At 39.6% G+C, this 72,089-nt stretch overlaps 1 protein-coding gene across 1 annotated transcript; it reads right to left on the reverse strand.

Annotated features, from left to right (window-relative positions):
* Positions 1-234: 234 nt before the first annotated feature.
* LOC125457899 (uncharacterized) lies at positions 235-27,395 on the reverse strand. Its single transcript, XM_048542646.2, has 5 exons — positions 27,252-27,395; positions 21,554-21,901; positions 10,410-10,580; positions 5,190-5,230; positions 235-2,952 (listed from the first exon to the last, which is right to left on the reverse strand). Exons 1-5 carry the CDS (start codon positions 27,301-27,303, stop codon positions 2,770-2,772), a joined length of 795 nt encoding a protein of 264 aa, XP_048398603.1. The 5' UTR covers positions 27,304-27,395; the 3' UTR covers positions 235-2,769.
* Between the last annotated feature and the right edge of the window lie 44,694 nt (positions 27,396-72,089).

The following is a 72,089-nucleotide window of genomic DNA, read 5'->3' on the forward strand; positions in this document are numbered from 1 at the left end:
TATGCATTTTATTTGGTATTAAAGATGCATTGCAAAGCAGCAAGGTAATTAATTGTTAACACTTCCTTGTTTAATCATTTGCTGTGAAATTTATTCAGCAGGCATAGGGTATTAGCTTTAGTTTGAGACATGAAGGCAGCCAATGAGTTTTGTTTCAAATGCTTTTAATAATGAGAAAAAGTTAAATTATTACATCAGTGCTTCTCTGAAAGAATGTTTAATAAATAGGTCATTTATTTACATATATTTCTCACAATATTTTGTACAATCTTACAAGGTCCGATGAAACTCAGAACTGGCTGGTTGTCAGAGGTCATTCAGATCTAATGAGTTGGAAGCATTATGAAGTCATACAAGTGAAATTTAGATTAAAAGTGATAGGTCACTAGACTTTAAGTTGACATTTTTGGTACGTCTGGACTCCAAAAGTAAAGATCTCAGAACCTGGAAACATACATTTTCAAGCCTTTGCAACGCAGTTTTATTTGTATTATAATTTTAATAAAGTGAACATGTGAAATCATAGCTAACTGAACATAAGGGATTTCTTTGTAGACCACAGGTGATGGACCCATCATTGATATCCATAGGCAGAATTTTCTACTGGAGGTAATATCAAATAATTTGACTCACATGTGTCTCGTGTTTCATGGAGTGTAATTCATATGCTGCTGAATTAATCTACACATTTAAAAAAAAATCATTGAAGTTAAGAATTTATCATCTCTTCATATAGCAAGTGCATTCTGCAGTTATTTTCTCATTTGTATTCAACACCAGGGTTGCATATTGACGATTTGAATGGAAACCTTTTGACAATTACTGAAATGGTTACTGGATCAATTTCCAAACATTGCTGGCAAAGAAATGGAAGCAGCTCCAAGGGTTTTCCTGACCTTTGTTTTCTAATCTATGTTATCTTTTCCCAATTATCAGTATTTTGTTCATAGTTTTCTTAATGTATCTGATTCAGACTGTATCTCTGTTATTTTATGCTTCCAAATTTAATTTATGCCCAACAAATTCAGCTCCTTGTTGCTACTGAAGGTAAAATGTAAAAATTGGCTGTACCAGCCAAGACAAGAATGAGGATCATTTCAGAAAAGCTGCATATCATTAGTTGGTTAATGATCAATTGCATAACATGTGGGCTGAATTTTTGTGTCTTGGACAGGAATCAGAAGTTGGACCAGATCATGCCCTGACCCCAAAAACTGTTTGTTCTAGGCATGCCTTTCTTTATTTTTAAAGGTATTTCACAACCAGGGAGTGTGCTCGACTTCCCAATAGGAATGATAGGTGGGCTCCTGAGGCTGGAGGATTGTAGTTGTGTCCCTGTGGCTAATACAGATGTAGATGTGTATCCCTTTTATGTTTAAGTACAATCCTTCCTTCCCTTGGCCTAAGGCTGGCAGATCGATCTGAGCATGCTCTGCGACAATGTGGATGCCAACTGGAAATGTTAATAGGCCTCTTAATTACTTTGGAACATAAAGCAAAATGCCAAAGGTGTTGAAAATCTGAAATAAAAACAGAAAATTCTGGAAATAGTCAGCAGAACAGAGAGCAGCTGTAGTATGAGAAACAGATTTACTGTTTTAAGCCAATGATGAACCTTCATTATCAACCTGAAATTTTAACCCAGTCTTCTACGTAGCTGTTGTCTGACCTACTGACAATTTACTACATTTTCTGCTTTCTCTACTTAATTACATTATTTTGATCTTGCATGGAGTTAATAGTGTCAAGAGCTGTTCATGCCTCCAACTTCCCTGAAAATTGAATTGTGGTGCTCACTAACACTATGGTCAGCAATGCTAAATTACATTTAATTGGAACCCAAGCACACGTCCCCAGGCAACTGAAAGTGCAACCTCTAGGGTTCTACACAGTGCTGTCTGTAAGACAGGCTTTTTGATTTACAGCCTGGCAACTGACTCTATTAAACCCTTTAACCTGATTGAATTACAAAGTCACACACTCCATAATAGCCACTTATGACTGCAAATGTTGAGCTGTGACATTCTGAATGAAAACTTGTATCTATATTTTGATATCTTTGTTTAAAAAGCAGACAAAATATCAGTAACACAATCTTACCTTTTGGAAATTATATAAATCAGAGTATTTTTGTCTGAATGATTTGATCATACTATGGCCTTTTAAAACAAGTGGCATCCATTGCAATCTAATGTGAACTCCCGATTTCAGGTTACATGAAGAATACGTTTCAACTTTGATATCGCTAAAGGAGAATGTCATGTGCGTTTATTGATACTACAAACATATGTAGTGCCAGTAGATAATGTTTTTAATTCACAGAATTAAAGTTCAGCACCAGTTCAGTGAGATCGTACCTAACATGAGTAAATTTGAAGGGTCCAGTCAGAACAGAGAGTAGGAATGGGACAATGGCAATCAACTAACCAGCATGAGGAGTTGCCTATTTCTTTCCAATTGTTTGTGAATTGACTCCTCTAAATGCTATCAGCTTGAAACTGTCCCTACAGAATCTAATAATGCCTTTCTTAGCTCTTTCTCATCCGTCCAAAATTAGTCAACGAATTGTCAACCAGGTAAGATTGATTTTGCTAGGATTTTACTTTCTCAGTGTTAAAATATGATCATTTCATTAATGGTGGTCAAATTGTGCCCTCTGATTTCATAGAATAAGTAGCAAGAAAAGTCAGGTGATATTTTAATGTAATATCTATGAGTTCACACGATAAAGGAAATAGTCAGATGCCACTATATCATATATATTTCCCCTTAGTTTACGACATTTGTTTTCTGCACACCAGTAGCTTGTTGTTGAGGTGCAAATACAATGGTAGCGTAGTATGAATCGTCAGAGGCAATTGAAGATGCTAGAGTCTGTCGAGTATTTTGCCCGGGGACCTTTAGTGCAGCATAGTCAGGACAGAACACTGTAGAAATTGGATCCTCTGCTTTCTAAAATTAATTGAAAGAAAATGAACGTGAATAAGACTCATCTTTGATTTGTGCATTGTAAAGGTTTTCTTGAGGTAGAATCCTGAAGTGATTTTAGGCTTATATTGAGCTAAGTTGAAACAATCTCTGCAGCCTGACTCCAGAATGCAGTAATGTTAAACCCCAGAGATTCAGTAACACCATTTTGACCTAGTCAACTGATGTTTCATAACATTAACATGAGCATTAGGTAGAAAGCGTTGAACAATGAGGTAGTCTCTGGTAACTCTTTCATTTCTTCATTTACTTGCCTAGATGGTAGGCTTGCATAAAATCTCAAGTCAAAATTGAACTTCGGCCAGATTGTTAAAATGTAGTCCTAAGGTCAGCACAATAGAATTATTTGAGATGAATTCCAGGCATTAAATTTGTCACAGGTTGGTTAATACACACTTTTACTCACCAGAAGCTGGACCCAGGTATTTCTGAACTCCCGGAACATTATTAAGAAATGTTTGGAGGGATATGGGCCAAGCACAGACAGGTGGGACTAGTTTAGTTTGGGATTATGATCAGCATGGATTGGTTCGACTGAAGGGTCTGTTTCCATGCTATGTGAGTCTATGACTCTAAGATGATAAGCCATTATTACATGTTGGAAGCTGCCTTCTTAGATGGGAATGGACCTAGAATGCAGCTGTACAATTAAAAGGCTCACAGTAGCTTAAAGTTAAAACCAATTAGAAACAAGAGCAGAAAGGACTTGAAACATTATGTTTTGCTATGTCTTCAGGAAGGCAGATATTCTTACGGAAGATATGGAAGTGCTGCTGAATTAAGTCGGGAAAAGGGGGATACACATTAGTTCAGAACTTGCAAAGTTGATCAATCACAGCGAAAGGAGATGTCAAGATCTGTTACTCCACATATATCAATTTAGCTCCAGCAAATATCAAATTTTTGTATCAGTCTAGAAAAAGGTAAGAAGACCTGGCCACATCTACCAATAAAACAAAGTAGTAAGTTAGGTTTTCTACATGTAATTTCCAAAAGCGCTTGAACTGTTTGCCACTAAAAGATATTTACAGATGAGGAAGGCTATGTAGTTCACCTGTATTTTTGCAGCCAGGAAAATCTTAACATCCCAAATTGCTTAACACAAATGTTTCTTCAATTATTTTAGGACTAACACCACTTCCATATTCTCTGTTGCACATATTGATCACTTTTCAAGTGAAGAATATGCTGAGAAGAGGCATCAGAATTAAATGTAAGAAAGCAAATATAATCAATATGTGCTGCTCTGAAAGTAGCTTGTTCAGAGATTTGATGCCCATATTTGGTTTTAAGAAATGGCTTTTTTGATTTGATTATTTTGCCTTTCTTCCAAAAGCTTCATAAACCTCAGTAACTCGTACAAATGATACTCAGAATGAGATAGAGTATATATCAGCCAAATGTGCTGACCATGAGAATCCTTACACAAATCTAAATCAGTGTTGTTCAGTCGTTCAACTCGCACTGCTTTATCCTGTCAATATTTTTTTCCGAGAGAGTTCATGCAATTATTTAGAATCAAATACCTCTTATTCTCTTGATTATCTGTAACACCAGAAATAAATAATTTAAAATGGACTCACTGCAGAAATGCAGCCAATTGCACAAGGTAACCTTGAAAACAGATAATGACCAAATAATCTATTTGTGATACTGATTGAAGGGTGACTATTGGCAGGACACAGAGCCAATGCTGCTGATTTTCATTGACATAGTGTCAAAAGGGTGCACTCCCATGTGCAGGATTATCAACCAAAATTTTATGGTCAAATTTCTGGAGGACGACATGAAACCACATAGCTCTGACTCAGACATCTTGTTTCTCTCTCTCTCTCTCTTTCTCTGATGTGAGTGTGATACAGATTATGTAATCACAGCCACAGTACCACAATGTTATATGTTCTATTTCTGAGGATAACATTGCTCTGTTGACTTCACTAGTTCAGGGTCAATGTAAAAAAGGATGGCAGATTCGCCTCTATGCCTCACATTTACATTTTGTGGCTGATGGAGATCATGTGATTTCCTGGAATAGAAGTGGATCACATGAATACCTGTGTAGTGACATTTCAATAGATGTTCACTGCACAGATTATCATTGCTTTGGCTGAATAAATTGACCATAGCAACAAAGGATCTGAGCTGATCAAATGATATCAGCAAACAGTTTATTATGTGCTGATAGCTTCAAGTACAATTACCTGGCAACTGACATCTGCTGGAGGAGGATTGGCGTTAGGACCTATAAGAAGAAAAAAAAGTGTAAAACACATATTTATGAGCTAGTATGATATATTTGTAAAAGAATTGGATGAGAAAAGCGCCATCTGCTCCAACTGAAACCTTTGTACAATGTGACACTATTTTAGAAATCACCTCTTAAAATGTGAAAAATGAAGCCCCTGAGCACACATAAAACTAACATTATTTCTGTCTGATGTCTGTAAGTTCAGCAGGTGGTCACCAGTACTACAAGCACCTTATTACCACATTTGTCGCAGGTTGGTTAGTTACCACACTTTTACTCACCAAAAGCTGGATCCAGGAATTTCTGAACATGTTATTTGCAGTATCAACCACAGCTTTCAGAAAAAAATGGAATAAAGAGATTGCAGATAGTGTCAAAATCAGCTTTTTTGGTAATAGAAGAAACACTGTAGGGGCTTATATCTTTAAAATGAAGGTATAAACTGACTGAAGTAGAACCACAAGGCAAGTTAATATTGAGTGCTTTAACAGCTAAATTATTCTGTTGCAACCTGTGCAACTTTGAATCTCACTTCAGCAATGATGAACAACTTGTCTCTGAATTTTCTAGGTAGTTTTCAGAATATCATAATTCTAATATCCTATGATCCCATAACTCCAATATCCTAATAGCTCATTAGGCTAAAACATACACTAATGCCAGATCGTTGATGGCAGAATTATTCCAAAGTGATAGAACATAGAACATAGAAAAGTATAGCACAGTACAGGGCCTTCGGCCCATGATGTTGTGCCGTGGAATAATCCTAACCCAAAAATAAAATAACCTAACCTACATTCCCCTCAATTCACTGCTGTCCATGTGCATGTCCAGCAGTCGCTTAAATGTCACTAATGACTCTGCTTCCACGACTACCACTGGTAAACTATTCCATGCGCTCACAACTCTCTGGGTGAAGAACCTCCCTCTGATGTCTCCTCTATACCTTCTTCCTAACACCTTAAAACTATGACCCCTCGTGGCAGTCAATCCTGCCCTGGGGAAAAGTCTCTGGCTATTGACTCTATCCATGCCTCTCATTACCTTGTACACCTCAATCAGGTCACCTCTCTTCCTCCTTCTCTCCAGAGAGAAAAGTCAGAGCTCAGTCAACCTCTCCTCGTAAGATAAGCCCTCCAGTCCTGGTAAGCCTCCTTTGCACCCTCTCCAAAGCCTCCACATCTTTCCTATAATAGGGAGACCAGAACTGGACACAACATTCCAAGTGTGGTCTCACCAGGGTTCTGTAGAGCTGCAGCATAACCTCGCGGCTCTTAAACTCGATCCCCCTGTTAATGAAAGCCAAAACACCATATGCTTTCTTAACAACCTTATCCACTTGGGTGGCAACTTTGAGGGAGTTATGCACTTGAACACCAAGATCCCGCTGTTCCTCCACACTGCCGAGAATCCTGCCTTTCATCCTATATTCAGCATTTAAGTTCGACCTTCCAAAATGTATCACTTCGCATTTATCCAGGTTGAACTCCATCTGCTATTTCTCAGCCCAGCTTTGCATACTGTCAATGTCTCGCTGAAGCCTGCAATAGCCCTCGATACTATCAACAGCACCTCCAACCTTTGTGTCATCAGCAAACATACTAACCCACCCCTCAACCTCCTCATCCAAGTCATTTATAAAAACTACAAAGAGCAGAGACCCAAGAACAGTGCCCTGTGGGACACCACTCGGCACTGACCTCCAGGCAGAATACTTACCATCTACAAGCACTCTCTGCCTCCTGTCAGCCAACCAATTCTGAATCCAGACAGCCAAATCACCCTGTATCCCATACCTCCTGACCTTATGAATGAACCTGCCGTGGGGAACCTTATCAAATGCCTTGCTGAAATCCATGTAAACCACATCTACTGCTCGACCCTTGTCAACCTGTCTCGCAACTTCCTCAAAGAACTCAATAAGATTTGTAAGGCATGACCTGTCCCTCACAACGCCATGCTGACTCCCTTTAATCACGCTATGCTTTTCCAAATAGTCATAAATCCTATCCCTCAGAATTCTTTCCAAAATCTTGCTGACCACAGACGTAAGACTGACTGGTTTGTAATTTCCAGGGATTTCCCTATCCCCTTTCTTGAAAAGAGGAACAACATTTGCCTCCCTCCAATCTTCCTGTACGACTCCCGTGGAGAGTGAGGAAGCAAAGATCTTCGCCAGCAGCTTAGCAACCTCCTTTCTTGCTCCCCGGAGCAACCTAGGATAAATCTGGTCTGGCCCTGGGGATTTATCAATCTTAATGTTTGCCAAAATTTCCAGCACATTAACTTCCTCAATCTTGATCTGTTCAAGCCTGTTTTCCTGCTCCACAAAGTTCTCATTCACAACAAGGTCCCTTTCCTTAGTGAAAACCGAAGCAAAAAACTCATTTAGGGCTTCCCCTATCTGCTCATACTCCACGCACAAGTTCCCTACGCTATCCCTGATCGGCCCTACCTTCTCCCTGATCATTCTCTTATTCCTCATTCCTGATGTGCTTTGTGTATTCACAAGTTTTTGTATGTGTTGTTAGTTTAGACTACACATGAATGTCTGGGGAAGGTCAGCAGTAATGGACAATTCAATCTCCACAAACAGATGGAAAGCCATTAATTTCTGCATCTATCCCATTTTAAAGAGATGTTGGTTTAAATTTCTCAATCAGTGATTTTCTGCAGTGAAACATCAGGACAGGGGACCGTTACAAAAGGTACTTGAGTAAATGCAGAACTTGTCTTTTAACTTTAAAACGAAATGATGCCAAAGTACGTGCAATGCCTGTAAAAGTTTCTGCCCTTGTGCTTTCGCAGAAGTTCAAAGAGCAGGGCAAAGTTATCCAGCAAGGCAGAAGGGAAAATCACAATATGCTCAGAAATGAAAAACCGAAAGAACTGCAGATGCTGTAAATCAGGAACAAAAACAGAAGTTGCTGGAAGCTCGCAGGTCTGGCAGCATCTGTGATGAAAAAATCAGAGTTAACATCTCGGGGTCAGGTGAACCTTCCTCAGAATTGGGTCACCAGACCAGAAATGTTAACTCTGATTTTTTTCTTCACAGATACTGCCAGACCTGCTGAGCTTCCAGCAACTTCTGCTCAGAAATTATATCTGACATCTAAAATTAGGCCTGTGTACCTATGTTAAAATAATTGTGAGAGAGGGAGAACAGCAGATGGTTTATTCCTACATGTATTAATGTTTTTTCTAAAAGTAAATATCAGTGTTTAACTTGGCTGACCATTCATGCTGTTTACTTATGGTGAAGTAACTTCTAACAGAATCTAAGGAAATCTTAAACGCTCATTGCTGCTCCAAATTTTAAAGAAGTGCCATCTGTATTAAATGTCAAGCTTGTAACTAGGGGAAACAATGACTGAACTTCAACAATAAAATGTACACAAAAACTTATGGCATTGAGCATAGTACACATCGACCCTTCAAACACAGCCTAATTGTAACTAACTGTGGTAGCAAATCATATATTGCTGCTTTTGTTTTTAATAGCTTATTTATATCATTAATGAGTAATCCAGATGTTGGACTGTTAGTCTAAAGATTTTGAGTTCAAGTCCCATGATGATATTTTGAGAATTTGGAAGACTATCTGGAAATAGAAAAGCTGGTAGCAGTAAAACAGTGAATGCAGGCATTGTCCTCATTCACGTTTGGTGTGAGGAGCCTGATCCACTGGGTGGGTGCAATACAGGCAGCTTCCAATGGCCCCGATGGTGTTGACAACATTGAGGTGCTGGCTTACACCGATTGGTAGACTTTCATCCCTTGGAAGGCTAATGGATGACCATTTAATGCCTGACAGGCTTTTCATTCAGGTCACATCTTTAACATGGAACTAAGGGAGATGCTCACTGGCTCTCCAGCTATTGCTTGAGAACCTGCTTGGTAAAGCTATTGGAATATCATAAAAACAAATGAGACTAATGAAAGCATAAAATGTTGGAAAAACTCAGCAGGCCTGGCAGTATCTGTGGACAGAAAGCAGAGTTATTATTTTGGGTCCACTTACCCTTCTTCAGAACTGGACTGAACTAGTCACTAGACCTGAAACTTTAATTCTGTCTTCCCTGGACAGATGCTGCAAGACCTGCTCAGCTTTCCTCGCAATCTCTGTTTCAGTTTCTCATTGTCAGTATCTGAAGGTTTTTTTTTGGTTATTTTTGAGATGAATTAATGTCCTTTGTAGAAAGAAGCTTGCCATTCTTGCCTAGCCTGGCAATATGTGACTGCAGTCCCAAGCCAATCAATTGTGAGGTGTCTCTCAATGCAACTAGAGATGGGCAATGAATGCCGGATTTGCTGGAATTGTCCACTCTATGAGAATGAATGATGAAAAGAGGAGGTATTACATTCAAGCTTCAAAATACCAGCTATTCTCTTACATTGAGGCAGTTGTCATACATTTATTTGGGTCTAATTGTTTGACCTATAAGAGATTTAATTTCCTGATTTTCATTGTCGAGCTAGTGATGCTTATTCTAGTCATCTTAATAGTGTTATTGTTCATTTAAAAATAATCCCTTTGTTTGCCCTCTTCCTTTCTACCATTCTAAGTGATAGTTTCCTGGATGGGAAGAATGACTCTGTCCAAGGTTTTTGCTAATCTCAGTCCATAACCATCTGCTGGAAGACTGACCAAGTTGCCTTCTTCCTTAATTTTTATCCAGCTGACAGAAAAGAACCTAGCTTGAATGTTTTGTATTTTTTTTCCTCTAAGAGTCTTCCTCTTTCTGAAATCTTGGAACTTTACCTCTAAGGGTAAGGCTTATGCTCAGAAAATTTCCAAATGTAGTTTTGTTGATGTAAAGCCCCAAAAATTCAGCCAATGTACAGTAGACTGGCACATCATTGCTGAATCTCATCCAGATCCAACATGTCCACACATCTACATGAGCTCAATTTCTCTTTTACCACTTACCTCGAGTGGGATTTCCATCACATTCAGTTTGTGATCTTTGTCCCTGTGCATATAATTTATGAAAATTCTAGATGATAGATAAATGTAGATGGTTTAAAATAGCTAAGCCTGTGTGCTTGGAAATTGGAAGCTTAGATCTATGTGACTGTGTAACATCTGACAAATGTGCTTCAAAGCATTGACTGAATTATCTGCTTGAAGTACAGAATTGGTTAAACATAAAAAGGATCTTCTGAGGCTTACCTTGTTTTTTTGGGCGGTATCTGAATAAAATGTAAATTAGCAGGCAGATGATGACAAAGGCAGCTATTACAGCTGAAGCAATTATTTGAATGCTAGCTTCCTTATTTTGGAATTTTTCTGCCTCATTTCTGTCTGTGATGTTTCTGTTTGGTGGACCAATCCATTGTTTGTCTGAAAATGAACAAAACGTCACTTATGAACAATAGGAAATCTCAATAGTCATGCACTGTCAGAACAATATTTTACACAAAATAAGTGTTCCCTAAATTTTAAAACAATTTTTTTGCCTGTAGTTTAAATCAGACTTATTAAAATGTAGCGAACATAGAGAATGCTGGTTTGGCAGCACCTGTGTAAACAGAATCAGAGCTAATGCTTTGAAGAAGAGCCATACTGGACTTGATTAGTTAACTCTATTACTCTCTTCACAATTTGCACCAGACTTGCTGAAATTTTTCAGTAGACTCTGTGCTTGTTTCCTGCACCCACAGTATTTTGCTTTTATTATTAAACTGCAATATTTGTAATGCCCAAATAGATAATTAATTAATATCAAGACTATATAATTTACCACAGCTTTAGCAGTAGCTTACATCTCATTAATAATTGTAACATTATACCAGCAGGGAAATCAAATAGCAGTAAAGATACTCCCAGCCATTTCTCTGAAACATCTTGTGGCCAGATTTGGAGTACTGTATCTGGAGAGCTCTTTGCAAATCAAAGATCCGCTTTCTGAGCAAAGAAGAGACCGAAGACATTGAAAGTTTCTCAAGGGATGTGATGGTGTGTGTGTGTGTGTGTGTGGAGAAGAGAGAGTGAGCAGGGTGGAGGAGATAAAATAATCTGAAGAAGGGGAAATTACAGATTTACAGGTGGTGAATTTTATTCCCAACACGACAGACAAACGTCCTGAAGGATATCTTGATGTCAAACTGGCCTCTGTATTCTTCAGTAATTTCCTAAGGATCTGGTTACTACAAATTATCTGGGTTTAATTCCCTCCAAGGGCAGTCTTTTGTGAATTTATGAATATAATCATATAAATTTGTCCCTGCATTATTTGTTTTGCTTATTTGAATGGGATGCTGCTGGTGATAAAATAGTCTAATATGATATTATGAAAATGAATTAACAGATGCAATAAAAATAATACTCCGAGGGATTTCTGCATCAACATTTGCCTACTTTTATCGGTAATTTAGTAATCTGCAAACTATTATTGATGAAGCAGTAATGGTGCTGATGGAATTAAAAGTAAAATGGATTACTGTAAAGCCTGGAAAGCTGCTTTAGAAAATATAGCAAAATTTTCTATACAATCATTGTTCGCTTTTATCAGCACCAAATCAACTCAGTAAAATTCAGTTATAAAGAATTGTAACAGTGGTACAACAAAATAATAAATACTGAAAACTGTTAATTTACAAGGACATATAATCAGGTTGTACAGCCTAATGAAGATTATTGATTTCTTTTGAAACTTATTTCTAACTAAACTTAGCACACAACAATTAAAATAGGGTGTCAAATGTTTCCTCATTAATGACTTAAAAGAATTCAGTTATTAATTGCAAAATGTTTGTATATCTCCATTCTGCCACACAGACTCAACTGCATTGTCTGGAATAGATTTTGACCTGTCAAAGTAACAGTGAGGTGAATTGCACTCACTGTGACAGTCCACAGTGGATATATGAAAACAGATTTTCCATGTTGCCTCACCATTGAAATGTGTTGAATTTTGTGAATTTCCTGTATTGACACAGCAAACATGAATTGAATTTTTTTTGCACAAAATGTCAAATCTTGTAATTTCATGTGTAAATATAGTTTGAACACAGTGCAATCTTTTAGTTACTGCCAAGCAAGGTTATTAACTCTGAAAATTAAAATTCTTTCCTTCAGAAATTATTTGTTGTTCGAGATTAGAGATTTTGAAAATGTCAGATTTGAAACAAAATATATAGAAACAAAGAAAAAGGCAGAATGTAAAACCGATAGCCAATTCATAATCCACTTCACCAACACCTTCCACCCCAACCTTCAGTTCACCTGGGCCATCTCCAGCACATCCCTCACCTTCCTGGACCTCTCAGTCTCCATCTCAGGCAACCAGCTTGTAACTGATAGTATCAGAGATAATGGGAACTGCAGATGCTGGAGATTCCAAGATAATAAAATGTGAGGCTGGATGAACACAGCAGGCCAAGCAGCATCTCAGGAGCACAAAAGCTGACGTTTCGGGCCCAGACCCTTCATCAGAGAGGGGGATGGGGAGAGGGAACTGGAATAAATAGGGAGAGAGGGGGAGGCGGACCGAAGATGGAGAGTAAAGAAGATAGGTGGAGAAGGTGTGGGTGGGGAGGTAGGGAGGGGATAGGTCAGTCCAGGGAAGACGGACAGGTAAGAGATTACAAGAGAGTTGCAATGGGAGAGAGATTCCCTGAGGTTGGTCTGGAGGGAGGAGGGTAACTTCTTCAGGTTAGGCATCCCTGGAAGAGGCTTCGCAGTGAGGTTAAAATAGTATCAGAGATAATGGGAACTGCAGATGCTGGAGATTCCAAGATAATAAAATGTGAGGCTGGATGAACACAGCAGGCCAAGCAGCATCTCAGGAGCACAAAAGCTGACGTTTCGGGCCCAGACCCTTCATCAGAGAGGGGGATGGGGGGAGGGAACTGGAATAAATAGGGAGAGAGGGGGAGGCGGACCGAAGATGGAGAGTAAAGAAGATAGGTGGAGAAGGTGTGGGTGGGGAGGTAGGGAGGGGATAGGTCAGTCCAGGGAAGACGGACAGGTAAGAGATTACAAGAGAGTTGCAATGGGAGAGAGATTCCCTGAGGTTGGTCCGGAGGGAGGAGGGTAACTTCTTCAGGTTAGGCATCCCTGGAAGAGGCTTCGCAGTGAGGTTAAAATAGTATCAGAGATAATGGGAACTGCAGATGCTGGAGATTCCAAGATAATAAAATGTGAGGCTGGATGAACACAGCAGGCCAAGCAGCATCTCAGGAGCACAAAAGCTGACGTTTCGGGCCCAGACCCTTCATCAGAGAGGGGGATGGGGGGAGGGAACTGGAATAAATAACTGAATGTCCATTTCAAGCCCACCGACTCCCACAGCTACCTAGAATACACCTCCTCCCACCCACCCTCCTGCAAAAATTCCATCCCCTATTCCCAATTCCTCCGCCTCCGCTGCATCTGCTCCCACGATAAGACATTCCACTCCCGCACATCCCAGATGTGCAAGTTCTTTAAGGACCGCAACTTTCCCCCCACGGTGATTGAGAACGCCCTGACCGCGTCTCCCGCATTTCCCGCGACACATCCCTCACACCCCGCCCCCGCCACAACCACCCCAAGAGGATCCCCCTCGTTCTCACACAACACCCTACCAACCTCCGGATACAACGCATTATCCTCCGACACTTCCGCCATTTACAATCCGACCCCACCACCCAAGACATTTTTCCATCCCCTCCCCTGTCTGCTTTCCGGAGAGACCACTCTCTCCGTGACTCCCTTGTTCGCTCCACACTGCCCTCCAACCCCACCACACCCGGCACCTTCCCCTGCAACCGCAGGAAATGTTACACTTGTCCCCACACCTCCTCCCTCACCCCCATCCCAGGCCCCAAGATGACATTCCACATTAAGCAGAGGTTCACCTGCACATCTGCCAATGTGGTATACTGCATCCACTGTACCCGGTGCGGCTTCCTCTACATTGGGGAAACCAAGCGGAGGCTTGGGGACCGCTTTGCAGAACACCTCCGCTCAGTTCGCAACAAACAACTGCACCTCCCAGTCGCAAACCATTTCCACTCCCCCTCCCATTCTCTTGATGACATGTCCATCATGGGCCTCCTGCACTGCCACAATGATGCCACCCGAAGGTTGCAGGAACAGCAACTCATATTCCGCCTGGGAACCCTGCAGCCATATGGTATCAATGTGGACTTCACCAGTTTCAAAATCTCCCCTTCCCCTACTGCATCCCTAAACCAGCCCAGTGCATCCCCTCCCCCCACTGCACCACACAACCAGCCCAGCTCTTCCCCCCCACCCACTGCATCCCAAAACCAGTCCAACCTGTCTCTGCCTCCCTAACCGGTTCTTCCTCTCACCCATCCCTTCCTCCCACCCCAAGCCGCACCCCCAGCTACCTACTAACCTCATCCCACCTCCTTGACCTGTCCGTCTTCCCTGGACTGACCTATCCCCTCCCTACCTCCCCACCTACACCCTCTCCACCTATCTTCTTTACTCTCCATCTTCGGTCCGCCTCCCCCTCTCTCCCTATTTATTCCAGTTCCCTCCCCCCATCCCCCTCTCTGATGAAGGGTCTAGGCCCGAAACGTCAGCTTTTGTGCTCCTGAGATGCTGCTTGGCCTGCTGTGTTCATCCAGCCTCACATTTTATTATCTCAGCCAATTCATAATTATTCATTTTACTTTAAATTAGTTTCTTTCAGGCTTTGAAAGAAATTTATGGTACTTTCATTTAACTGAAGGTTACACCAACAAATATGCACTCTTCGCTAAGTCCTTACTTCAATCTTTCTATGCAATACAGTTTCCTGTTACAGTTTAAAGATAATCATCAAAGAGAAAATATGATCAGTCGAAAAGTGAGATCAGAAATCTTAGCAAGACTGATTGTTCCTACTGTGAAGCTGTTGGTGGAAAGTGTATCCCTTCTAAAAACATTTTAGTGTTTAATAACTAACAAAGAAATGTGGCTCAATCTTTCTTATCTAACGGAATTTCCTTTTTACCATTGGTTTAACTGTGACAAACACTGAGTATGCACAATTTTAGATTAAGTGTATACTTTTTATATATTGTGTCTAGTCATGAGACACTTTGGGAAACACATTGGGAAATACCCCAACATCCTTTTTCTATTTTATCATATGCAATTTGAAAAATCATAGAAATGTCTCTTTTCTCAAAACGTTTTAAAGTAGCATTGACCATTTTTGGACATGCACCAATATTTCTGAACAATGTGAATGGAATATTCACTAGGTATGCCTGAGATTCTAAAGGTTGTTTTCTTCTTACAATATAGTGACTTACTCATGACTCACAGCTGAGGTTTTCATATTCATAAAATCACCTATTTACTAATAATTACTTTTGTAATATCTTCTGTGATTTACTGGGATATGTTAATCACCAGCCTATTGATCTCATAAGCCAGTGTTTTCCCACCTGTACCCTTTTGCCTACACAACTAATTGTCTAGTTGTATCAGCACATAAGATCACTATTTTCCTAGATAATAAAATGTGAGGCTGGATGAACACAGCAGGCCAAGCAGCATCTCAGGAGCACAAAAGCTGACGTTTCGGGCCTAGACCCTTCATCAGAGAGCTGTTGATTAAATTTTTTGAAACTGTTAGTCAAATAATTCTTAAATGAACTGACGCAGACCGGTTGAATTTGAAGGCATTTTTTCTGATGTGTCAAACTGGCTTCGGAGAGTCTCATAAAAGCAACTGGACAATCATAAGTACATAGAATTATAGATACATAGAATTTGGATACATAGTCTTCAATGTTTCAAATAAAACAATTCAATCTTTCCTCACATGCTAAAGTTCTCAATTCCAGGTAATATTCTTCCCAACTGCCCCTTTACCCACTCCAATGTCATCTCATAATTTCTGCAATTATCTGTATGCAGTACTCTCGCTGTGACTTTTAGTTCGTGTTTACACAATTCAATTTTAACACCCCCTGCACTTATGATTATTGCCCCAGGCAATTAAAGTATGTACTTCACGTGTCTTCTTAACCAACTTACTAACTGTCTACTGCCTTCTGGGATCTATGTTGTTCTTTCCCTCAATATCCTACTGTTCATTATTTCTGGTAAACCCTGGCTTGTTTGCCCTGCTCAAAATGCGTATATGTCAGATTTCTCTGGATTGAATTCCATTCTTCCATGTCATTGAGTATCTGGAAAATTTATAAATAAATTGATTGTAGTTTGTTTAAAAATGTTTATTTGCTTTGTATTTATGATTTCATGACCATTCACAAACAGATAACATTCTCCTTGTTTTTATAAAACAGCTCACGAGCCTATAGTTAGAATTGGAGAGCTCCTTAAATTACAGTCTTCACTCCCATCTTGTGAGATGAGTGTAGCTTATGAAGATTCCTTGTGTCAGCTCTCTCCTGCAGATCATGGTCCCAGAAATCTCAGCAATGTGATCCTATAGTTATGCCAGGGTCACATGCGTTGGTGAATTCTGCTGTTGACCCTGCCCAGAGTACGCAGTTTACTAAAAGCACTTAGATATGGGAATTCTTTCTCATCTTCTCACTGCAACTCAAACAGCAGTGAAGACCACATTGGATCCAGGCTTTGAGGAGGGAAGCTTCAGTGAGGGAGCATTTGACAGCAAGGATGCGCAGTTTTGGTACAATAGGAGGAAATCCAATTCTTCCCTCCACTCTGTGGAGAGGAATTCTACAAGTTGTAGCTGCCTTGAGCAGGCAAGTGTCAATTGACCCCAAGCAGGTAAGGTGGCCTTCAGTTGACCCTGCCCAGTTGTAGCTGCCTTGAGCAGGCAAGTGTCAATTGACCCCAAGCAGGTAAGGTGGCCTTCAGTTGACCCTGCGTACTCTGGGCAGGGTCAACTGAAGGCCACCTTACCTGCTTGGGGTCAATTGACACTTGCCTGCTCAAGGCAGCTACAACTTGTAGAATTCCTCTCCACAGACCGGAGGGAAGAATTGGATTTCCTCCTATTGTACCAAAACTGCGCATCCTTGCTGTCAAATGCTCCCTCACTGAAGCTTCCCTCCTCAAAGCCTGGATCCAATGTGGTCTTCACTGCTGTTTGAGTTGCAGTGAGAAGATGAGAAAGAATTCCCATATCTAAGTGCTTTTAGTAAACTAATTGAAAGCTTAATTTATGGAACTGAAAATGATTTGTTTTGTTTCGAATGTAATAATGTTCATTGCAGAGTTCAGGGATGTATTCCAGGGGCAGTATGAGTGTAAATAAAAGGAAGGTATCAACCTGGTGAAGCAGGACTGTTTGCATGCCAAACAGCCATAAGCAGCAAGTGATGGAGCTAAATGTTGCCACAACTAATGGATCAGATCTAAGCTCGGCAGTTTTGCCACATCCCGTTGTGAGTAGTGGTGGACAATTAAACAACTCACTGGAGAAGAACGTTCCACAACAATATGCCCATCCTCAATAATGGCTGAACCCAATACATCAGTGCAAAAAGATAAAGCTGAAGCATTTGTAACAATCTTCAGCCACAAGTGTCGAGTGGATGATCCAACTCAGCCTCCAGTGGTCCCTAGTATTACAGATACCAATCTTTTACCAATTCAATCCATTCCCATGTGATATCAAGAAATGATTGAAAGCACTGGATTTTTCAAAGGCTATGTGCCCTGATAGTGTTCTGGCAATAGTTTTGAAGACATGTGCCAAGAATGTACTGCACTCCTAGCCAAGCAGTTCAGTGCAGCCACAACACTTGCATCAACCCAACATCTTGGGAAATTGCCCAGGTACAGCTGTACTGAAACTGCAAGATATATTCAGCCCAGTCAATTGCAGCCTCATCAGTCTGCATTCAATCATCAGTAGAGTGATGGAAAGTCTCATAGTCAGGCTACTCAGCCTCTATCCTTATCACAGCATTAGTTCAAATATGGATATAAGTATTGAGCTCAGAGGAGGAGTGACAGTGATTGCCCTTGATTTTCATCAAGGCCACATTTAACTGTGTGTGGCATCAAGGAACTCTAGCAAAATTAGAGTCAGCTGAAATCAGAGGAAGATCTTCCACTGGCTGCAGTCATACCTGGAACAAAGGAAGGCGGTTGTAGTTGTTGAAAGTCAGTCATCTCAGCTCCAGGAGAAGTTCCTCAAGGTACTGTCCTAGGCCCAAACACCTTCAGCTGTTTCATCAATGACCTTTCTACCATCATCATATCAGAAAGTGGGATGTTCGCTGGTGATTGCACAATACTTAGGATACCTCAGATATTGAAACGGTTGATGTCTAATTGCAGCAAGACCGTTATAATATCCAGGAGTGGGTTGGCAAGCGGCAAGTAACATTTGCACCACAAAAGTGGCAAACAATTATTACCCTACAGTACGGAATCTAACCATTTCCCCTTGACATTTAGTGGCTTTCCCATAGTTGAATTGCCCACTATCAACATCTCGGGGATTAGTATTGACCAGAATCGGAACTGAACTAGTCATATAAATACTGTAGTTACTAGATTAGGTTAGAGGTTAAGAATCCTGCAGTGAGTAACTCACCTCCTGACTCCCTAAAGCCTATCAACCATCTATAAGTCAGGAGTGTGATGGAATACTCCCCAGTTGCCTGGATGGGTGCACCTCCAACTACACTCAAGAATCTTGACATGATCCAGGTCAAAGCAACCTTGGAGGCAACTACCAAATCCGTAAACATTCACTCCCTCCACAACTGGCACCCAGTAGCATCACTGTGTACAATCTTCAAGAAAGACAGCAGAAATTCTCCTAATCTCCATGGACAGCAGCTTCCAACCCACCACCACTACAAACTAGATAGACAAGAGTGGCAGATATATGGGAACACCACACCTGCAAGATCTCCTCCAAGCTAACTACCATGTTAACTTGGAAATATATTGCTGTTCCTTCAGAGTTGCTGGGTCAAAATCCTGGAACTCCCTCTTCAATGGCATTGTAGGTCTACCTACAGCACATGGATGTTAGCATTTTAAGGAGTCAACGCAACACTGTTTTCTCAAGGGCAACTTGGGATGGACAATAAAAGCTGGCCCTGCCAATGGCTTGCACATTCCATGAATGAATAGAAATGGTCCTAACTCAGCAAGTCGTTACCCATTTCTGGTCTATCTGACAGATCCTTCGAGTTGCATTAGTGCTGGATCTACCTAACACCAATACTGGCAAGCAAACAAAAACCTCTCTTTATGGTATTAGAAATAATAGTAATTTTCTGAACATCAGTTTCAAGGAAATAAACAATTTGCAATAGTTTCTATTATACTTCAGTTTATCAACCTTGTAACGTGGCTTAAAAATAACTTTCAAACTGCAGGGGGTGGGTGAATATGGGTATTTTTTAAGTATATTTTAAAAATGACTCATTTGTTCTTATTCATTTGTTCAAAGCTTAGAACATAATTTTTACATTTTTTAGTGGAAATATTAAATTGTAAAACACATGTTCACACATATGGGTGCTTCGGGTAAGTTAAAGTCACTTTCCCATGTTAATGGAAGTTAAGATTTCTGCTCCCTGATTCCGACCTGTGCAATTTACAGACGAATTTTCAAAGACACTCAGATAAAGCACAAGCTTGAAAAAATTCTCAGCAGGTTCCACAGTTAGTAGCAAAGCCTACATTGTGGCTGAAAATAGGTTTTGGTCCAGATCCAGAACAGGTGACATCATATTGAATGCAACGGAAAAGGTTTTGATAAACCTCGATAATCTCAAAGAACATTAATCTATTGCTGAAATAAACACCAGAGGTTGAAGGCTAAAATGGAAATGTTGCGATATGGAGAATCATGAAACAATAAAGGAAGAAATGAAAAGCAAAGTTTGGCTCTGTAAGATTGGTGGAAAAGGGGAAGAAAATACACACATCAAAACTGCTTGGAAGTAACGTGACCTTTCTTAACCATGTGTATTGGTATGTTGTGCAGCTGCAGCAACCTTTACAGCTCATGAGCCTGGTTTACCTTTCCTTTGTGCATACAATAATATGTTCATGTATGTATGTTGTGTTGTTCCTCTAGCTTCACAATATGGATTAGTTTTAAACCAATAATTTTTAAGGTATTCTAGAAGCCATGCACAAACATGCATAAACCCAATCTTTGAAAGTATCTATGCAATGACAATAAGGGGAAACACTCCAGTATAACCTTTTCATTAAACAGTACACTCATTTCACTGAAAGTTACTGTTAATAGAAATAATACTTTTTATCACTGTGCAATGCTAAACATTGGGCATATTCTTGGGCTTAATATAAATTCTGCTAATGTTATGGTATATATTTCCTAAATTATTATATGAAGTTTTTGATTTGTAGTGGAACTTCTGAAAGATTATGTTATGATAGCTTTTCTGCATTTTGGAATGTAACTGGTTGATATAAAGAGTTTTTAATACACAGTGAAAATTTGAGTCAAGTATATTCTGGTCAAGTAATAAAGCATTTCATATAAGGAGGGCATCTGAAATGTACCTATTGACTTTGTTATGCTAAAAGCCACAATATCTATTCCTGATGGGTTGTTTTAAGTTTTTTTTTCATTCATGGTACATGGGCATCGCTAGCGTGGCCAGCATTTATTGCCTGATCCAAATTATTACGACTCAACCACTTTACTTTGGGCCTGGAGTTACATGTAGACTAGACCAAGAAAGGGTGGCAGTTTCCTTCCCTAAAGAACAATAGATGGGTTTTTCCTAACAATTGACAATGGAGTCATGGTCATCGTTAGACTCATAATTCAAATCATTTCTTAATTGAATTCAAATTCCACCATCTGTCATGGCAAGATTCAAACACAAATGCCAAGAACAGTACCAGGATTTCTGGATTAATAGTCTAGCCATAATCCCACTCGGCCATCAATTCAACCTTTTTTCTGATGGAGATAATGGGAACTGCAGATGCTGGAGAATCCAAGATAATAAAGTGTGAAGCTGGATGAACACAGCAGGCCAAGCAGCATCTCAGGAGCACAAAAGCTGATGTTTCGGGCCTAGACCCTTCAACTTTATTATCTTTTCTGATGGACTTATGTTTTCAGACAATGACATAAATATCAAACCAATTGTGTCCAATGAATAGCTCTGAAATGAGGAATATATCAATGAGTATTGAGTTAAGAAGGCAGCAGAATTTTCTTATAGAACTTGACATCTTAGCCATAATGTGGATATCAACTCTACTGAAAATTTTAAAATATCTCACACTTGTGATTTTTAAATCCTTATGACACAGTACTAAACGTATGTAAATATGGGTGACTCATATTATTCAGTAGTCTAATCTTTGAGAATACATTAAATTATTTACTTAGGCATTGAGAAAGATTAGAGACGTACCAGTAACAATGAGGTGTGTTGCATTGGCTTTCGTTATAATCTTAGGGCCAGAAAATGAGACCAGTTCACAACCATATTCTCCAGAGTCATTTTTCACCAGATGTCTTATTAACATTGATGCTCTGTAGGTGCCAAGGTCCCATTGTAAATGGATGTGGTCAATGGCTGTGGAGATACTTGTCCTTAAATTAATTTCTCCAATCTTTGATCTATAATACGTGTATTTATACCACACTAGTCTCATGTCGTCAGTAAGATTTCCATTGCGAAGTTCACAGTAGATCTGAGCTGACTGATTACATTTCTTCTCAACAGTCATAGGATACTGTGTTAGAATTAGTGATTCACCTGAAAATGAAAATCACAGAGATATTAACATGTTAGAATGGGGTAGCTCAGTGGTTTCTCATGATTCAGATAGTATGGTCCAATGTACAGTACACTGAGGCCAAACTAATCTCAGCTTTATTAATTACAATACACAATTATCTGAAATCATACTCATAAAAACTTTACAATCAGTGACATCTGATAGGGTTCCATACTCACAGTCCCTATTATTTTCTATTCATGTTAAAAATATTGTCCAATTTTTAAAATAACGTTTATGTCCCTTGGAGTGAAAAAGCTTATGTACTCTTGTTTTCCACATTGTTTGATTCAGATCTTGATTCATTTATCTCAACTTTCCATTTATTTACAGAATGGATTGCAAACTGAATGTTTCATACACCTTTAAATATAATCCAAAAAAAATGCAAACCTTTGTATTGAGTCCTGAGACATTTGAAACTAATTTGAATAATCAATTCAAACAATAAGCAACATACCTACCCATAAATAGTCATCAAACTTTAACCATTTACTATTGAATTGTGTAAGTGATATTGTTTGAGCTATTGTGCTCTTTTAACAGTGAAAATTGTTATCGTGAAAATATTATCAAGCTAGAAACATTATCATATGGCAAGGCAATGCTGAAATTTCTACAAAGTGGAAATTACTTCCACTGTTTTGACAATAAACAGTCTACTTGTTGAATATCTGCTGGAGAGTGATGAATAATAAGCAGGGAAAAATAAAGAACAATTGATTGTTTTTATTTTCAGAAAATTACCGATATAACTCCAAAGATACTGCACAACAGAAATGTCATACACTTATTACAAAATTAATGAATCACATTTAGAGTTTTCCAGGAAACCATTCAATGTGTATACACACAGCTAAGTAAACTATCCAGTGATATTATAAGCATCACAAAGCAGCCCTGGAAAGCCAAACAGTCACTACGGTTTCATTGGACTGTCTTTGACCATCATGTCTAAATGCCCAAAAAATCAGAAATTGCTGGAGAAATTCAGCAGGTCTGGCAGCATCCACAGGAAAAAAGCAAAATTAACGTTTTGAGTCCAATAACTCTTCATCTGAACTTCACCAGAGGTTTTTGTTTCATTTCATGTCAAGATATTCATTGTATAGCTACAGCTAATGACAGAGTCACAGCTTTATCACTGCAGACTCTCATGTGGAATTACGATTTGCTTAGTTAGACAATTTTGACATGCTCATTTTAGAATAAGGGCTTAAAAAAAGATGAGAAAGATGGAAGTAGAGGGAAAAGAAAATCATTTGAAAGCACGTGTGTTTTATCATTAATTTGATCAATCTTACAGAATGTGGCAGAGAGGAACACAACATATACCTATTACGTACAACACTCAGAATTCTGTTTGTGTTTGGTGATTGTTAACAGAAATGCAGCATTAAACTGCTATTTAAACTAACCAGTCAACTAATTGTTTCGGAGATAGTCGGAACTGCAGATGCTGGACAATCTGAGATAACAAGATGTAGAGCTGGATGAACACAGCAGGCCAAGCAGCATCAGAGGAGCAGGAAGGCTGATGTTTTGGGCCTAGACCCTTCTTCAGAAAACTGGCAGACGTTTCGGGCCCAAGGGTCTAGGCCCGAACCATCAGCCTTCCTGTTCCTCTGATGCTGCTTGGCCTGCTGTATTCATCCAGCTCTACACCTTGTTATCTCAGTCAACTATTTGCTATTCTTTAGTACTTTACTTCAGAATTTATTTCTTTTTATACTTTATTCAGTTTTTTTTATCTATTCTTTGTTTTTCACACATACTGGAATGTATATCATAGGTTATTAGCTAACAAAAAAACTCAAGAAAAATAATTATTGAAGTTACATGTCATGTACGATGTTTTTTAGTTACAATTAAAGTTGCTTTTGTACATTACCTAATGAATGATTTAATGACATTTTTGTGATAAGTTGTACAGACAATTTTGAACAAATGTGGGTCAGCAATGTCTTTATATTTGTGTAGACATATGATGGTGTTATTTAGAGTATTCTCAATCCTTGTGCTGATGGTGCTTCCAGTAGTAGATATATATGAGCGTACTATGACCAGGTTTATGAATGAAACAGAAATAAATGGAAGGGTAATTGGTAAGGATAACACAAGGAGTCCGCAGAAAAATATAGACACTTCAGAAGAGTGGACAAAAACTTGGCAGTTGGAATGAAATGTTGGAAAATGTGAGGCTATGCACTTTGGCAGGAGAAATAGCGGGACTGAATATTATTTAAAAGGAAAAAACACTCTAGACAAGTGCAGTATAGAGGGATTTTGGTGTCCTTGTGCATGGATCTTAAAAAGCTAGCATAAATTGCAGCAGGTAATAGGAAAGGCAAATGGAATGTTGACCTTTATTTCAAAGGAAAAGTAGTGCAAAAACAGGTAAGTCTTGCTAAAGCTACTTAGACCACACTGAGAGTACTATGAATAGTTCCCCTTATCTCAGGGAAAACGTACTGTTACTGGAGGCAGTCACCAAATCATATCTATGAGATTGATCCTGTTTACTAGAGAAACTTTCTTTTGAGATTGGGTCTGAACTCGTTGACGTTTAGACCAATGAGAAGTGACCCTATTGAAACTCACAAATAATTAGGTTAGATAAGGGAAGGTTATTTCCCCTTGTGGTACCAGACAGTGGAATCTCAGGTTAAGGATTGCCTGGTTTTGACGCTGTTGAGGAGGAATTTCTTCTCTCTGAAATTACTGAATCTGTGGAGTCCTTTACTGCAACGGGCTGTTGAGGCTGGGTTGTTGCATACATTCAAGGCTGAGACAGTTGTATTTTTAATCAGGAAAGAAACAACGGTTATGGAGAAAAGGAGGGAAAGTGGAGCTGAAAGTTATTAGATCAACCACAATCTCATTGAATGGTAGAGCAGACTTAATGGGCTGAATGGCTTGCTTCTATCTCTTACAGCCTAATGGTCTAGTCATTTTTGGAAAATCCAAAAGTCTGTCTATGAAGGATATTGCTGACCTAAATTGAAAGGCTTGAAAACACCTTAATCATCTTTGGCTATGACCAAATTGGAAGCATTCATTAATAAAGTAGCTCAATTTTTCTTTGTTGCCATTCATAAAACTGACAACAAACCTCAAAAAATATCTTGTTCCAGAAGCGGAAAACAATTTTCAAGGCAAGATTGAGATTAAATGAAGGTGTAGATAGCAATGAGCATTTATTGTGAATTGAAGAATAGAGATTTGTTTCTTAGTTTTCCAGAGGCATTCTGAGCTCAGCCTGTTGTTAATTCTCCTACAATAACACACTGTATTCGACTTTTAGTATTGCAGAAGGATAGAGCTGAATTGTACAACATTTATGGAAGCAACCAGCGTATGTTTACACTGGAACTTTAATGTTGCTGTAAAACAGATTTTTTTATGTCTCCTGTGACACTTTAACTTCAAAGTAAGGTCCTCACTGAGCCGTCTAATGTCACTTGGGTTTGACAAGAATTTGAAATTATATTGCACCTTGTCACATCGGCAAGATGTGAACTTTAAAACCATTGGGTTATTTCTGAAGTGGAACTGTTATGAAGGCCATGGAAAGTTGGTGCCAAGTTTTGTTTTTGGGTGCTTTTAGAACATACCCAGAAACAATTCAGAAGTATGAAGCATGGAAATACACTGAGCTATTAAAACATTTAACACTTAAATCGATAGATAAAATATGAATGTGTCCCAAAGTATGTTATGTAGCCTGATCTCAAACTTGAAAATGCCCAACTTGGTAAATGTAATGAATTCTCTCTAAAATTCAACAAGCCGCAGACATAAGAATTGAAATTGCACTTTTACGACAACGTAGATTGCAAGCATCTTTTTAACATTATGGATGGCTTTGCAGTGAAATCCCATTCTTAAAGCTAAACTAATTTGAAGTCACAATTGTATAAGTGTCGTTCTTCCATTTATCATTAAAAGTGGAATTTCAGTTTGTTCAGTTCTGAGGAAGTGGCATTGGATCCAAAACATTAACTCCGATTTTTTTCTTCACAGATGCTGCCAGACCCGCTGAGCATTTCCAGAAACTTGTGTTTTTGTTCCTGATTTACAGAATCTACAGTTTTTTTTGGCTTATATTTATAATTTTGGGCTAAACGTCCTTGACCTCTCTCAATTCCAGTTCTGCCTTCCTGCCCCTGGTTTACATTCCAATGCAAAGCTTTACCCTGACTCTCATGATCACCACATGGGGACAATTTGGAGAAATCTAAAATTTAAATTCTAATATCTTTGAGCGAAAACAAGTAGGATTCTGTATTCTTACAGACAAATATGAAATGCTCCAGCATTAACAATGATTTCATCTTTTTCCAGATTCCAAGCTGTATGTAATGGTTATCAGTTGCTGCACAACAACTAAAGTATGCCAAAGGAACATTATTGCAGAGCAATGTGATCAGACCATCCCCGGATCAAAGGAAAAAGCTACAAAGAGAACTGTCAGCTATGATTTTTCTTTTGTGCTTTCAGAAATGTTTGCAGTATGAATGGGTGTCCAGTCTGCCAAACATAAATACATATCTAAATTGAGTTGAATACCTGATATAATGCAAAGTATGGTGTTAAAAACTAGTCACTCATAACCATTGTAGTCATGACTGTTGACTATATCACTATTACTCATCAAATGAGTCACATTTATAGATTATGAATGCAGAATACCTTGGACAATATACCCAGATTTGCATCTTTATTATTTTATTAATGTTCAGCCTAATGGCCCTATTTGACAACTTGCTGCTTCCTACTTTAGTGGGACCCCTATTATCTATCATATTGGTGGATGTAGTAAGCAGTAGACAAGTGAAAACCAACAAATCCTTGGGTTTACAGCAAGTGACTGTAAAAATGCCCAGGATAAATATTGTAAGAGTCTATGTTTTGGAAATTACAGTAAGCGATGGTGTTGCACAAATTTTAAAAGTAATATTATTAAATTCCCTTCCATGCCATTTTAAGGGAACATGTTTATTATAAATAAATTATATAATTCATGAATTAACACTACTGAAAAATGCAAAGAAAGATATTTAACAAAAATGCACCGTATATGTCTGCAATGGCGTTTCTGACAGTAATTTCCTGACTATTTTGCAATGAAATATAAATCATAAACAATATGTCAGTGGCTTGAGCACATAGGAGGTCATGTACAGATACCTTTAACTGGATTTCATATTACCAAACTTTCTAGATCAATTTGAGTTCATAGAAGTGCTTGAAAAATCTGCTTCCTTTTAATTTAAAGTCAGTTTTCAACATCAAAAGACTTCAAAGTAAAGAGAAATTTGTACTCACCCAGAGTCACAGAAAACACCAAGAAGATTTGTTGAGCAAACGACATGGCCATCTCTATCACGAGCTCAAGGAGAAACAGCCATTAACATGTCAAGGTGATTGAATACTGCACATTCTCTTAGTACTGAGGATATCTGCGCGCTAGTTTCCTTGGTGAGTAACAATCAACGTCTTGATTCTGAGTATGTATCACACCCCCACAACAAAACTAAATGCTGAGTGGGAGCTTCCCCTGCCTGGTTTGCAGATCTCACATTTTCTTTTAATGTGGCCCAATTAACAGAGGGTGGCCTCGGATATGACGCTACCCTCCCATTATGAGGGGACCCATTACGCTGTGGGGTATCATAATACTAATTAATTCAAATTATTCCTGAAACAGATCACACAATTACCGTACCATCGACAAGCACACTTTCCCCATACTTTCCTACACGATAAACAACATTGCTCAAACAAAACACATGATACCTGCAAATCAAGACTTACTGTTTCAGGAGTGTTTTCTTTATTCCTAATTATTAATCAACGTATTTCCATAAGTGGTGATGTACTTATACAATTTAATTTACACTTTCATCGAGGCATCCTGATTAACCAGTGATAACAACATCTGAGAAAATATTGGCAGAAACTGAAATGGTAGAGGTAATGGATGGAATGAAAATTGAAAGGTAGGAGGCTCTCAAGTGGATAAGCCACCTGGACTGTGTGGCTTGTGTCATACGAGAGGAATGATGGGGTAGACATAGCTGAAGGTCCTGAAGTAATCTTCCAAACTTCCCTAGATACTGGGGAGATACCAAAGGTTTGGAGAGACACAAATGTATTTTCTAGAAAGTGTGTAACAACAGTCCTAGCAACTTGAGGCCAATACATTTAGAAGCAATAATGGATAAGGCTTTGGAAACATTAATTGGTGGAAAAAGAAATCACCAAGCACTCAGAAAGGTTTGAGTTATTTTAAGAGACCCATCATGTTTGACTTATCCATTTTGTTTTGGTAAATTAACAAATGAGATTGATGAAGGATTTGCTTATCTCGACTTTATGAAACCATTTGGCAAACTGTTACCTTAAGGTTGATTTACAAAATTGAGACACTTGGAATACAAGAGTCAGTGTCAACCTGTATGAAAAGTATTGGCTTAAGGACAAAATGGGGTGGAGCCCAGTGGAGGTAACCCAGTGAGGTCCCAGCATCACGCATTTTAGAGAAAGCCTCCTACATGTTATACAGCTCCAGACATGGGAAAATGGGGATTCCTGGCTGCCAAGAATACTGGTTAATCAGAGGTCATAAGCTGTATTGTACTCAACAGTACCAGGGCGGCATAGCGGCTCTGAGGTTAGCACTGCTGCCTCACAGCGCCAGGGACCCGGGTTCGAATCCACTCTCGGGTGACTGTGTGGCGTTTGCACATTCTCCGTGCGTCTGCATGGGTTTCCTCTGGGTGCTCCAGTTTCCTCCCACAATCTAAAGATGTGCAGGCTAGGTGGATTGGCTATGCTAAATTGCCCGTAGTGTTCAGGGGTGTGTAAATTAGGTGAGTTATAGGGGGATGGGTTTGGATGAGATGCTCTGGGGGTTGGTGTAGACTGGTTGGGCCGAAGGGCCTGTTTCCACTTTGCAGGGATTCTATGTCATAATGGCTGCTGCTGGCAATAGGCCCAGGATCCAGCAATACCAGGAAGTAGTTTTTGAGCAGAGAGAAATTAGCAGCAATGATAAAGGTGTCTCATGGCCCTCCACTTCAAATGGAGTGGAAAGACTGTTCTTGCTGCCATGGACTTAATTGGGATGGCGGCAGGAAGGCGATAGGCCTGGTATTTATGGGTCGAAGGATTTCTCTTTTCTTGACTGAATCAAAGGGTCTATTTTGTTTATCATGATAGTGAAACAACCATTAGTCAGTCTGAACAAAAGGATCTTGTAGTTTTTATTTGCAAAATATCAATTAGGCACAAGCTACATTAGCTGGTTAAACATTGTCACTATTAGGAGACATGGATGATATTTCTAAGCCTTTTGAGATCCAGAGCTGTTCTCCCAAGATCATCTGATACGCTAAGACAGGTAATGAATGTCCAACATTACTCTTTTAAGAGCTCATTAACTTATGAAATTTTATGAAAATATTAAGACAACTGCATCTGCGTATTTATGTACAATTTTTGCTTCTAATATCGAATATCAAAATTTGTTGTTTTTAAAAAGAGGACAGCTACAAAAGTAAGTAAAGATTTAAATTAGGAACTCTGGCAAATTTCCTTGTGAAGTCAATGTAATATTACACATGTAAATTGCCAATAAAACTTTAAATAGAGAGAGACTTAAACAGAACGATAATGAGAGAATGATTACCCCTTACTCAACAGCAAATCACCATCTTGTGAATTATGTCCCAAAACACAGACTCTCTTTTATTTTCCCTTTAAGGATACACAAGGACAGGGATTAAAAAGCTATTTTCAACATTACTGGGACTGAATGCTCTTGTGTGTACCTGTCTGGGTCAATGCGCTATGATGATCATGGTTGAAGATCCTTGTGTAGCACCCCCTCCAACTCTGAGTGCTGCAAACCAGTCAAAAAGGAAACAGGACAACAAAGGATTGTCTCTCAACCTGATGGTTGGAATTCAATCATGGTCGAAAGTCATCAGAATTACAGGATCTCAATCAATCTGCAAAATTAAAAGTCCTTGCACTCATTGTTCACCGATTAATGTTAATGGCAACTGGTAACTTTCACTGCACTGGGTGCAATGTACAAACTGTCTATTCTTCATGAACTGTTCAAAGAATAATCTGTGTATATTTTTAAAATTATTATTTGTTTGGGCTCGCCTTTTATTTCTAATCTATTTGCCTGTGTGTTGCGTTAGTATTTCTTTTCATACATGGTAATTAATAAATTCATACAAGAAAGTCTGGTTAAATTGCTTTTAAAACATGCGTTAATTTAGTCTGAAAAAAGATATTCACAAAGAAGATACAGATTTTTAAGTTTTATTGCAGCAACTGAGGGTAGGGCTGAATAAAAAGGGGAGTCAGCCCATCCCTCTAATTTATGAGCATTACAGTTGGATATCCCATCTTGAACTGTAACAAATGGGGGTCCATTACTATGATTTGAGCCCACATATGAAGCTAAAGTTATAGATTAGAAATATCACCACATTGAAATCAATTTTAAACGAAAAAATGCTGCAAAAGGCATTCTGAAGATTCCAATATTACAGTGTGGCCCCAGCAGAATATGGGCAAGTGACTTTAGAGAATTTAAGATATTTGATTGGCACACTTAATTTATACCACAATTTTGCCAAGAAGACTGCCTTTTTGCCTGATCAAATGCCTTCCCGACACCAGACTCACATTAAAGGAGAGATATTAAATTTTGACCAAATGAACTCAGGCACATGAACATGCATAAAACACCAACACGCACACTTAACAGGCATCTGAACTGCTGCTGAAAATTCTCTTCACTCAGTAGAGATGATAAGACAAACAACTAATCCCAAACATCAAATGGCTGTCAGTCTTGCTAACTTTAAAAAAAAACAAGTAAAGATTGCATTTAATCTAAACACAGTTTGCTGATGTGAAACAAAATGAAACGGAACCATATCTTAAATTCCGTCATATAGGAACTAAGTATATGATCTAAAATGCAGCAACAACTGCATTGGTTTACAGCTAGTTATTAGATCATTTAACATCTGTATATGTGGACAACCAATGTATAGGAGAAGAAATGTAGTGTCCCATGGTTTCTGATAGATAATTGTGGAATCAATGATTTGTATTGGCCTGGGTTATATTTTAGAAATTGATATAGTTAGGCAAGCAGATAGATTGTTAATTCACATGACAAATTAGCCAGATTAATGCAGTTTCACAAGAGTACTCACTGATCAAAGCATTATCCCCAGTTCTGTCAGAAAATTACTTTGGATTTGTTGTCTTGGCAGAAGTGCTGTTTTCAGTCTCTTTCAATGCGATTACGTCAATTGTCAGGAGCAGTTACTTGAGTGCTGTAGGGCTTCATCTATTCGAATAAATCCAGCTCTTCAAACTCAACTCATAATCAATTCAAAGTCCTCTGATCCCAGCAATAAAGAAGGCTCTGTGATTAAAGTCCACACATAACATGCATATTTCCCAGCGTCAGGCAACTCCAGCTTGTTCTCATTAAGATGTATGTCAAATTCAGAGGAAGAATTCTATTGATTGGTGCTATGAATGTAATATTAGTATCTGCAGGGATCCAGTCTAAAATACATTTAAGCAAGAATTCCCTTTGAAATAATACTTTAATGCATTTTGAGAACAATGAAAGGTAAAAGAAAATTGAAAATTCATAATAGGTAAATAAGAGGTGGCTCCATTTTGATGTTTCCACTCAAATCAAGACTTATTACCAATGTTTGTACAAGAGTGTAACTGTGGGCTTTTACAGCTTAATATCCACTACAAAACATATTAGATTGTAGTTACTTACTCTGTTTGTTAGGCCTCAGACTGATGTGGTGTGCCTGAACATGGAAACCCCATAACTAATTAACTGGCTCTTAGGTTTCATTATTATTTGAGCTGTGTATACCAATCTGTCATGTGGGGGGTGTTGGTGATTTTAAATAGAATTAAGTTGGTCTGTTGTCTCTGGCATTGGTCTTCTGAGGTGGAGGCAATGATAGCAGGAAGAAAATGGGGCTGACGGATATAAACCATCAGTTTATTATGGAGCCAGGAGGAGGAGGATTGCTGCTATCCCTTTATATTAAATTCAATCATGGGACATGGATGTTGCAGGCTGGGTTGGCACTTAATACCTGTTTCTTTGCCCTTCAGAAAGTGGCAGTAAGCTGTTTACCTGACCCACTGAAATCCATTTGTTCTAGGTACACCCACAATGCTGTGGGGAAGGAGTTTCAGGATTTTGACTCAGTGATACTGAAGGAAGGATAATATACTTTTAAGCCAGAATGGTGAGTGGCTTGGAGGGAAAGTTGTAGATGATGGTGTTCTCATGTATCTACTGTTCTTGTTCTTCTAGATGGTACTGGTTGTGTGTTTAGAAGGTTCTGTGTGAGGAGCATGTTGAATTTCTGAAGGGCATCTTGTAGATCATGCACACTGCTTCTATTGTGCATTGATTGTGGAGGAAGTGAATGTTTGTGGATGTGATGCCAAACAAGTGGATTGCCTTATCCTGGATGGTGTCAAACTTCCTGTATGTTGTTAAAGATTTATCCATTCAGGCATTTGGCAGTATTCCATCATACTGTTGATATGTGCCTTGTAGATGGTACACAGGCTTTGGGTAGTTAAGATGTGGGTTAGTGCTGTCGGGTTCCTAGCCAGTGACCTGGACTTGTAGCCACAGTATGTATATGGTTAGACCATAAATGCTAATTTGTGGTCAATGATAACTCCCAGGATGCTGTCACCAATGGTATCACTATTTAATGTCGAGGGAAAGGGTTAGATTTTCTTTTGCTGGAGACAGCCGTTGGTGACATGTGCATGGCATGAATGATTCTTACCACTTGCCAGCCCATAATTTGCTGCATTTGGACATGGGCTGTTTCAGTATCTGAGGAGTTTTGGATGGTGCTGAATATTGTGCAATCATTGGTGAACATCCCCACTTCTGACCCTATGATGGAGGGAAGGTCATTGAAGAAACAGCTGAAGATGGTTAGGCTTATTACACTACCATGAAGAACTCCTGCAGAGTTGTTCTGGAACTCTAAAATGACTGACTCCTACCAACCACAACCATCTTCTTTAGTTATAGGTATGACTTCAATCAGCAGAGAACTTTCCTCCTGATTCCTGTTGACTCCATTTTTACTTGGGCTCCTTGTTGCCACATTTGGTCAAATGCAACTTTGATGCCAAGGGCAGTCACTCTCACCTCATATCTGGAATTCAGCTTTTTTTGTCCATGTTTCAGTCAAGGCTGTAATGAGACCAAGAGCTCATTAACCCTGGTGGAACCCAAACTGAGCACTAGTGAGCATGTTATTGAAAAGGAAGTGCTGTTTGATAGCTCTGATCAGGATAATTTCCATCATTTTACCGATGATCAAGATTAGACTGATAGGGCAGCACTTTGCCAGATAGGATTTGTCCTACTTTTTGTCTGCGGAACATACCTGGATTTTTTTCCCATATTGCTAGGTGGATGACACTGTTGCACAGCGATGCTCTGTTGGGAGTACAGCAAGTGCTCAAACACAAGTCTTCAGTATTATTGCCAGGCTGTTGTCAGGACCCGCAGCCTTTGCAGTATGGAGAGCCTTCAGTCCTTTTTGATGTTGTGTGGAATGAATCAAACTGATTGAGATCTGGTACCTGTGAAGCTGGGGACTTCCAGAAGAGGCTGAAATGGTTTTATCGACTTGGCACTTGTAGCTGACAGTTGTTGAAACTGCCTGAGCCTTACCTGATGTGCTGGGATCCCTCATCACTGAGGAAAGAGCCTTTTGTAGAGTCTCCTCCTCTAGTGACTTGTCTAGTTGCCCAACATGATTCAAGGCTTGCAATTGGAGGACTGCAGAGCTTTGATTTGAATAATTGTTTATGGAATCATTACCTCTCTCTATCACTTGCTGCTTATACCGTTTGGGTTACAAGTACCTCTGTGTTCTAGCTTCACCACGGTGGGACCTCGTTTTTAGGTAAACACAGTGCCACTTCTAGCATTCTGTTCCACATTCTTCTTTGAACTAGGATGGCTGTCCAAGGTTGAAAGTAATGGTAGAATGGAGGATATGCCAGGCCATGAGGTTACAGATTGTGGCTGATAGCCCACAGAGCCTCAAAGATGACCACTTACTTTGCCTGTCTATATCCCACTGTAGGTCCTCGGTGACATCCTCATCATTTGCCCTCACTTATTTTTGTGTCACCTGCAACTCTTGGCTATAGTATGTGTACTTTCCTCATCTAAGTCATTCCTATATTGCAAATAATTGTGGCTACAATTCCTGTGGCACTTCACTGGTTACTGGCTGCCAACTTGAAAATATTCCTGTTATTCCAACTCTTTGGAGCACAATAAATTGCTGAATCTTAATCTTTAATCACAGAAGTGCAACATATGTCATGGTGCAGGCTGGCAAACGTGCAGAGCAAATTATTGCAGGGCAACTGTTATTGTGTTCAATTTTCAGTGTGATTCCTGGGTATTGAAATACATTTGCTATTTTCCTACTCAATACTGAATCTGGTAAAGCTTCTCCTTTGCATGTCTGGATAGTAAATTAAAAATCTAACCTGGTGTCAGCATGCTGTAAGAGAAACATTTTAACCTTATTCAATGAATTCAAAGAAGAGCTGATCTGACATAATTTCAGATTTGTTGAGCACTGCAATGGTCATCTCTAGTCCCACATATTTTTGGCACTATTCTACCTACTTTAATTCATATTAGTCTTTTAGTAACAGGAAGAGGATTGCAAAAGGTAAGTATACATACAAACAGTGAGAAAAGAACGCCAATATGGAAGTTGATCTCAGTTTAAATGAAGTGTACAGAGGATAAATGTAACTACTTTACTCACTTTATGCATTATTCTGTGAAGAGAACTTACATTGTTTCTCTGCATAGAGCTGAGAGGTAATGCTGTTGCAAGACTCTTAATACATTTGCAGCATGTTTTTCTATTCTTTTAAAGGTGAAAGCAGAATTCATTCCGTGCATTTTCAGTAATGATGAGGGGTCAAAACAGAAATGAAAACCAAGGGCAGGAACGGAGATGGAAACATTTACAGCTTATATTTATTCATAGGAATAATTTCGCCCACAGCAATAATCTTCTGAGCAAATTACTCTTACCGATTGTGCTGTCATGTGAGATTAAGCATCAATATTCTGGATGATTAGCATGAGAATTATGTGCTGTTTATTTTAAGGCTATACTGCAATCAGTGTTGAACCAAAATTCTACGGTGAGTTGTCACAGCTATTAAAGCAAAACAGCATGGGTCTGTAGGAAAATAAATACGATTGAAATAGCAGGTTCACAGAATAACACCCACTGCAAAGTTTGTTCACAATACTTATAACAGTAACTGTTAGGTAGGAAAATTATTCACATGTTCTGTACAGTACTAGTATGTGGGATTGAAAGCTCTTGTGGGAGGCAGTGAGGTAAACATTTGATCTTAACATTTCATTTTATTATTTTTTAACTAGTCCTATTATTTAGTTATGAACAAAAGAGTTGTTAATATTGCGCTAACTAATGATCTTCAGTTGGCATGTAACTTTTTCTGAACATTTTGCTGATTTTGTCAAGCTTCCAATGCCCTTTGAAATTAGGTGTGGAACAGCTAAATATGGAACAAAACTCTTATTCCTCTAATTCGTCGGTACATGAGATGAGAAGAACATTCCTGTACAAAAGTAAACTATTGTGGATGCTGTGAATGTGAGACAGGGGCAGAAAATAGCGGAAATATTCAGAAGCTGAAGCAGCATCTACAGACATAGTTAATAATGGATCTGAATTTAACTCTGAGTAAATGGATATGTTTTGTATGAGTTAAAATCTTATCGCCATGGTGAGTTATTCTGTTCATATCAGGCATTCATGTGTCATCGTTGAGGGAGAGCACGGATCTGCCAGTCTGCACTAAATAAAACACAGGTTTATATCAAATCTATTTTGAGCCAACTTTAGATAACTTCAAACTTCTTTGCTCCTGATCTTTGAAGCTAGTGTGAAAGGAAAGGTGAGAGGAGTTAGGATTCAAAATCAGCTGTGAAATGAATGTGCATTACACTGTCAATCTATTTCCCAGTATATTTCTTTGCACCTTATGTGTGGTTGAAATGTGAGCAGCTGGCAACACTAGAATGTTTTGTCCATTTCTAACTGTAGAAATAAATGAGTTCCTAAGCATTTCAGGAGTCAGTTATTAGATGAAGTAGATGAAGTGAAGTGAGAGGGACATCCCTTGGCATTGCATTTGACTGTGTATAGCACAAAGGAGCTCTAGTAATTGTGGAGTCAGCTGGAATCTGGAGACAAATTTTCTGCTGGCTGGAGTCATACCTGGCACATAGGAAGGTGGTTGTAGTTGTTGGAGATCAGTCCTCTCAGCTCCAGCACATCTCTGCAGGAGTTCCTCAGGGTAGTGTCCTGGGCCCAGTCATTTCCAGCTGCTTCATCAATGGCCTCCCCTCCATTATAAGGTCAGAGGTGGGGTTGTTCACCGATTATTACACAATGTTCAGCACCATTCGTGACTCCTCAGATACTGAAGCAGCCCATGATTAAACACAATAAGACCTAGGCAATATCCAGGCTTGGACTGTAAGGTGGCAAGTAACATTTGTGCCTCACAAATGCCAGGTAACCACCATCTCTAATAAGGAATAAACTAATTCTCACCCCTTGACATTCAATGATTTTACCATCACTACATCTCCCACTATCATCCTGTGTATTACCAGGCCAGAAATTCAACTGGACTCACTTTCTAAACACACAGGCTACAAGGGCAGGTCAGAGGCTAGGCTGCAGCAAGTAACTCACCTCTGGATTCTCCAAACCCTGTCCACCATCTACAAGGTCCAAGTCAGGAGTGTGATGGAATATTCCTCACTTGTCTGGATGGGTGCAGCTTCAACAACACTCAAGAAGCTTGTCACCATCCAGGACAAAGGAGTCGGCTTTATGGTAAACATCTACAAGCATCCACTCACTCCACCACCGACGCTCAGTAGAAGCAGTGTGTACTATCTACACTGCACTGCAGACGTTCATCAAAGATTCTAAATTAGCACCTTCCAACCTCACGGGCACTTCCATCTAGAAGGAAAAGGATGGCAGATAAATAGGAACACTACCACCAGCAAGTTCCCCTCCAAGACATTCACCATCTTGGCTCAGAAATTTATCGCTGTTCCTTTACTGTCACTGGGCTAAATCCCTGGAATTAACTCTGTAACAACACAGTGGCCCTACCTATAGCATGTGACCTGCAGCAGTTCAACAAGGCAGCACACCATTACTTTCTCAAGGTCAATGGGAAGATGATGCTCTAGTAGTATTATCACTGAACAATTAATTCACATACTGAAATGATGTTCTGGGGATCCTAAGTTTGAATTCTACCATGCCAGCTGGTGTAATTTAAATTGAATAAAAATTTCAGTTGAGAGTCCTAATAATGGCCATTGTTGATTGTTGGAAACTCCCAAATGGTTCACTAATGTCCTACATTGAAGTGTGACAATACTATGGCTCTAAGAGGTGTATTTCATTCTGTTTTTTTATGAAGTAAAATTGAGGCAGAGATGCCAAGCAGTCTGCTCAAAGCCAATAGAGTAAGGAGCTTGTGAGGCATTGGGATTTTTTAAAGTTGGAGCAATAAAAGCAGGCTGAACAGGTGGGGTCCAACTCCTGCGAACCAGGATCCTTAGTTTTAGCTTTCTGCAGTTGCTGGATGAGAACCTGGATGTGGAAGCTTTTAATCCTTTCTCTGTTACAGCTAAAAGCTGGGGTTGTCTTCCTGCTGCTAGAATTGCATGTGAGGCAATCTACTTTACTGACTTTGCCTTGGCCATGGATGTGTTTATGGGATGTTACTGTATTGGAACAATTAATTAGTAGTTGTTAAAACATTTATATTATTTTATTAAGCATTTTGATAAAGTTACAGTTAAGCCAATTCTTTTCTTTTATTATTTATATGATCTGTATTTTAACTGCAGTGTAAAACAAAATTGACTAGTTTGACCAGTTGAATTGCATCTGGAGTACAACATCTTACAATTACCCGTAAAATAAGAAAAAACCTTAGGGACTAGACTACCTTCTAAAATATTTTGAGGGAGTTTGGTCTGGCCCATAACCATTGGACACTGCCATCCTTACCTGGTCTGGTCTACATGTGTATCCAGACATAAAGCAAACTGCCTTTTGGGAAATCAGTGATGGGCAACAAATGTTGCCCTAGCCAGCTACACCCTCATCCTGTGAATGAATGTTAAAAAAAAGAGATACCCATGTCCCATGAGTGAAAAGAAAAATACAAAATAATTGAACCAGGAAAGAGCAGTTCCACTCATCTGGATCATGGAGGTAAAATGTTGGAAAAAGATGGTGAAGTAAACCATGTCGAACATCGTTGGCAGGTTGACCAGGACACAGAAAGAAAACTTGTCATTATCAAAGCCATTCAATATATTATTTTTCACTTTAACAAAAGATGTTTTGATACTGTGGCAGGGTGGAAAATTAAGTGGTGGGATGCAAGCATGGAGTTACAGGAAAGATAGATTCCAATTTGGGAGACAATAGCATCTTCAGGACATTAGAAAGGAAAGGAGGATTGGCGATGGGATGGTAGTTGCAAGGATTATGGAGTAAAGGGATACATTTTTAGAAAGTAGGTGAGGACAGCAGATTTGAAGGAGAGAGGAACAACATCTGAAGAATTAGAACTGTTAACAATATTGGTTAATGTGGCAATTGGGAGAGCAGGTTCAAAGGTCAGAATTTCACTGAAAATAAAATTGAGAGGTGAGGCCTTTGAACAACATGAGCTTAGAGGAGGGGCGGGAATGAAGGTAAATAGTAAGAAATAAGAGAAACTACAAGTTCGGGGCCTGGGCAGGGGAGGTTAGCTAGTTGGGCTGGTAGAAAAGATGAACATAAGGGAGACAGCTGATTGGATAGCCTCAATCTTGGCGACAGAGAATTCCATTAGTTTCTTGCACTTATTGGACATTTGGATAATGATTTAAGAAGATAGTTTGCAATGGAGAAAAGATGTTCAGATTTACCTTTGCATTCCAAGGTGATCCTAGAATAGTAAGTGGTTTTAGCAGATGAGCGCAGGACCATATCATGCTTTAATCTGTCTAGGCAGATGTGACAGTGAAAAGCAAAGCCAGTTTCCCACCAAATCCCTTCAAGTCTACATTTCTTGGCGTTAAAGGATCTAATATTATGGTCACATTGGAGCAACAGCCAGCGTGAGAGACAGCATTGGTTTTATTGGGCTCAGTGCAAGTGGAAATGGGGAATCTATCCGAATAAGTCATTGCTGTAGAAATTTTTGTGGCAAATGGATGGCTAAAAGCCTGATGGCTGTGTTTTAAAAGTGCACTTTGTAGGTGGATTCATTGATAGTTTTATTTTTCTAGGAATGGATGAAGAAAATGACAGAGTTGAAACATGAAACACAGATGTGGGGCACAAGAATAACACAAAATTGTAATCAAACTTGCCCTTATCTATGTTTGATACAATGAGAGTTGCAGGATCATGTAGATAGCAAAGCAAGATGGATGGGCATAAATGTAGTTTGAGGAATTAACAATGGAAGGAGAGAGCTAGACACAATAAGAAGGTAATGAGTTTGAATGAGAAGCAGTATATTTATTTGAAATCACTGAGGAAGAGACGTTGTTCAGCAGAGAGGTTTATAAGGAATAAAGCAGTGAATATATCCCATTGAGAAAAAAATGTATTTCCTAAATGATCAGTTTCATTTGTATTATTTTTTCTTTTATTTATCCACAGGATGCCGACATCACTGGCAACGTCAGTATTTATTGCCATTCTGAATGTTCAGAAAGCAGTTCAGAGTCAAGCACATTGCTATGGGCCTGGAGTCACAGGTCAAGTGGGGACAGCAGATTTCTTTTCCAAACTTGAATGATTTCAATGTTGTTCTGTTCTTAACGTTTAAACAATGCATGCATTACAAATGGTAGCATGCTGTCACCATTAGCATCAAAACTGGAATTTCTTCTCAAAAGACATGGGTGTAAATTTGGAAATCCAGCTTCAACTTTCCTTGTCATTTGGGGGCAAAAAAAGTCACACCACCAGCATGGAACAGCAAAGTATTTGAGTGACATAAGGTAGGCCCCACTCTGAGTCTTCCAATCAGTGGAGGCTCTTATTTATAGCATCTAATGGACATAGAAAAACATTTAATTAACACATCTTGATTAAGCCTCATTTCTAGAAATACATGAATATATTTATACTTGTGCAGAACCTATAAATAAAATTGAAATGGTTATACACAATAACAAGAAGAGGAAAAAAAATCAGAAATAATGAAATAGTTCATTTGATTTGGGAAATCCCCACACTAGAGGAAAATCTGATGGGATTTTGACTCAAGTATAATAACTGTTCAGATGCAGATCTACCGAGTTCACTAACGTCATTAAGGGAAGGAGATCTGCCATCCTTACCTGGTTTGGCCTACATGTGAATCCGGATCCGCAGCAATATTAAGGCTTGCAACTACCCTCAGGGCAATTAGGGATGGGCAATAAATACCTGGTCTAGCCATTAATTTCTATGTTCCATGAGTGATTGGAAAAAAAATATCTGGATTGATGCTATGTCAAAGTGAGAAGCTGGGTGGTCTGATGTAGTTTTACTTTAACCCTTTCTCCAACAAATAGTTTTGAACAAAATAAATGCAACTTTAAGCCAAGATTTCTAAAAGGCATATCATGCTTACCTAATTGAAATGGTATTTTTGATTATGTAAGATAGAAGATTCATAAAGAGAAAGTGACAGACGTTGTTAATATGAATCTGAGGAATACATTTGACAAAGTACCTCACAAAAGGTTGCTTAACAAAATTAGGACTCATGGAATAGGGAGGATCGATGTTTGTATGGATAACAAAATTGATGACTGAGAAACTGAATTGTGGCAAATAAGAGAAAAGTACTGCAGATGCTGAAGATCTGAAATGCAAACAGAAAGTGCTGCAAAAAATCTGAGGTCTGTTCATTTCTTCCCTGCATAGCCCCCATCCATGACCACTCTCTTCCATCTGGCTGTACTTGGTCTCTCATCTACAATTTTTCTTTTTGTTCATCTTACCTCCTACAAATAAAAAATGGGTATCTGCTTGAGTTGTAGTTATGCTTGCCTTCACTACTATCATTGCCATTCCTTTGACTTTTGATCAATAGTATCTTTGACCTCTAATTTCCTCATGCTTTAACCTTTCCCCGACCTTCCCTTCTGTTCTGTTTAACCCTTCCCTCGTGTTCAATATTATGAAAACTATCATATTTCCACTCTGTTACAGAGATAGTAGGAACTGCCGATGCTGGAGAATCTTAGATAACACAGTGTGAAGCTGGATGAACACAGCAGGCCAAGCAGCATTAGAGGAGCAGGAAAGCTGGGCGTTTCGGGTCGGGACCCTTCTTCTGAAGGGTCCCAAACCGAAATGTCAAGCTTTCCTGCTTCTCTGATGCTGCTTGGCCTGCTGTGTTCATCCAGCTTCACACCATGTTATTTCATATTTCCACTCTGCTTCAGTTCCCAAGGAGTGTTGTTGGACTTAAAGTATTAACTCTGAAAAATGGAGCAAATTTTCAAAAGAGATATCAGAGATCTACCAGGATTGTTTCAATGGGCGAGATTTTAACTGCAAATGAGATGGATGAAGCTGGAGTGTTTTTCCTAGGAGGAAAAGAGATCACAGAGGAGTGTTGTAGAGGTGTACAAGATTATGACAAGTTTAGATAAAGTAGATAAAAGAAAACTGTTTCAATAGCTGACAGTAGAAGGACTGATTGCACAGATTTAAAGTTTTTGGCAGAAGATGCAGGGGCATTAAAGGAAGATTTTTTTTCCTCAGTTTGTGCTAATGACCTGGAACTTGCTGCCTACAATGATAGTTGAAATAGGGACAGAAATGATTTCAAAAGGAAATTAGTTGAGTGTTTGAGGGAAGTTCATTTGCAGGGCTGTGGCAATAAAGTGGGGGAATTGGTGACATTGCTGTATGGTGAGCTAGTATGGAGGTGAAAAGTGAAGCGAAGAAGCTGACATTTGATGTCTGACATTTTCTCTGACTGTGTAGCCATGTTGTGTATGACTAGACACACAACCTGAGAAGCTGAGTCACTGGAAGCTGAGGAGACATTGCAAACAGAAGACCCTACAATCCGATTATCTGAAACTTCTTTTGATAGTCTAGAAAACCCTAAGGAGATAATTAATAGAACATCCTTGGTAGGAGCCCATCAAGCTGACTCACTAATAACGCTAGATTAGACTGCTCACACTGAAGTGGAGGTAGAAAATGATGTGCTGATGAGGAAGATATGGTTCACTAGTATGTTTCAGAGAAGGAAATCTGTCTGGGCTGGCCTATGTGGCTCCCAAAGCACAGCAGTGTGGTTGACCCTAACCTTCTCTTGGAAATGGCCCAACAAGCCACTCAGTTGAAGAGCAATTAGGGATGGGAACCAAATGCTGGCCATTGGCAGGAAGGTGCATATTCTATGAATGAATAGTGGAAAAATAATATCAGTGAATGTGCACATAATTTCAAAATATACAGCTTCTGTTGCTCTGACAATGTATTTAAATTTACTGTGAGTTTAAGTGTAGGTGGAATTCCTGTTGTTTCTGCAAAAAAAAGCTGGTTAATGTGGTCAAGTTCACACAATAATGGAAGGCATATAACTGTACAATAACAGTAACCACAGGAATGATGCAGTGATATTTTAGTAATATTTTTGTGATTTTGCAGAATCGCTGTGAAAAATCAAATCTACATCAAAAATTATGAATATTGTACAGAGCAATCAGCTGACAGTGCAAATGTATTGAAAAGCATTCTACTCATCAAGATGCCAATTGCAATTTACATAGCATTAGCAAAAACAAAGGGGCACTGTAAGAGGATTGCTCCTGGAATATTCAGAAAACCACTGCCAATATGTTGTGAATTTTGAGTGGGTACAGAAAAAAAACACATTGAGATGACACCTTTCACTTCCTTTTTGAACAATAAATGACTTATTTTAATCTACCTGCCTGGCAAAGATCTTTTTTACTCTCCTTCTCACTGTTTGTGAAATCCCCAATTTATCAGCAAATTTTGAAATTGTACTCACCAGCACCAATTCCAAATTATCTATTTACACCGAGAATAAATTGGAGCCTGGGCTGAATTTCTGGACAATGTTACTATCAACTGTGGAATCCAACTAATTTTCATTTACCTCTGCTTTGCTTGTGCTACTTCAGATTTTGAAAAGAAAATTCATATGCTCCAATCTATTGCACCGTCTTTATATGACCACAGATAAGCTCCCTTTATTATAATAAAATAATATTAAAATATAACTTGCCTTTAACAAATTTATTCTGGCTTTCACTGGCTTATATGTTTGAAATGTTCACTAGTTTTATCTCAAATTATAGGTGTCAATATTTTATGCACCATTTGTGTTAATCTAACTGGTCTGCATTAAACTTGATCAGTCTGGTGTTTGACTCTGGTTTGCTGAGTGTACTCCTCCATTGAGCCTTAAAAGTTAATCGATATGAGGTTTCAAACACTAGCGTGTTTCATAATTATAGCCAGAGACAGCTCTTTTAAAATATCCATTCTGTAATTTAAATTAGCTGCATGTAATTTAAGTGGTAATTATGGCAATACAGAAGCTAAATTAACCTGTAAATAGGGTTGGACCCAAGAACTAAAATAGGTAAGAATGCTTCAGAATATTCAATCTCTACTTTTTGAATGGAAATATTCATATCTCAATAAAACCCTTTGAAGTATTCTGCATTTTGACACTAATGCTAGTTAAAAGAGAACAAAACATTTGGAATAACCATCACAATTTAACCTAGTGTATTTCCATTGGGAAGGAGAAAATTCAGTTAAGGTATCTATTTCTAATTGCAATCACCTTTGTTTTCCTTAAATAGGCCTGCTATTACTGTGCATTACCAAACAAACTTCAAATTAAAAATTCAGATAACATCATTGCTGAAAGCTTCCGTGGATCATTTTACACCTGTATACATTGGCTCAGGTGTTCCAGAATTTTAAAAAAATGCATTTGGAAGTTTCTAAGCAAATCCAGTCCTCAAATGGATCAAGTTTCAAGCTGTGGTGTCAATAACAATTTTAAGTAAATAATCATTCATCAACAGAAATTGTCATAAAATTAATGGGAAATAATAAGCCACAATCTGCTCAATAAATGTTGTTGCCATTCCTTATAAAGGCCTCTAAATATCTCAGAATATAGGTGCAATAGAGAAATGATTTTTCGCTATGACAAATTCTCTCCAGATTACTCTCGCTAAAGCCACTGTGTATATAATTCATGTGAAGGTGTCACAAACGCACACACAGGCACAAACACACACACACGCACGCACGCACACACACACACACACACACACACACACACACACACACACACACGCATTTTTGTTGTCAGGTGTGCTTATGCTGCAGGTTTTTTTCTTTTAGCGAAAAACATTTAGCGCTAAACATTTTTGAAAGGCCCACTAGTTTCATTACAAGAATAGCTGATTTGAGAATGGAAAGTTAGTGTTCAGTTTTCCATTCAGAGAAAATATTTCTACATTATAGAAATGTTTTACCTTGTGGCCCATGGAATATAATGATATGGCACAGAAGGGATTTTCCTCCTGATGTGTAATTCAAGATTAGCCTATTATCACTGAGCGTGTAATAAAATATAGCAGCCGATCACAAGCCATTAACATGCTAATGGTTTATAATACCATTTTATAGAGAGGAACATGCAAATCTATTTTCGCAAAAAACAGATTCATTTTTGCTGAAGCTGTTTTTACTATTTAACTGTATGAATATCTCAGAAATAATGAGTTTTTAGAAACAGCAGTGACAATCTTTTTATCCTGATGGTAATAGGGTTAGGTTTATTCTCATTTCTAAATGACATTGAAAACAAAGTAGTTAAAATTTAACTTTGTAAGAATAAAATCTACGAATTTCAGCAGAATCTGTTATAATGCCATTAGAAATGTAAATCATGGGAAATCTTTCTGCTATATTTAAGAGGTTTTTCAGACATTTCCTGAGGAATACGCCCTCACACTCAAGCACCTCCACCTCCTTCTGGTTTAACTTTTCTCATTTCAGATTCACTGAAAGAGTTTCAATGTCTACATGCTTGCATTTAAGATTGGAGATGCACTTAATAATTCTCCTCTGTTTGGTTCTTCTGACTGCCTCTGCCTCGATGCCATTATGATATGATGATTATGAACAGTAACCGATAATGCCAATGTGCTTTCCAGAAACACCATCAAAAATAAAAATGAGCACCAAATTAAAGGAAATACTAATCCTGGCATTGTCTTCATCACTAATTTTAAAGGGTAAAAGTTAATGTTTTTAATTGCAGTAAGGCAAATTTTAATGGTATGAGACAAGAACTTTCAAAAGTTGATTGAAGTATTCTGTTGACGGGTAAAGGAATGAATAACAATTGGGAGCCTTTCAAAGATGTGATATTGTGAGCTCAGAGACATTCTATTCTGGTTAGAGTGAAAGGTAAGGCTGGTAAAATAGGGAACAATGGATGAATAAAGATATTGAGGTTCTAGTCAAGGATAAGAAAGAATCATCTCTCAGATATAGACAACTGGGATTAAATGAATCTCTTGAAGAGTATAAAGTCTGTAGGGGCTCTCTTAAGAGGGAAATCAGGAGGCCAAAGAGAGGATATGAAATAGTTTTGGCATATAGTGTTAAGGATAATCCAAACAGATTCTACAAGTACACTAAGAGCAAAGGAGCAACTAAAGAGAGAATAGGTCTTCTCAAAGATCAATGAGGCCATTGATGCGTTGAATCTCAGGTGATGGGAATGTTAAACAAATATTAATACTAAACAAATATTTCATATTAGTTTTACTGTGAAGAAAGAAATGGAGGTTAGAGATCTTGGGGACATTTATATTTATGTTACAGAAGAGGAAGTGGTAGAGTTCTTAGAAAACATAAAGCTCTAATCATGTTCTAAGAACCAATTATGTGTATCCCAGGACCCTGTGGGAAATTAGGGAGGAAATAGCAGGGCCTCGAGCAGAAATTTTTTGTGTCATCTACAACCACAAGTGAGATGCTGGAGGACTGAAATGTGCCTAATTTTGTGCCTTTATTTAAGAAAGACTGAAAGAAGAAGCCTGGGAACAAGAGACCTGTGAGCCTGGCATTGGTGGTAGGTAAGTTGTTGAAGGGGATTCTGAAAGGTAGGATTTATATGCATTTGGAGAGGCAAGGACTAATTAGGGACAGTCAGTTTAGTTTTGCGTGAGGGCAATTATGTCTCACAAACCTGATTGACTCTTTTGAGAAAGCAACCAAAAAGATCAATGAAGACAGAGAGGTAGGTATGGTTTACATGGACTTTAGTAAAGCCTTTGACATGGTTCCACGTGGTCGACTAATTAATAAAGTTGCATTACATGGGATTCAGGGTGAGCATGCCAATTCAAAACTGGATTGACGGTAGGAGACAGAGAGTGATGGTGAGTGTTGTTTATCAGACTGGAGGCTTGTGGCCAGCAGTGTTCCGCAGGGATTGGCATTGGGTCCACTTTTGTTTGCCATGTATGTAAATTATTTTGAGAAGAACATAGAAAACATGGTTAGTAAATTTATGGATGACACCAAAATTGGTGGTATAGTGGACGGTGAAGGACGCTATCTAAGATTACAAAGAGACCTTGATCAATTGGGTCAATGGGCTAATGAGTGGCAGATGGAGCTTAATTTGGATAAAGATATTCTATTTTGGTAAAACAAACAAGGGCAGGACTTACACATTTTCTGAAGAAGGGTCCAGACCCAAAATGTCAGCCTTCCTGCTCCTCTGATGTTGCTTGGTCTGCTGTGTTCATCCAGCTCTACACATTGTTTCTCAGACTCTAAACTTGGATCAAATAATATTTTGAGTTCATTTCTATGCCTGTGTTCAACTCATGGGAGTTGGGTCGATATTGATTTATGAAGAATGTAGCTACAAGTTTTGAACATGGAATGTTAGTAATTGTTTTGTGGAAAAATGGAGGGGACGGGTTAAATCTTAACTGCATTGACTCAAACGTGGTCAATGAGTGTGTAGCTCGATTTGAAAGGATCGGTTGCTCCTATCAGGAGGACAATTCCATATCCTGTTTCCAGATCTGAAAAATAAGAAAGCGCAAAGTGTTAGCTCAGTGGAAAGCACCGCTTAAAGTTTTATGCAAATATGTCTGAGGTAAAGTTTGCTAAATATAGAAACCAAACTTCTCGATATTAGAGTTTTTATTTCTGGATGGGTGCAGAGAACTTCAAAGTAAATGATATCTTTATCAGGCAGAAGCAAAGAAATGCAGAAATCTGCAGAAAAAAAAGCAGCAAATGTTGAAAGTACACAGCTAGTGAGGGAACATTAGTGGACAGTGAAACAGAGTTAACAGACTGAATGTTACCAGCGCTTCTGAAGAGCGGTTTGGGAGGAAGGGGTAGAGGCGAAGTGGAAATTTTTGTCAAGTCCAGAGGTGATCTTCTGACTTTCCCCAAGAAAGAATTGAAGATGAATGAGGAAATCCCCTTGGATTTGTCTGATATGCTACTTGTTAAGATGCCAGATACGAAGTGCCTTAGCCCTGAATCCTCAATTTTTCAGCCATTTAATATATTTTCCAACCCATCAGCAACTCCCCAGGGTTACTGAGGTGAGTGCACATTTGCAAGAGTCAATTTGGCAAAACTGATTAACTGCAAAGGCTTTGATCAGGTACATTGAAGAATTCCAGCTTTGACCATTGAGAGACTACTCCTCACTGTGTGTCTTCTCTCACAGAGTATTTCCAGTGTTATGCAGGTAATTACTAACATCTTCGAAGACATTTCACATGTTTAGCTCAGCAGTCATCTTCAGTTAGCTGTGTTTTCTTGCTGCTAGGTTTCACTGCAGCATGAGAACAGAGGCTCCACCAACTGCACCAGCAACAGCATCAGCAATGTCAGCTGCAGCTGTTTCAAGTGCATGGCCCACGCCAAGACAGCTGGCATGAACACAGTGATGCTTCTGGGAGGAGGTGAGACCCTAAGACAGGGGAGCAGAAGCCTCTCTCAACAAGTTTGAGAATCAGTGTCTCAAGAGACTTAGGGCCTCTTGCCAGGTCATTGCTGACATCTGCATTCTCCCTGGAATATGAGCTCCTTCCTAGTGGATTGGCCGGGCACACGTTACAGCCATCTCAGAGAACTCTGGACCTCTGCCTCTTCTGGAGTTGTGTGATGACTTCTTCAGCTGGGAGTGTCTAACGGCTCATTTGCTGAAAAAAAAATGGACTATTTGTGTAGGGTGACTGTGAAGCAAAGAGGCTGGTGATGAATAGGCTGAAACTGTGCATGCAGGCTTTTGAGATGGAAATGTCAAATATCTGCATAGAGAGGAATCGACATGGCAAGGTGTGTTGCTCAGCGGAGATGGTGCATGGGAGAATGCTGGGCCCTCAGAGTGTGGGGGTTGGCAGTTTGAAAACATTATGCCAGACACCTGTCATTTCCTCTGAAGTCCTATATCCTATAAATACACTGCCTATAAATAGGAGGGAGCACACTCTTTCTGCTGCCAACTCCTTGACACCTTCCATCTATGCCTACCTGGTTAGGCATGTTTTCCATTTCCTCCGATCATTGGGACAGTTCACCTCACTTCGCCATCATGGATTCCTCATCAGGACCTCCAGGCAAAAGGGAGAGCTTTAGGGAACAAGTTCTTTTTCTATGTTTCATCTCCATTTCTGTTGGTGCCGCTGGCTCAAAAAGCCAATCACAGCCGATCTTTTCTGAAACACACTGGCGTTTTTCTGAAATCTTTCCTTTTTACAGAGATGGTGTCCCATCTACCCATCTCAACTGCTGAGGGATCTCAGAAGTTGAATGATAGTTGATTTGCAGAGATTAAGGAAGTCAAATTCTTCCAAATGCTTCTTGATGACTTATTGTTCGGTACTACAAGAAGTTGGCGATGTAATAGGTTTAAGCAACTATAGAGGCAGGGAGAGTGGGGAAGGGATAGTGCAGAAGAAAGGAGTGATCAAATAGCAAAAGGGATGAAGGTATATGGAAGAAGCGGGTCGCACTGCAATAAGTAAAGAAGCAAATCATGAGCCAAGAGGCACTGTGAACAGCAACAATAGGATCATTACTATTATTCACTGTATGATGAAATAGAATGTCAAATCTTGCAGGTAATCATTTCTTTCATCATTTAATCCCTGACCTTTTCCTGGTCTCTGTACATTGCTAAAAATTGTTACGTTGCTAACTTCGGCTGGTTCTGAACCACAGCTGTTGCCAGACCCATTGCACGTTTGCGACTCTTGCTATTGTTACTTCTTTGTTGCACATTGGTTTCAATGAGTACGTGATAAAGGAAGGTATAATTTGCATGGTGCTCTGATAAATCTGGTGCTATTCATACAGTTCAGTTATCAATCCAAGAACAGGAAAGGCTGTATGGAGGTTCCGGCAGGGTTAAGCCTGTTGAGCTGTAAGAGTAGCTTTTTAGCGGCAGCACAAGTGGGAGGATAGACAACCACAAGTGTAGGAGGTTTTCAACATTGAGAAACTTAGGTGGCACGATCAATGTTGTCTGAGTACAAAGGTGTCAAAGCAGTCCCCAAATATGTAATGCAAACAGAAATTCATTTATTAAAAAAAAAACACTGTTGGTCATTCTTGGCTTCTTTATCGCCCTGTTTGCAACTGAAAACAGAAAAGCACCAGGTGGCAAATTGACTACCAGTTTCCACTGCTGTGCTTTAAGTACTTACCCGATTTTCCAAGGAGATAATTCTTAGCATTTGTTGAAAACAAGTTGTGGTTGTATATTTAAATCGTGTCAAGTAGCATCATTACAATGCAATGCCATCTTGATTTTATCATCTGGTTAAGAACATAAGGATGTTATAAGTTTAAGCAGGAGTATGCTATTCAGACCCTCAAGCCTGCCTGGCATTCTGTAACATCATGGCAGATCTGCTTCAGGGTCAACTACTCTTAAGCCAGCTTGTCACAATTCCCCACTCCTTGTCAATTTAGAAAAAACCCACCTATTCCTTTAAACAATTTCAGTGATCTAGCCTCCAAAAAATTCTGGGTGTAGAGATTTCCAAACATTGACTACAATTTGAGAGAAGAAATTTCTTTTCACCTCAGTTATCCATGGCTGTCCCCCACATTCCTGTGATTCACAATTCCCCCCTCTAGTGGAAACATCTTCTCAGCATCCAACCCGTCAAGTCCCATCAGAATCTTGTATGTTTCAATGAGAGCACCCATCATTCTTCTAAACTTTAGTGAATAACTACCTGTTTTTGACAAGTTAATCCCTTTATTGCAGGAATCAGCCTGGTAAATCCCTTTGGAACCACCTCGAAAACCATTATATCCTTTCTTAAATACGGGCACCAAAACTATATGCATTACTCCAGGTGCAGCCCCAACAATTGCATACTTTTAAACATGAATACTCTAGCAATAAATGCCAACATTCCATTTGCACAAGAATACCCAAATTTGTCTGTATTGCAATTTTGGGGGCTCTCGTTCCATTTAAATAATAGCTTGTCTTTTGATTCTTTCTATCAAAGTACACAACATCACACTTTCCTAAATTAAACGCAGTCTTTTTGCGGATGCTGCCAACCTAACAGCACACCCACCATTGCAGATTCCTCCTGTCTTCATCCCAACATGGTCTCCCACCTATTTTTGTATTGTCAACAAATTTGGATACATTTTGCTCTGTCCCCATCTGTAACTTGTTAATATGTATAGTTAATTGAGTCCTGAGGTCTGATTCATGTGACTCTTCACTCCTTCCATCTTTTCAACCCGAAAATGATCCATTAATCCTGACTCAGTTTTCTGTATAATCAATCATTGATCCATGGTAGTGCAGTATTCTAAATACTGTGAGCTTCTATTTTATGTACCTTACTTCCAAAAATCCAGATACACGACATGTACAGGTGCCCTTTTATCAATTCTGCTCTTTATATCCTCAAAGAAATCTTGAAAATCATGTTGATTCTGATTGTGTTAAACTTTTCTGAATGTCCTGTTAATTCTTCCTTAATAATGGACTCCAGCATTTTTCCAACAACAGGCTTTCCGGACAATAGTTTCCTACTCTCTGTCCCCTCCCTTCTTGAACAAGGGCGTCATATTGACTGTTTTCCAATCTGCTGGAACTCTCCCAAAATCCATTGGGCTCTGCAATATTTCACCAAATGTATCCACTACCCCTGAGGTGACTTCCTTGGGTTCAGGCCTTTGGTACTTTCAAAATTATTGACCCCAGTCCATTTAGTTTGTCAAATATTTTGCCCCTCATGTTCACATTCTTACAATACAAGATAATACATTATTTTAAGAGATAACATGGTGTGGAGCTGGATGAACGCAGCAGGCCAAGAAGCATCTGAGGAGCAGGAAAGCTTGACGTTTTGGGTCGGGACCCTTCTTTGGAAATGGAGGAGGGGAAGGTGATTCTTTAATAAATAGGGAGACGGGGGAGGCGGATAGAAGATGGATAATGGAGAAGATAGGGTGACAGGAGACAGACAAGTCAAAGAGGAGGGGCCAGAGCCAGTGAAGGTCAATGTAGTTGGGGAGTTAGAGGGGGATAGGTCAGTCCAGGGAGGACAGACAGGTCAGGGGGGGTGGGGTGAGGTTAGTGGGTAGGGGATGGGGGTGGGGCTTGAGGTGGGAGGAATGGTTAGGGAGGTGGGGACTAACTGGTCTGGTTTTGGCATGTGGTCGGGGGAGGGGAGATTTTGAAGCTTGTGAATTCCACATTGACACCCTTGGGCTGCAGAGTTCCCAAGCGAAATATGAGATGCTGTTCCTGCATCTTTTGGGTGGCATCATTGTGGCAATGCAGGAGGCCCAGGATGGACATGTCGTTTTTGACCTGTCTGTCTCCTCTTATCCTTTCTTCTCCTTTATCCAACTTCTATCCGCCTCCCCCCTTCTCCCTATTTATTTTAGAACCCCCTTCCACTCCCCCATTGCTGAAGAAGGGTCCAGACCCGAAATGTCAAGCTTTCTTGCTCCTCTGATGCTGTTTGGCCCGTTGTGTTCATCCAGCTTCACACCTTGTTATCTCAGATCCTCCAGCATCGGCAGTTCCTACTATCTCTGTGACAGTATTACAAGAGCTAATCTCCCAGCAGCACCTTATTTATCTGGCACCTTTATAATGTTTACATTATTCTCAATGGTAATGACTGATGCAAAATATTGGTTAGATTATCTACCATCTTCCTGACCACCATTATCTATCCACTAGTCTGATCCACCAGAGTTTTCTCAATCACTTTAGCTGATCTCTTTCTTTTTATGTGCTCATAGAATCTCTTGCTGTTTGTTTTTATATTTCTTGTCAATTTACTTGTATGTCAAATTTTCTCTTTTTGTTAGGTTTTTAGTCAACTGTTGCCAATTCCTAAAAACAAAGTCCCAATCCTCTGCCATTTCTCTTTTGCAGTTTTGTATTGCCATCATTATTGATTAGAGACTCTCCTTCACTGCCTTTGTTTAACATGGGTGCTTCATCTTTCTCATTGAGTCCTTATTTTTGACGGTCACTTACTATACCTGACCACAAACCATAGCAGGGAAATCAAGCCTGGTGTTTTATAAGGTTGATGCTGCTGGGGAGCCCAAGCGACTCCCGGGTAAAGCCATATTATGCTTTTACAATTTTTTTTGCAGTAGATTGTGAGGTTGCAAGATTGAGTTGTGTAATGATGCTGGCGCTGAAGTTGGAGAAGCTAAAAAAGACAAAGAGAAAACAATGAGCTGCAGATGCTGGAAATCTGAAACAAAAACAATTTTTGCTGGAGAAACTCAGCAGGTCAGAATTTCTGAAGAATGGCAACTGGACCCAAAATGTTGACTCTGCTTTATCTCCTCAGATGTTGCCAGACCTGCTGGTTTTAGTTGAAGCTCCAAACTACCCTCCTTCTGGCATTGTCCAGGATGTCCTACATCATGTTGGAAAAGGCATGAATACAGGTATGATTGTCATGTCAAACTGCTCATGTAAATCTGGTTTTTGAAACTTGGATTGCGTAGGTTAGCTGTGGCAAAATAATCTTGCTCTCCTCCTCACTCTGTCTGCAGCCTTTGATGTGATTGATCATACCATCCTCCTCCATAAGTCTGCCTGTTGTTATCCAGTTGGGGTGCTTGGGGTTGTGGAGGGGTTGGGGGGAAGGGTGTGTAGTGGGTGGATGATGGTTCTGTGCCTGCATGCTTCCTTTCTTATCTTGACAGCAGTAGCTAGAATATCACCCACAATAACTTCTCTTCTTGCTCTTATAAATATCACTGGTATCCCACAAGGATCTCTCCTTGTCCCCCTCCAAATACTCAGCTACTCAATGCTCCTCCATGACATTATCCCTTACTCAGGATCAGTTTTCACATGTACACCTGTGGCATCTACTTCTAGCTCAGCACCACCTCCCTCAATATGTTGTTATGTTCTCCTTGCTGCAAGCTCCCTTGGCTGTTGACTCTATCCCCATAACACATGTCTGAGTTCATGACTTTGGTGTTACAATTAACCCCACAATGAGCTTGTGGTCACAAGCTCATGCTGTTACTACTCTGCTCTTTTTTCTTGGGTGCCACCTAGTTCTGTAAGAGAGAGGAAAGAATGCCAGTGTTTCAGTGTATTTGGTTGATATGCTTGCCATATCTGATTGGCTTGAAGGTATGTGAGGACAGAAGGAGGTTATAGGAGGCAATAACATTGGAAGGCTTGTAAGGGTGAGGTGTCTGTAAGCTCTGTCTGCTTAGCACTGCTGATGGGTGAATAACAAGGCTGTGGTGCATGGATAAGTGTGAGTGGTATAAGGTGTAGTAAGTATGGAAGCTGTTATGTGAAGCTGCACTCAACAACCTTGACCACTTGTATGAGGTAATTGAACTTGCAGTAATGGCTATGTCCTCAGAGCCAGCATCTTTGCATTGACTTCCCTGGCTACCCACTCTCATTTCCTTTGAATGTTTCCTGAGGACCTCATAATCTTGAGTGGAAATTGACATCTTTCTTCCTGTTGATCTCAATGACAAAGGTCACCAAAGCTCCAAAGGGAATAGAAAAAAGAACAAAGAACAGCACAGCACAGGAGCAGGCCATGCGGCTGTCCTAGCCTGCGCTGATACATGTTGCCCTTCCATTCTACACCTATCTGGGAGTGGAATCTCGGTGTTCTTTCACTGCCCTGATATTCCATTTGCTTTGTTTCCAATTGCAGACAAATAAAGCACTGGCAGTCAGCAACAACTTCCTTTCAGCTGGTAGAGCTCCTCTGTAAGAGCATTGAGCTGTCTTTAAGAGCTGATGTTTGGTGAAATATGTACACATTGCTGGGCTCCCTGTGGAGCATACGCAGTCAGGAGCAAGGGTTATGTTTGGTTTCAGGCTGAAATCAGCCAATGGAAGAGGCAATGCAATGTTTACATATTCTGCCTTCACAGGACCAGCCATATCATGATAATATCTCCCGCACCTGAAAGTGAGTGTTGGCAAGTTTTGAACCCTGGGTGTTAGACCGTAAACGTTCTAAAGGTTCCTTTCATTACCAGTTCGGCTAAAAATGAGCTACTTGTAGCCAGAGTGTCTTGGCATGGAGTTATTTAACCCCATCTTTGTAGAGGAGGAAGGTGAACACAAGGTGGTCGAAATAGGCAAAACTTTAACCGGATGGAGGGCAAATAGAAGGTATGAGCTTATAGAAATCTGTACATTTGCAAATGCGTTTATAGGCCTGGAACAATAAAGCTGCAGATCGGTGAGGAGTAACAAAAAATATACTTTAAATTGATTTTGAGAAGCAGCTTTATTACATCTGAAAAAAACACATGAAGCCAACTGCTGCAGATAGGAGAGAATTGCTTGTCACTCCAACCCTGGTCCTTTACTTAAAATTCCTTCCAGGTCACAATAGCAGGTTCCACCAGCATCAGAAATCAAAAACAGAATTTTTCCAGCAATTTATGTTTTGGATTCTAATTTCCAGCATCTACAGTATTTTCAGATTTTATCAGTAGCATCAGTTTTTTTCTGTAGCTCCCCTGCTTGGATTAAACAGATGACTGATGATGAATTCCTCATTTTCCTGCAGACATCTGGAAGGAAGAACATGCAGTTCCAGAATATTCCAAGTCCACAGTGTCAATGATTGCACTAATGTGAACTCCTTTAAATCACATAGCTACCTTCGCAAATTGCAGAGTGTATGAATTTGGTCTTGCGTAGCTGGTAGGGAGGTCTTATGGCACAGTACTAGTATCCTTACCTCAGGATTGGAAGCTCTGTATGTGTTCAAGTTTCATACAGGACTTGCTGGCTGTAGAAGGGTCATATGTAATGTGGCCAAAGAGTTTAATTGTCAACCTATAAATCCTTCCATTAGGTCTATGGAAAGTGGGAAGAACATTAGAGTCTCCTGGCCAGCCATGATTGATGTGGAGTGGTGTCCATCAATTTTCAGCCTCTTTTGACAGACTGGTGACCCGGTCCAGGTCACATATGTAAGCAAGTGCTTTGTCTGCCTCATGTACAATTGGAAATGAGAAGAGGAAACTAATATACAGCTGTCCATGGTGATTTGCGTTGCATCCTGCAAATTTAGAAGCTGAGATAATGCTTTTACACAGTGCCAGTCATCTGGTCTCTCCAAAGTTAGTGGAAGGAGGTCTGCTTGGAAAGATGTGGTAGCTTCTGCATATGTGGCTTATGAAGACACTTAGGAACCCAGACTTGATAGTAGATCTCCATTTGCTGGTCAATTAGAGCCCTTATTGAGTGCTGAAACAAAGATTCAGATATTTGGATAGCTTCCTGCGATTCAGCCTAAAAAAGATGGTCCTATATAATGATAGAGTGTTGTACACTGGATCTTTCAGAGCAACGACAATATGACCCTCAAACTGCATCATACATTGAATCCTGATGTCTTAATAATGAGACAGAATGGCGGCAGAGAAAGACAGAAAGACAGCAAATTTCACATTTACTATCCCATTAGTTCATTGGACTTTCTACCTCATGAGTCCACATACCTTTGGGTACGAAAAGAAGAATCAGTTTGAAGGCCTGTAGTAACAATCCATGACCCTTCACAGAGACCATTTCAAATCGAGGAACTGCTGATGATAATGATATATGTTGTATCATTTTATAAAGAAGTCAATGCTAATAAATGAGGTCCTTCAATATGTGGAGCTGTGGGTAACACCAAGGATGGTAAAGATGTGGGAAGGTCTCAACGGTTGTCTGGGCACCTGGTCATTGTAAAGAACCTAAGCTGAACAATCCAACCTTTGTAAGCCTTGTCTAATTTATGTTCCAGTCTTTCCTTTCTACAAGTAGTAGCATTTTCACATATCAATGTCAAAATTCATTTCAGTTAACATTATAACAACGCCAGCCACATTGTTGGCTGACAGAGACTTCAAATAGTATTGTGATTTTAATGTCATACAGTAATGTCTGAACAAAATTTGTCACTGCCCTAAGTCTGGCAGCTGAAGAATTTCTCTACTCCCTTTGCAAGTTGGTGAATGCTCCCCCAGTTTCTGCAATATGGGAAGAGAGATATTCCTGTGACTTATTCAAAGTTCTGCATCACACATCAGAGATAGGTTAGCTACTGACTGCTGTACTTTATTTCCCAGGCAGCACGGCCCAGCCAATTTTCCTGCACCATTGGTTTATAGGGTTGGAAAGGTGCAGAGTATTGTTATCATGGCAGCAGGCATTACTTTTCATTACTTTCTTGTGCGTATTGGACTGCAACTCCCTGATCTGAGAGAGACTGGACAGCAGAAGAATCCATTATATATTCCATTTGCCAGATTGTGTCAGATGGAGGAGACATTTGAGACCTGCTTGAAAAATACTGTTCTAGGTATTGCAGAATCTTGTAAAGTGGGGCTGAGGTTGGAGAGGAAGCTCAGCTGATGTGTTCTCGGAGGGAAACTTGTGATCCACAATTGAATATAGAGTTTTGATGCCGTGCATGAGAACACAAAACAGATGGATAGTGGACTCCATCAGAATATCCCCAATGGAGAGATCCTTCTGGGTACTGTAATCTCCCCTGATCTATTGCCTGTACACAAATAAATGCTGATCTGAAGTTGATATTTCTGTCCTCTTCAACAAAGTTGGGGAGTGTGCTGGTCTTCCAGTTAATGGTTTCTTTGCTCCTGTTCACTTGCGCTTGACAAATCCCTGAATGCTGTATCCCCAACTCTCAGCTCAATGAAATGCCAATTTCTGTGCTAGTATTGTGGTATGATAAGAATAATAATGTGATATCATTTCATCATTGTCTGGCACTACAGTGTAAACCTTTTGATGGGCCTGGGTGAAGAGGACAGCATTAATGTGTTTATAATATAAGTAAGTTTGAAAGCCTACACTGGGAGTTCTGAACCACACCAAAAGGCCATGATGACTTATAGGTAAAACACATATCTCAGAGACAAAAAAAACCGCGCCAAGGGAATTAGTGTAATTTTAACTTTCATATTAACTTGTCAGCAGTATTTGCCAGAGGTCCTCTGCCACAATAACATGCTTCCTGTTGCATATGTTTGATACACAGCAAATGTGTGATCTGCATATTATGGTGATTTTCCATATAAGGGAGATGACATTTAAGCTCACAGGCGTTTTAATTGTAATTCAAGTGTTTGCCGAGAAATTGGTTATTTATAACTTGTTTCATATGTTTGGTATCAATCTCAGCCACTGAGGTTTTGGAAGGCATCATGTGTATTTCAATCATTAACCTGTTCCTAAATACTGAATAAAGAGGTCAGAGAGATGAGGGGAAAACTGACCTTATCCGAAAGAATCCAATTCAAGCTAGAACTCTCACACTGAACACATTCAAATATCCTTCTGTCCAAACTAGCAGTGGCAAAGGGGATTGATGTAAAATTTGATAAGGCTTATTCTTTGGCACATGCTTTGTGATACAGGATTATTTTGGGTCTGCTGAATTTAGAATGGCCGTGCACAAACTTTACCCTGTTTGCTCTTCAACACATGGCCTAGTGTCAGATCTGCCCCTGACTGACTTTGTTCACAACAGGGCACAACTAGCACAATGCACCACTTGCCTGATCTTCTTAAAGGTAACCTGCTCTTTTAAAGTGGGAGCCCCACTCACACAGGAACAGTCCAAAGAAAGGCTTTCCTGAAAAGAAGGCGACCACAAATGGAGTAACAACCAGGAAGAGCCCCCGCAGTTTCTTGAATGCAGCGCTGGAGGCCTCAGTGTTTGAGATGAGTAGTCAAGATTAGAGAATGCACCTTAAAATTACATTTCCTATCCCCAATCCATCAACCTTAAGATACTCAATTCATCACAGCCTCATCATTCACGAATCAGCAACATTTTCAAATGCTTTATCTCACCCTCATACATTTAGCGATGATGACACTATTGTAAACACCTCCCACTGCTTTCACATGCCTTCAGCTATTCTGCTGCAGTTGGCAAAGTGCCCAAACAAATTGTGGAACACAGGCTAATCTTCGACCATCTTTCATCTTTTTTTTAAAATAGCATGAACGTAGACAAATCCTGAAAGCCTGGTAGGCTCTCTTCCAGAATGCTGAGAGAGGCAGGTGAGAAAATCTTTGAGTCTTTGTACAAAATCTTTGATTCTTCTTTCATCATGAAGAGGTCCCAGATGACTTTGTGTAAGAAGGGCAACAGGAATAATCAGGGAAATTTCCAGTCAGCGATTCTTCTGTCAGTGGTAGGGAAATTATTGGAGAAGATTCTTGCAGATAAAACTTGCTTATACTTGGAAAAGTATGCACTTATTAGCAACAAGCAGCATGGCTTTATGTGGGGAAGGTCATGTCTCACAAACTTGATTGATTCTTTTGGGAAGTGACGAAAAATGATTGATGATGGCATGATGGTAGGTGTTGACTGTAGCAAGGCCTTTGACAATGTTCCTCATGGCAGGCTGATACAAAAGGTGAAGTCACCTGGAATCTGCAGTGAACTAGTAAGGTGGATACAGAACTAGCTTAGTAATAGAAGACAGGAAGTAACATTGGAAGGATGTTTTTCTGACTGGACATTTGTGACCAGTGCAAGGATTAGTACTGGGACTGCTGTTGTTTTTAATATAAACAAATGATTTAGACAAGAATGTAAGTGGTCTGATTAGTAAGTTTGAGAACCCTACGGCCCAAAGCTACTGGAAGACATTCTTGCAGTGAAAGTCAGCAGGTGTCTGTGATGTGCTGTGTGGTCTCTTTCACGAATGCTAAGAAGTGATCTGACTTACATTTAAGGAATACCCAGCCTCTACGGCATTAGCACCAGTTGTGCTGTGTGGTAGAATTTCACATCTGCACTGACTCTTTTTCCAACTTCTGGATGCCAATCAATTCAGCTCATTGTTAAGTATAAGATGTGATGTTCAGATACATGACAGAATTTACATGAAACATGTACAAAGCAAGAGGAATGTGGCCAATGGGATTCTTACAAACCCATTGTCATTTTCTAACCATTGGTCTCAAGTGCGGGAGAGTGAAATGAAGCTATCCTTCCTTTTAGAGATAGCCACAGTATACCAGTGCACTATAAACTATAAGAGGTTGCAAACATCTCTAACCTCCAACCTGAAAACAGCAACTCTCATAAAGGTTCCTGGTGTGCTTTATTGTTCTCTCTTTGTTATTTCACACAACATTTACCACAGAGAGTTGAATTCTTGTTGAGACAGATGTCTTAAAGGTTACTTACAATGCAACTATTTACCTGGCAACAAAATCATAGATTTTCACACGCAATCTGCATTCTGTGCTCACTGCTGTTGCTGTATACCTGAGAGTTGTGAGCATAATGATAATGTATTGGACTAGTAATCAAGAAAGCTAAGCTAATATTCTGGAGACATAGCAGATGGTAAAATCTGAATTCAAATAAAAACTCATTAAGAAGCTAGCTTAATGATATCCATGTGACAAATGTTACAAAAAAACATTTGGTTCAGTAATTTTCTCCAGTGAGGGAAATCTGGGCTGGACCAGACCCACAGCAATGTAGTTGCATCAGCTCACCTCTAGGCACTTACAGTCAGACAATATATCCTGACCTAGTCATGAATAAATTGAAACAAAATTGCATACACTTATCTGACTGACTGACTGAAGGAACTTCTCTGACTCCATTATACAGGATGAATGACTGAAGTCAAGGTGGGTCCCTTTTTACTGGAAGTTCAAATGTTGTGTTTAAAGATTTAAAGACTCATATTTAAAGGTTTGGGTAGGTCTGTCTGGCTTGGAATCTAAACTATAACTGCCTATAACAGCGGTTGCTTTCACAGCCACTGCCAATGCAGTGTTCTTGCTCTGCTTTGAGATTGATGCTGTGGACAGTTGACTGATTTCAGTGATGACCTCCCTAGTGAAACAGAGTGGGTTTTGCTGAAGTTCATGGAAGGGAATTTCTCCTTGAACATTCTGGGCAGCTACGGCCTCCTGATAAGCATCCTTCTCTCTGTACTCCTTTACCCTGCTCTTTCAGCAATCTGTCCTGCTCTGTGTTGTCTCTTTTTACCTTCCCAAAGTACAAAACTTGAGTCCAAAGGGAATGCCTGATAATATACCCACTTTAGGGAGTAACTGGTTTGCACAGTAACCTTGATGTCAGCAAAAACCCCTTCAGGACTTGGCACATCATTCATTGTAGACTTGAACCTGCCACATGGATGGCAACGATTCAAGCAGAAAGTTCACTGTCTCATTTTGAGGGGCATTCGGGAATATGTAATAAATGTTGACCTCACCCATGATACCCATGACCTGTGAGGAAATAAAACAATAATCGGATTTGCCTGAAGCTGAAGGAAGATAGGATTAAGAAATGGAACAGCTGTAATGATTTGACTCTGATAATGATAATGAACCCACCCATAGGCAAGTGTGATGTCTCAGTCAGCAAAAACGTTGAATGTGAAACCAAAGCAAACTACTGCAGATAATGGAAATCTGAAAACAGAAAATGCTTGAAAGGTCGACATTGGCAGCATTTGTCGAGGGAAGAACAAAGTGAATATTACAGGTAACGGATGTTCCATCACTACTGAGTGATTCACAGAGACAGTCAAGGCAGTAACTTCTCAGGCATCATTTGTCCTATTGTCCTCTATGTTCCTGCATATCACCTTGTGAAGCTGATGACTAAAGCTGCCTGGAATAATGGTAATATCGGATACAGCCCATTCTCCTTAAATACTGTCCCACCTACCTTTGTTATATAGAACAAAGAAAATTACAGCACAGGAACAGGCCCTTCGGCACTCCAAGCCTGCGCCGATCCAGATCTAAACTTGTCACCTATTTTCCAAGGATCTGTATTCCTCTGCTCCCTGCCCATTCATGTATCTGTCCAGATACATCTTAAATGATGCTATTGTGCCCGCCTCTACCACCTCCGCTGGCAACGCGTTCCAGGCACCCACCACCCTCTGCATAAGGAACTTTCCAAGCAAATCTCCCTTAAGCTTTTCCCCTCTCATTTTGAAATCATGGGCCCTAGTAAGTGAGCGCCCCACCCCCCCAGAAAAAAGCTTCTTGCTATCGTCTATTCCTCTCATGTTTTGTAGACCTCAATCAGGTCCCCCCTCAACCTCCGTCTTTCTAATGTAAATAATCCTAATCTATTCAACCTCTCTTCATACCTAGTGCCCTCCATACCAGGCAACATCCTGGTGATCCCCTGCACCCTCTCCAAAGCATCCACATCCTTTTGGTAATGTGGCGACCAGAACTGCACACAGTATTCCAAGTGTTGTCGAACCAAAGTCCTATACAACTGTAACATGGCCTGCCAACTCTTGTACTCAATATCCTGTCCATATCTTTTTCTTCTCCATGATAATGACATTAGGAATATGACCATTAGTGAAGCCATACATGTTTTTGAAAACGTTCCAGCGGTCTTATAGATTAGAGGCAGCGAGAAGCACAGCCAGAACTACAACATCAATACGGGTGAAGCAACCTTTCCAGATGTAGAAATAATTTCTGAAATTCTTCACACTTAATGTGCTTAGTAACTCCAGCGTGTCACCATTGAGTCCACCAAGTGCTATACTTGAATTTTCTCAATCAATGTTACCTGAAGTACATAATGAAGGTAAAAGCAGGAGATTCTGAGCTCCAGCATCACCGCTCCTCATAGTTCACTCATTTTATTGAGTCCTGTCAGAATTTGTTCCAATATGCATTCTAAATAGTAAAGGGGAATTAGAGAGTTTGACTTCACCATAGTAAATCTATCTCTGCTTTCACTAGTTTCCGTGTGCTAGAAGTTACATTTCTTTACATACAAGGTCTTGTTTCCTTTTTACAGGCAAAAAGAATATGTCCAGACATTGCACTTTTTTCACTGAGTTAAGGGCAACAGAGACAGCTAATGCCTGCTATATTCCTTTGGTAATGACCAATTAATGATTTAAATGTTATCAGTTAACTGAAGCAATTAACAGTTCCTGTTGTACATCCATGCCAATGGTGATTAAACCAATCAGCACCCTATTCTGTACACATTGTTGCTTCCTCCCAAAATTGTTTTTTTCGCCTTGTGATACAATCCTGACAAGTGCAAAATGAGGAACTTTACCTTCAGTCTCCTTTTAGCAATATTTATGGTGTATGTTCCCAAGTGGAAAGAAGTTCTACAGATATGATTCCAAAACATTTTAAAAATTTATTTTCATGTATGATCTCAAACAAATACTTTTAAAAAATTGGTTTTAATGATAAATAACCTTGGGCTGAGTTGAAATGATGCACAGAACAGAGAGACATAAATAAGTGTACATTTTTGATGCAATCAGTAGAAACAACCGTCATCATAATTTCTTGGTAAGCTAAATACTTAAGTAGTTGTGATTAGTTAATAGAAATGATGGCCTTAGTCTAACATTCTTTCATATCAGTAAAGGTTCATCATGATGTTCCATTGTAACCACTTCAAAAAGACAAATCACTTCAGTCTTACCATGGGACTTTGACTGAAATGTCAAACAGGAAGATCACAGATGGCAGGGTGTTTCCCCAGAAATAGCCAGAGCCTTTTAAAAAGAATCCTTGAAAACAATGTGCAGAACTCAGAATGAAATCATGTCTATGGGATCAGAACCATACTAAATGCTTCACATGCTATGCATAGGAGATAAATAATTGTTTTATGTATGATGATTTGTGTATTAATTAAGGAGATACAGCAACCCCACACCATTATCTCTGGCATACATCAAGGATAAATCTGTGGCTCCCTTCTGCCCTTCATCCTCATTACCACAACACTAGTGACTTTTCCACTATAGAGCCACCTGGTTCGGGTCATACTTAATATAAGTGAAAATGTGTATTTGTGGGAGGTCAATCATCTCATCCCAGTCATTTGATATGGACCAAACCAAAACCCTTCAAAATACATTAAAAAGTAAACCCAGACCCTAACTTTTTCTCATTTTAATGGTAAATTTAAGGTGCTGTATTCCAGATGCAATTCAATTCCACTTGTTTTTGACTCAACCACTTGATCAAACACAGTCTCTGATAAAATGACTCCAACTTTCTTATCTTTATTCTCTGATTTCTCCTCCTTTTTTTCCACCTGTGGCTTTGTGACGTTCTTATCACAGTCAAGAAAAATCCCAGGATATACAGCCTGTCATGCTTCAGTTGCCTGGCTTTCCACTGGCTTTTCAACTACAGTAGGCACCATTCCCACCTGTGATCCAGCTGTGTCATTACCAAGGATAAACTGTGTTCCTGGAACCAAGAACTGGTCTAATATTAATTTCACCACTTCACCGCTTTTCACCAGATCGTCCAACCTCACTTTATATGGTGGAACACTGTTCTTCTCACCTTGAATCCCACCTTTTCTCACAACACTCCTTGTGAATTACATATCTCACCCTCTCTCATCATCAAAGACTTACTTGGTCCCGTATCTCTTAAAATGTTAATTTCTTTACCTGCTTGCACATATTTAAATAGATCTCCACCATGCCTTTGGCTATAATGGGATTGCTCTCTATCACTGTCTTCATTACTACTTCTATTTTTCATCTCTACCTCCACCATTCTAAGTTGACTTTGAGTTTTCAGATCCAATCTCTCAAGTTTAAAACACCCTCTTTCTCCCTTCCTTCTCTCTTCTGCTGAGGCCTTCCTCTCCATTCCTTTTTTCTCTGTTTTTAATAATAATTCAAACTATTTCATTTCCTTTTCATGTTCAATGATTATTTCTCATCTGTTTTCACTGAGGAACGGGAGAATATAGTAGAGGAGATGACTGAGTTACGGGCTACTAGAATTGAAAGGATTAAGGTTAGTAAGGAGGAGGTGTTATCAATTCTAGGAGGTCTGAAGGTAGATAAACCCCCGGGCCAGATGGGATTTTTCTGAGGATTCTCTGGGAAGCTAGGGAGGAGGTGGTGGAGCCTTTGGCCTTGATCTTTGAGTCCTCATTGTCTACAGGTTTAGTACCAGAGGACTGGAGGATGGAAAATGTTGTGCCCTTGTTCAAGAAGGGCAGTAGGGATGACCCAGTTAATTATAGACCTGTGAGCCTTATGTCTATTGTAGCAAAAGTTTCGGAAAGGATTATAAGAGATAGGATTTATAATCATCTAGAAAGCAACAATTTGATTGGAGATAGTTAGCATGGATTCGTCAAGGGCAGGTCAGTCTCACAAACCTCATTGAGTTTTTTGAGAAGGTGACCAAGCATGTGGATGAAGGAAGGGCAGTTGACGTGGTGTACATGGACTTCAGTAAAGCCTTTGATAAGATTCCACATGGTAGGCTATTGGAGAAAATACAGAGGCACGGGATTGCGGGAGATTTAGCAGTTTGGATTAGAAACTGGCTTTCTGTAAGAAGGCAACGAGTGGTAGTTGACGGAAAATATTCAGCCTGGAGTCAGGTCACTAGTGGTGTGCTTCAAGGATCTGTTTTGGATCCACTGCTGTTTGTCATTTTTATAAATGACTTGGACGCAGGCATAGGTGGATGGGTTAGTAAGTTGGCAGATGACACTGAAGTCAGTAGAGTGGTGGACAGTGTGTAAGAATGTTGCAGGTTGCAGGGAGACTTGGATAAACTGCAGAATTGAGCTGAAAGGTGGCAAATGGAGTTCAATGTGAATAAATGTGAGGTGACTCACTTTGGGAGGAATAATAGGAAGGCAGAATACTGGGTCAATAGAAAGATTCCTGGTAGTGTGGATGTGCAGAGGGATCTTGGTGTCCATGTACATAGATCCCTGAAAGTTGCCACCCAGGTTGATAGTGCTGTTAAGAAGGCTTACGGTGTGTTAGGTTTTATTGGTAGAGGGATTGAGTTCTGGAGCCGTGATGTCATGCTGCAACTGTACAAAATGCTAATGCGGCCTCATTTGGAATATTGCGTGCAGTTCTAGTCGCCCCAATATAGGAAGGATGTGGAAGCATTGGAAAAGGTGCAGAGGAAATTTACCAGGATGTTGCCTGGTCTGGAGCGCAGGCCCTATGAAGAAAGGCTGAGGGACTTGGGTCTGTTCTCATTGGAGAGAAGGAGGCTAAGAGGGGATTTAATAGAGACATACAAGATGATCAGAGGATTAGATAGGTGGACATTGAGAGTCTTTTTCCAAGGATGATGACTTCAGCTTGTAGAAGGGGGCATAGCTACAAATTGAGGGGTGATAGATTTAAGACAGATGTCAGAGTCAGGTTCTTTACTCAGAGAGTGGTAAGGGCGTGGAACGCCCTGCCTGCCAATGTAGTTAACGCAACCACATTAGGGGTATTTAAACAGTCCTTGGATAAGCATATGGATAATGATGGGATAGTATAGGGTGAGGGGCTTAGATGAGTTCACAGGTCAGCGCAACATTGAGGGCTGATGGGCCTGTTCTGCGCTGTATTGTTCTGTGTTCTATGTTCAAACTGCTTTATTTCAATTGAATTTTAGACATTTCCAAAAATTCTGATGGCAGCCTGGGAATTGTAAATGCTGTGTAATTACCACAGCTATTTCCTCTTTCCTCACAGACACAGGCAATCCCAGCCGCAGCTTGTTTGGCAATTCCAAAAGTTTTGCATTGCTCACTTTCTGCAAAAATCTTGAGGTGATTTCTTCCACCCCCAGGGCACTCATAGAAATTGAAAGAGCCATTATTACATAAGACACACCCTATTTAAACCGACCAACTTCAACACTGCAAATAAAAGTCACTAACACTGACTACTCACTGTCTTTGAGTCCAAATATCCTGAACCCAGCCTGGAATTAGAGATTTTGATCCTGCCAAGAGCCCCCAGTTTGTTAGGGACCAGACCAAATCCCCGGAAAATATATTAAGATGGTAGCCCAGACCCTAACTTTTTCTTATTTTAAATGTAAATATAATGTGCTACATTCTAATTATGATTTGCTTGGTCAAAGTACTCAACTTTAAGCAAAACACAATTTATTCATCCACTCCATTTAAAATACAACAAAAGTTGTAGCTCTCCTAGAAAATTTAACAGAATGATTGAATAGTTAGCTCCTAAACAGTAAATGTTCCAACATAGTAACGTTACATAAACACATCCTTTGCAGAAGGCAAATTCAGAAAACAGATGATCTCACATGCAAATCTACCTGCAGGAAGGGAAGAAGGGTCCTAGCCCAAAATATCAGCTTTCCTGCTCCTCTGATGCTGCCTGACCTGCTGTGTTCCTCCTAACACAGCTCAACACTGTGTTAGCTCCAACTCCAGCATCAGCCGGTCTTATTGTCCCCAAGCTTTTAGTAACATTGGTAGCTTTAGTAACTGAGAGAGGGAAAAAAATAGCTTCTACTTCTTCAAAGCCGCAGCAGCAACTGCTACTGACAAATTAAAAAGCTAAAAATCCTGGTTCAGTGGGACCTGGACCCCACCTCTTCATGCTACTTCTATTTTTCCAATTTTAAAAAACCCAAGGTCTCACACAAGCTGTTTACTTTATGAGTTTCAAAAAGCATCTCTCACGTCTGTCTTAAAAAAACTGTTCTTTTGAAAAAAAACTCAAAACAAAATAGACTCTTAAAGCCTTAGTATCATCACACATTGCAGCAAGGATTGCTCAAGTGTCATAGGCACAGCCATTTTCAACTAACCCTCCCCCCATCATATGGTCAGAGGTGGAGATGTTTACTAAGGATTTTAGAATTTTCAGTCCCATTTGTAACTCCTCTGATACTCATTAAGTTCATGTCTATATACAGCAAGATCTGGATAAAATTTCAACTTGAGATGATAAGTGGCGAATAAAATTTACAGGTTCCCCTTCAAGCCAGACAGCATCCTAATTAAATCTTGGAATCCGTCCCTCCAAGCACTGTGAGCATATATACAGTGCATTGGATATTGAGGTTATGATTTGTGCTATTTAAATGCAGCTTGTTGTTATATTACAAGCATACTTTTGTTAGAAATTATTGCAGCAAGAAGTTTGATTTTGCTCAAATTTTCACTGTCTTCAGGGCATTTCCTAGTGAATTGTGATAGTTAGGTAATAAATTGTATTGGACACAGCACTGAAATTCATGGGAGAATAACCACCTAACAATGTATATGTATGTTAGAACACTAAAAATAAATGTCTAAGAGCACATATAACATTGCAAAGTGAAAGCAGTGATGGTGTTTTTATTGGGGTATTTAAATTACAAATAAATGACAGATGTTTAACTCATATGGCTGTGCAGATATGAACTAAGGTTTCTTGCTCGCTTTACTCACAAATCTGCTAACTGACTTCCTTTTAAAATGTAGAGTTAATCTTGAGAATGTGAGCACAAATCTGGAAACCCCAGCCAAAATGTCTTATTTGGGTGTTTAGATTCCAATGGCAGCTAAAGAGTTAAGAAGAGACAGATTGGTATTGAATGAGTTAACTCAACTTCCAATGAATTGAAGATTGATCTAATTACATTTATAACATGGCTGTCTGAAATTTTATACAAATAACATTCGACTTGGTTATCTAAAATTACAAAAAAGATCTTGATCAATTGGGTCAATGGGCTGGAGGATTGGTGGATGGTGTATAATTTGAATAAATGTGAGATATCAATACAAACAAGGTTTGGACATTTACAATTATTGGTAGGGCCTTGGGTGGTGTTGTAGAACAGAGAGACCTAGGCGTTCCGGTACATAATTCTTTGAAATTAGTGCCACAAATGGACAGGGTGGTTAAGAAGGCTTTAAACATGCTTGCCTTCATTGCTCAGACCTTTGAATAAAGGGTGTTGAGATATCATATTGACGTTCTACGCAATATTGGTGAGCAGTTTTCTGGGGTATTGTGTGCTTTTCTGGTTGTCCTGTTATAGCCAGGATATTATTGGACTGAAGACAGTTCAGAAAAGATTAACCAGGATGTTGCCACGAATGGAGGTTTTAAGGTATAAAGATAGACTGGATAGACTGGGACATTTTCACTGGCGTATAAGAGGTTGAAGCATGATTGTATAGAGGTTTATAAAACCATGAGGGGCATAGATAAGGTGAATGACAAGGGTTTTATCTCTGAAGGTGGGGCAGTTCAAAACTAGGGGGGTGTATTTTTAAAGTGAGATGAGAACATTTTAAAAAGGACATGGCAACAACTTTTTTACACAGAGAACAGTTTGTGTGTGGACTAAACTGCCAGAGGAAGTGGTGGATGCAGTTTGTTACAACATTTAAAGGACATTTGGATAAATACATGAATAGGAACTGTTTGGAGGGATATGGGCAAAGAGAAGGAAGGTGGGACTAGTTTAGTTTGGGAAGTATGGCTGGCATGGACTGGTTGGATCAGAGGATCTGTTCCTGTGTTGTTTGACTCTATGACTGGTTGAAAAATAAGGCCTTAAAATTGTTTGTCCCTACAATGAATGTTGAAAACCAGGAAGAAGATAGGAGCTGAGGTTTAGAGCTTGGAGTATGAGACTGGATAGAAAAAAAAAGTAGCTAAAATACCAAAAATGCAAAGATGATAGGCAAAGAAGAAAGCATTGGTGAAGGAAAAAGAAGAGGAGCCAACAGGATAATGCAAAGCAATTCTATTTCAGTGTAAAACAGTGATTTTAATTATTTACAGTTCCTCTTTAATAACTAGAATTCTAATTCTTGCACTATGAATAAATGTATTATTGTAATAGAACCATAGAATGATGTTGTCCAAAAATAATCCATGTAGCCCAAGTAGCCTGTGCCAATGCTTAGATAGAAGGGGTATTCAATTAATCCCACTCCCTTACACTTTTTCCACAATTCTGTATCTTTTACCTTTTCAAGAAGCTAGCCAATATTTTGTAAATGCCATTATTGAGCCTGCTTCTACCATTTTCTCAGGCAACATAATCCAGGTCATAAAAGCCTGGTCTGTGACAAAAATAGCCACAGAGAGAAAAAAAATCCATGAAACTGGTTATACACGAGACTGTCCACATTATTATAATATTTAAGCTATCAACCTGCCACTTGGGAGTGGTATGGCTGTCAACTTTTAGTTCTATCTCTGTTGGTCCCGAAAGTGAATGGCTTAGAGTGAGCTTTGAGATTTTAAAATCCTTAACCTTGGACTGAACCCCAATTGCCCCATTTTTAGTAGTTTGACCATATTTACTCTAACATTAGGGATTGCTTTGGAATCACCCTGTGTAAACTGAAAATTGACGAGGACGTCTGTTCCATGAATTTGAAATGGTGGCTCAGTGGTTAGCATGGCTGACTAACAGCACCAGGGACCTGGTTGATTCCAGCCTTCGGCAACTGCCTATGTGGAGCCTGCATGTTCTCCTATGTCCGTGTGGGTTTCCTCCTACAGTCCAAGGACGTACAGTTTAGGTAGAATGGCCATGTTAAATTGCTCATTGTGTTTGGGGGCTTGTAGCTTAGGTGGATCAACTTCATAGAATCCCTACAATGTGTAAACAGGCCATTCAGCCCAACAAGCCCATACTGACCCTCAGAGCATCCCGTCCAGACCCACCTAATTTACACTTCCCTATGGGGAATTTAGCACGGCCAATTCACCTAACCTACTCATCTTTGGACTGCAGGAGGAAACTGGAGGACCCGGAGGAAACCCACGCAGACACAGGGAGCAAACTCCACACAGACAGTCGCTCAAGTCTGGAATTGAACCCGGGTCCCTGGTGCAGTGAGGCAGCAGTCCTAACCACTGAGCCACTGTGCTGCCCCTGTGGGAAATGGTGGGTTAAGGGTTAGGGTGATCTGGGTGGGATGCTGTTTGGAAGGTCATTGTGAACTTGATGGGCCAAATGGCCTCCTTCCACCTTGTATTCCATGATTTCTTGCACTTGCTGTCAATTCAATACATTGCACTGATGATAGCACTGTGATACAGAATTGTGTGTCATCTGAGAAATTTAACATAATTGAGTTTAATTGACAATTCATGGTCAATTATGTGTTTGCACTTATTTGGAGTATTCATCTCAGTTTGTCACCCACTGACAGGCAGCCCCTGTGATATTGTTTTTAATTGTCCTGCTTCTGAAAATGTTTTTCCTGATTCCCAAGTAATTGTAACTTGTGATCACATTAGTAGCACTTTCAAAAATGAAATAAGGGTGAAGGAACATTCATCATCATTAACCTTCTTGACACTGATGAAAACAAAGTTTACCATATAGCTTTTAAAAATAGCATGTGAAAAATGTAGCTATGCAAACTTGAAATATCAGCATGTTGCTGATTGGGTAACTCTTGGTAATAACATAACCCTGTCACAGGAAGTGGTTTATTTCAACTGACATTTTATTAAGATGAAGACAATATCAGAGTGTATAATGAAGACTGTGAGAACAATTGGCTACCAAAACCTACTAGGGCAATTGACCTACAGATTGGTGCTTCAGTTTGATGTAACTAAGTGGTTTGCTGGACCATCTCAGATGGCAGTGAAAATTCAATCTCATTGCTGGGATCTGGAGTCACATATAAGCTAGACTGCATAGAATGGGAAATGTTCTTCCCAAAAATGAACAAATAGGTTTTCCAATGATAATGGTCACTTCATGGTCATCATTACCGAGATTAGCTTTCAATTTCAGATCTTTATTAATACATTGAATTTATTGATTAATTGGGTTAAATTCCACCAATTGTCACAGTAAGATTTGAGGTTGTGTCCCCAAAGCATTACCCTGGGCCTCTGGATTGCTAACCTAGTGCCATTACCGCTACTTCACCTATTGCCAACCATGTGCCAAGTACAATATGCACTGCACCAACTCACAAAGACTCTCCACAGCATCTGCCAAATCTGCACATTTAACCACTTGGAAAGATAAAACCAGTCGATACATGGGAACACCATCACATGCAATTCCATTGCAAATTCACACATCATCTTGACTTGGAACTATATTGTTGTACTTTCCCTGTTACTGGATGAAAATCACAGGACTCTATTCCTCACAGTACTTCTTGTCAACAGTAATGTTTCAAGAAGTGGGCACAGTGCTATCATCTCAAGACTAATTAAGAATGGGCAGCAAATAATGGCCTTGCCATCATGCACACACCTCGCCATGTAGTAAAAGAAAAAGAAGCTGGTAATTCTTCAAGCTGCCAATATTTAAGAGGTGAGAGCTCAAGCCAATCATGTGACCCTTCTATATCCAACAAAAAGAGTGCTCAGAATAAGTACTATGGAATGGGAGAATTGAAACAGAATGAAAGTTGGATTCAATATGTTAATTTTTTTCATAATGTAAGTCAAATGAATGGACAAGCTAGTTTTGTGTTAGATATTGTAATTCACAACCTCTATCTAAAGTGATTAAGGTCGCAGATCGAATTGGTAGATACGACATGGTGGGCATCACGGAGAT

This window comes from Stegostoma tigrinum, chromosome 14, assembly GCF_030684315.1.
Source record: "Stegostoma tigrinum isolate sSteTig4 chromosome 14, sSteTig4.hap1, whole genome shotgun sequence".
Classification (NCBI taxonomy): domain Eukaryota; kingdom Metazoa; phylum Chordata; class Chondrichthyes; order Orectolobiformes; family Stegostomatidae; genus Stegostoma; species Stegostoma tigrinum.

Coding starts and splice junctions, on each gene's coding strand:
- LOC125457899 (XM_048542646.2), bottom strand. CDS start 27,303: ATGGCCATGTCGTTTGCTCAACAAATCTTCTTGGTGTTTTCTGTGACT. Junction 10,581..21,553: donor AACACACCTCATTGTTACTG/GTACGTCTCTAA, acceptor GTTCATTTTCAG/ACAAACAATGGATTGGTCCA. Junction 5,231..10,409: donor ATACCGCCCAAAAAAACAAG/GTAAGCCTCAGA, acceptor TTCTTCTTATAG/GTCCTAACGCCAATCCTCCT.